Source organism: Lonchura striata, chromosome 1 (genome assembly GCF_046129695.1).
Source record: "Lonchura striata isolate bLonStr1 chromosome 1, bLonStr1.mat, whole genome shotgun sequence".
In the NCBI taxonomy this organism is placed as follows: domain Eukaryota; kingdom Metazoa; phylum Chordata; class Aves; order Passeriformes; family Estrildidae; genus Lonchura; species Lonchura striata.
This window is the reverse complement of record NC_134603.1, coordinates 48,982,928-49,041,368: the sequence shown is the minus strand read 5'-3', so window position 1 is coordinate 49,041,368 and position 58,441 is coordinate 48,982,928. Positions and strand designations below refer to the sequence as shown.

Here is a 58,441-nt window from a genome sequence, read left to right as displayed (position 1 = left end):
GGCGCGGGCAGCGGCCAGGGAGGGACCACAGGTGTGAAGTCCCGGTTCATCTGCTTTAAAACAAAGCGGCCAGACCGGATCCCAACAGTGTTGTTCTACGTAATCACGGAATCTCAGAAACAGTCAGGTTGGAAGGGACCGCAGTCGGTCACCTGGTCAAATCGCTGCTCAGACAGGGCCATCCCAGAGCAAAGAATTGTGCCCAGATGGTTCTTGAGTGTCTCCAGTGATGGAGACTCCACAGGGCAATCTATTCCAGTCCACAGTCACCTACACAATAAAGTTCTTCCTCATGTTCAGGTGGAGCTTCCTATTTATCCATTTCTGCCCGTTGCCCCTTGTCCTACTGTTTAGAACCATTGAGGAGGGCCTGGCTCCATCCTCCTGGGAGGCTGAACAGGCCCAAATCTCTCATCCTGTCCTTGTAAGAGAGGTGCTCCAGTCCCTTCATTGTCTTTGTTGCCCTCCACTATATCCACTGCAGGATCTCCATATCTTGTACTGAGGAGCCCAGAACTGGACATGGAACACCAATTGTGGCCCCATTAGGGATAAGTAGAGGGGCAGGATAACCTTCCTTGACCTGTTAGTGATGCTCTCTTCCTAATCCCAGGATCCCATTTGCCATCTTGGCCACAAGGGTACTGCTTGCTCATGGACAGCTCGTTGACCACCAGGACCACCAGATCCTTCTTTGCAGAGCTACTTTCCAGCAGGGTGACTCCCAGTTTGTACTGGTGCAGAAGGTTATTCTTCCCATGCCAGAACCTGTGTATAGCTTGGCTGAATTTCAGAATGTTCTTTGTCCATCTTTCCACCCTGTTGTGGTCCTTCTGAAGGGCAGCACAGTCCTCTGGAGTATCAGCCACTCCTCCCAACTTTGTGTCATCAGTTACCTTGCCAAGGAGGCCTCTGTCCCTTCATCCAAGTCATTGATGGACAAGTTAAACAGTACTGGACCCAGTATTGACTTTTGGGGGACAACACTAATGACTCCAACTATATCCTGTGCCACTGGTCATGATCTGGGATCTGCCAGTCACCCAGTTCTCCGTCCACCCCACTGTCCACTCATTCAACCCTGACAAAAGTGTAGCTGCTTCTGTTTCAAGGAGTCTTGGTTTTGAGGAAAGGATTGTGATGGCATATAAGGGAGGTTTGTAAATCAGTAAAGGTGACAAACAAGTAACAAAAAAATCTTGCCTTTTGTACACTTCCAAGGACTGGGATTCTACCACTTTCCTAGGCAGCTTTTTCCAGTGCTTAACCACCCCTTCAGTGAAGAAAGTCTTCCCGATTTCCAGCCTCTCCTGGCACAACTTGAGGCTATATTCTCTTGTCCTGCCACTTGTATTTTGGGAGAAGTGACTGACCCCCAGCTGGCTACACCCTCCTTTCAGGTGGTTGTAGAGAGAGATAAGACTACCCTGAGCCTCCTTTTCTCCAGGCTAACAACTCCAGCACCCTCAGCTGTTCCTCACAAGATATGTTTCAGACCCTTCACCAGCTCCATTGCCCTTCTCTGGACATGCTCCAGCATCTCAATGTCCTTTGTGTAGTGAGGGGCCCAAACTGAACACAGGATTTGAGGTGTGGCCTCACCAGTGCCCAGTACACGATAGACTGCCCTGCTGGCCACACTTTTGCTCATCCAGGCCAGGATGCCACTGGCCTTCTTGGGCACTTGGGCACACCCTGGCTCATGTTCAGCTGCTGCCAACCAACACCCCCAGGTCTTTTTCCTCTGTGCAGCTTTCCAGTGACTCTTCCCCAGGCCTCTAGCACTGCCTGGGGCTGTGGCCCAAGGGCAGGATCCAGCACTTGGCCTTGTTGAACCTTAGAGCATTGACCTCAGCCCATCAATCCAGCCTATTCAGATCTCTCTGCAGAGTCTTCTTCCCCTCCAGCAGATCAACAGTTCTGCACATTGGGGTGCAAAGCAGCTGAGGGTTCGCTTGATCACCTGGGCTGTCAATGAAGATACTAAACAGGACAGGCCCCAGCACTGAGACCTGCAGGACACCACTTGTGACTGGCCATTGTCTGGACATAGCTCCACCATTCTCTGAGCCCAGTTAGACTACAAGAAAGCAAATTGCATAGTGGAACTGAGCATTGTGGAGTTTTGTGAGAATAAAGAACCTATGTATTGACCAGTTAAGAGAGGAAGGGTCTCTTGAGAGTTGTTATATAGGCTGTGACTCTGAGCCCCTCTAAATGATGACTTGGTGCAATTTGGAAGAATGTGTCAAACCTTGTTACTTTATGAGTTCATCAAACAAAATTTTGTTTTACAGTGTACTTAAGACAGCACTTCCATTTTGTAATGCTAAGTGCTTTGGGAAAAAAACTTGATGAACTATTTAATCTAGTTTCAAAATTAATATTGCAAGGAGGAAGGGATGTTTCTACCTGAAATGCAGGCACTTAATTTACATGAAAATAAATTCCTCACCTTTCAGCCTGTTTCCAAGCTGGTTTCTTTAAATCACTTTAAACCACTCTTTAGGGCCTGCAGTTGCAAAGTTTTCATTTTGCAGTGCCAAGTACTTTGTTCTTGAACAACTGAGTAATCATTTTCATCCTCGTGGAAAATAATTTCTTTTCTGGAAAAAGGAATTTATATTCACCTACTGTATTTTAAGGTCAGATATCATGTTATTTTTCAAAATTAATAGTAACAGTAGAGTAACCAAAAATTTGTTCATCTTGCCATTTGATATTTCAGACGATGCTCAGGAAAGTGGGGTTATTTTGTGTATGTGTGCAAGGATGTATTTATTGTTATATCCTGCATGTATTTAATTTTTTTTTCATTAAAGGAATAAGTTAAGTACCTGATTTATTTTTTTTTTAATCAAGGACAAATATTAGCTAAATTTCAGCACTGGACATTTTTAGATAGCAAATATTTTGTATACACATAATGAAAATTGCTGTGTCTTCATTAGAAGAAAGTGCACAGCCTCTCTAGTAGCTTGTTGCAGTGGCACAGTCTGTTGAGTGATACTGGATGCTACTGCCTACATATGCTTTGTAGATGCAATGCTACCAATTCCAAATGATCAAAAAAAAAAAAAAATGCTGTTCCTCCTTAAGGTAACAAAGGTTTTATAGAAGAGTTGGCATCTTGGATTTGGAGCTCTACGGACCTTTGACCTTGCCTGTTAGAAAAAGTACCTTAGTGAGAACCCCTGATGTGTGAAACAAAAGAACATCATTATTTGAACCACTGAGGTGTGAAACAATAGCATCACTATTCAGAAAACCAAGTCATCTGAGAGACAGAAACCAAATCATAGAATTAAACAATGAATTATCATCATAACATGAAAACTAAGGTAGATAAGGAGAAATGGGCCACTGAAGTGCTATCTAGTAATTTTATTTGCTTCTCAGGAACTTGACAAAAATTAGTGAGGAAATAAAGTGACAAAATTTGTGAAATACAATCCACTTAGTCAAGTTGAGAGGTCCGTAAACACAGTCCATGGTTCTGAAATACTTTAGTGATGTGATGAGAGATTAAATTAAAATTTAAAAATTGAAGGTAACTGAGAAAGAGATGGCGAAGAAGGGGAAGGCACAACAAACCATTAGTTCAACCTCCAGTGGTCCAAATTAAGTCTGTCAGCTGGGCTTTGTGAGTAAAACTCATTTAAATTCTCACTGTTCATTGTGTACTTCATTAAGAAAAATATCAAGTGACACACTTGTTAAAATCCAGTAGAAATAAAGGCTCTGATCACTACAGATAGGCTATAAATAGTTGTGGAAAGCATGCCTAAGATGACTGGGATTTTCAAACTAAGAAAGTATTATGGTTAAAAGTATAAAAATAGGAAAGATAATCAAGACCTATCTCTCAAAGCAAGAAGGAACATGGAGTTCTATTAAGAAACATGCAGAACTGACAGGAAGATCTATTCTTCATAAAATACTTGATTGAGCTATGAAGTATGAGAATGAATAATTTAGTGAAGTTTAAAACAATTTTTTTCTTCCTATGAATAGAAAAGAGATAAAGGACTAGAAAAATTAAGAATGAAATTATTCCCAGAAGACATACAAATCACATACTTGGCCTTAGAATAAAATATCCAAATATTACTGAGTAGGAAGAGTTTAAGTTGGAAAGCAAGTTATTCCATATCTGATCATTGTAGTGTTTTGCACTATTTTCCAAAGACGTATTTGGAAGGAGGATACTACACTAGATGGATACGTGTAGGATTCAGCCTGTCAGTTCTCCTAGGATTGTCATGTAACTATTTGAGGGAAACCATGGCAATAGCAGGCAACTTCTCTGAAAAGCTCAGCAAGAAGCTGCTCCCAGCAAGAAGCTCTTGTCATTCACCTCTGACAAGGGCAAATGAATGCAGCCAAATATTCAGTGGTCATGAAATATGTTTGATGGCAATCCACTGCACCTTGTGAGTCCCAGAGTCAACTTTCTCATGGGAAATTAAAAAGGATGTACCAACCCTTAAAAACTTTCTCCATCTGTAGACAAAGAAACGTGAATTATTCTTGAACAAATACATGAGAACATGTATCTGGCAAATACACACTGGGACAAAACAGTTATAAATTTGTGGAAAGGCTGTTGGAGTATAAGATCTATGTCTTCAAGTATTACTATTCTAATAAAACACCATTTATGCTAGGATTGCAAAGATTTTTAAGATCATGTGTGAAGAAATCCCTCCAATCACACTCTTAAAAGACTGGGATCAAATACATCATTCTCTCTTGTAAAATGTGTAAGAAATAGAAAAACTTGATAAATACATTGTCACAGAGAATATCCTGCCTTGTATGTAAGATCCTATGCTTTTCCATTCAAATTGCTATTGCTGTTCTGTGGTCTTAGCTGAGTGTCTTCCAGGTGTTTTGTAGCTGAGCATCACTAGTATTTCCTTTTCTTTCTTTCTTTTTTTTTTTTTTTTTTGGAAGGCTGCTTCCTCCTTTTCTCTTCTCTTACCTTGCTTTTAACACTTTTATTTACACTCTTATTTTAACCCTTTCCCTTCTCCTGGATGCTTTCTCCCGAAACCTCAAGGAGTGATTTTATCACAAGCTCCAGTAGCAGTGGCACCATGCACTCCAAGGAAGCCTGGGCAACCCCAGTTGACTGCTTAGTTATTCGTGACATGTCTCTGCATGTCATGGATTTTGGGACAGTCACACAGTAACCATTTCCCTGTCTTTGTCTCTATGGGCATGTCTTGCCATGCAGAGATTCTTCAAGCATGTATCACACAGTTTTTGTTGCAGCACTGTGGTGGGTTGATGCTGGCCAGATGCCAGGCACCCACCAAAGCTGGTCTCTCACTCCCATCTGCCAGCTGGGCAGGGGAGAGAAAATACAATGAATTAATGGGCTGGGATAAGGACAGGGAGAGATCACCAAATACCATCATGGGCAAAACACATTCCAGTTGAGGATATTAATTGAATTTATTACTAACTGAATCTGATCAGGTAAGAAGTAAAATGAGAAGTAAAATAAACCTTAAAAACATCTTCCCCCCACACTTCTTTCCTTCCCAGCTCTACATTTTCCCCTCAGTGGCACAGTGAGACAGGGAATGGGGTTGCAGTCAGTTTATCACACATTATTCCTGATGCTGATCAGTAAGATGAGTTCTTCCCCTGCTCCAGTGTGGGGAGCAGGGGAATTGTTATCAGGAATTCCTTCCAGAGGAAACAATTCTCTGCAAACTGCTGGAATGTGGGTCACCTTTTCACAGTGTGCAGTCCTTCAGGGACAGCCTACTCCAGTGTGGGCCCCCCTCAGGGTCACTAGTCATACCAGGAAACCTGCTCTAGTGTGGGCTTCTCTTGCCACAGGTCCCTGGCAGGAACCTGTTCCAGCATAGGTTTCCTTTGGGTTCACAGCCTTGTCTTGGGCGTCCAACTGTTCTGGTGTTGGTGTCTTCCATGGGCTGCAGATGGATCTCAGCATCCCCATTGACCTCTGTGGGCTGCAGGAAGACAGCCTGCTTCACCATGATTCTCACCATGGGCTGCAGAGGAATCTCAGACCTGGAGCACCTTCTTCCCCTCCTTTTCCACTGACTGGTGTTAACAGAAGTTGTTCCTCTCCCATATTCTCGCTCTGCTCTTCTCTGGCTACAATTTCAGCTGCACAATAACCTTTATTTTTTCCTTCTTAAATATGTTATCATGGAAGTGTTACCACCATTTCTGATTGGCCCAGCCTTGGCCAGCAGCACATCCATCTTGGAGCTGCCTTGGACATTGGCTCTGCTAGAGATGGAGGATCCTCCAGCAGCTTCTCACAGAAGCCACGCCTGTAGTCCACCTGCTACCAAAACTGGCCATGCAAACCCAAAAGCATACACAAAAGACAGATCGTATTTAAGGAGCTTCTAGGCTGAGTATTTGTGTTCTCAGCACCCATAATAAAACATCTGAGGAATCAAATCATCCAGTGATTGATGGAAGAGATCCTCATTAATGCTGAATTGTCATTCCTTGATTTCTTGTTTATACCTTTGCAATTCTATGTCTTTCAAGTTAGTGGTTTTCTCTTAAAATACCTAAACTTGTCTGAACTGTGCAACCTCTCTCTGTTTTCCCTTTCTCGTCTTGTGTGACTCAACTCTGTAGCTTTACTTATGACTTTGTTACAAGTGATAGCCTAACCCTTGGGCGGGCCATCATTACCCAGAAGTAGTCAAGCAGACCCCATTATTTGGTGTTGACTCTGCATTTCAAATGTAATGTAATTTCCATTGCTCATCAAGACCTTCCTAATAATTAGAATTAGTAACTCCACATCCTCTTTTCCAGGCAGAAAATAATGCCTTTCAGCTGAGCATACCAGTTGTCATGCATGACTGTGCCAGTGTTCAGTGTTCTAAGAACCGCATGACTTCTTCTAATACAAAAGGCATTCACTATTCTGAATCCTTGTAGGAAAAGTGAAATAAAATTACATACTTATCACTTGTTTCAAAATACTTATACACATTCCATCACCTTTCTTTCTGCTTTGGAGTCTTGCCAGACCAATAAATCTTCCTTTAGAGGTGAAATTAGAATAAAAGACATCCTTTTAAATCTTTGCCTTCTTCAAAGGATTCTTGAGACTAAAATGCTTATTAGGTCACTGCCAATTAAAACTGTGCTCATATGTATGAAGTGCTAGGAAAAACAACATGCAGGCCACACATCATGAAGGATCCTTGTTATCAGGAAGCTATTGTTAACTTCTGTAATGAAGAGACAGTAGATATCATGCTGTAGACAGCCATGTGATCCTGTCTACCTCAGGCAAATACTGAGACTGGTAGACCTTTATGAACCAAGGTTCACAAAAGGTCCACTCTCCAGTGGTGGGCAGTAGTGGACAACAGACCTGACATCTGTCATGTCTAGAAAAATCCAGTAAACAGATCAAATCCTACCAAAAAAACCCAAAAAACCCAAAAACAAAACCAAACAAAACAAACCAAAAAATAACCCTGCAAAATTAAGTTTCTTCAGGCAGAGTGATCTGCAAATCTCCTGATAGATGACTGAAAATGTCAGTGCACATCTCTTAGACAGGACATTGGCTAAGACATTGATAATCCCTCACCCAGTGGGGGGCACTGAGGCCTTTGTGTCTTCTGCGTTTCTTCCATTTCTTAAAAAGGAATGAATACCATCAAAACTTCCAACAACCACCTAAAATGCAAAATCCTGATGAAGATTCAATAGCCCTATATGATGGAGAGCTTTCCAAGAAAAAAAGACTCAGTGATACATCATACCAGGCACTTTTCACAGCCAAGAATCTGTAGACAGGAAGTATTAAAAAAAACAGGTAAATTCCCTGTTCTGTACTACTGCCAAAAGAGGAAGGTTAAATGGCTCTAGAGGACACATTAAGGTTTTCAGTATTAAAGCAAACTAGTGCAACCCAAAGAAGAATGGAAAGATTGTTTATATAGTCTCTTCAGATTGCTTGCAGTGCTCAGCATAATTGCATGCCTGTAGATTAGCAATGAATAGGCAATACCCTTGTTAACAAAATCTCCATTGCTTTACATTTAGCATGAGAGACCAGAGTCTTCCTTTTTTAATAGAGCATTGCACTGAGGGAGTTGCCCTGTTAGTGAAAAGAGAATGTCTTTAGCTATTGACTTTTTCTTTCTTACTTTCAAAAAAGTAGATAAAAAAATATAGCTGTTTTTTTAATTCTACCACAGAAGTTAGAGCAGGGATGAGAGCTCCCATAAAAGGCCAGAGCAGGCAAATTATTGGAAGTATTACAGAACCACAGAGCACAAATTGTTACCCAGCTCAGAACTAAAGGCTTGCATAGGCATGCCATACTTTGTGTTGGCAAAACCAATGAAGACCATTGCAGAAGCTTCATTTAAGTTAAAGCCTGAGCAGGCACAGGTTGAAGTAGAGGAGGTTTATATTGGCTATTAGGAAAAATTTCTTCACAGCAGGAGTTGTCAAGCATCGGAACAGGCTGCTCAAGGAAGTGGTTGAATCACCAGCCCTGGAGGTATGTATAAATCATGAGGATGTGGCACTCAGACCTGGTTGAGTGGTGGACTGGGCAGTGTTGGATTAACAGTTGGACTCAGTGTTAATCCAATCTGAATGAATCTACATGATGCACTCAAGAAATACTCCCAAGAAAGAACTACCACGTTCTTGATGGTGATGAGTTTCTGACAACAAAATATAAAAAAAAATGCACCACAGGAAAAAGAAGAAAGCTACAGACTTCCAGCATGCTTCTACAGCATCAAGTGTTCTTTTTTATAGCTAAATAATAATAATAAAACAAATGCAAGGGTGGTTTGTAAAGGAAATACTTATGTAATACGAAGATAGCAAAAGGCTGGTTGGCGAGATTAATGCCAAAAGGACACTTACATAAATCATTGTCAAAGCAGCTTGGCCCTATGTTCCTAAGAATTTTTTAAAAGCCATTTATTTTTAAAAAGGTTAAAGCAATTTTTGTTCCTCTAAATCTTATATGAAGATGTTTCTGTATTTTATTTTTTCTCTACACAATGCATGTTCCAACAGTAAGGAGAGCCAGGGAATTAGTAGCAGCTGCTAAAATGATTATCTAGTTCCTTGAGGAAAGTCAGATGATTGGGATTATATGTCATATTTCTACACTTGCACTAAGAATCAGTCCATTATAGAAACAGGCATAAGAAACTTTATTGAGTATAAGAATACAAAAATTGACACATTAAACTGTACAAAAGGTACACTAGCACTAAATGAGGCAACTGTATCTACACAAGAGCCAACATTTACAAATGACTCATACTACTGAAATGTACAGGTGCCATGGTACTTTCTCATTAAGACTTTATATTCCAATAAAGAAACAAAACCAAAACCAAGTTATTATGTTCTAGTGCCTACTCCCTAAATTTAGAAGCCATATTCCAGAACACAAATCAAAAATAACTGCCTGACTTTCAATATATCACAGGGAAAACATGTTGAACAAGGATTTAACAATTCCCTCAATTTTTAAATTGTGAAGACATAGGACCTAGTAAACACTGGCTGAAGTTGATCTGTTATATTACAACACACAGCCCCATAGTATTTTACAGAAGCTAGATTCAAATGTGAGGTGGTTCTAAAGGCAGTTTAGCTTAACTGACATATAGACCAATAACAATAACACATTGCCAATGTTACTAACATGGATTTTTTTTTATTATTATTTGGACTACTTTAATTTCAGAATGTTACATTGGCCAGTACATTAAGCGGCATTATGATTTTGATTCTTTGACCCATGTTCAGTAAGTTTAATATAAAGTCCTCGGAAATGCCATTTATTTTGCTTTCATTTAATCAACTGACTACTGCACATGGCAAGGAACCTGCAGATGCTAAAAACACAAGATCAGTTACAGAAGCAGAGACAAACAGGTATGGGGGAGTAAAAAGAGAGATAATAGTCCCTAAACAAGCACCTAGTTTAAAGGAATGTGGCTGTCATATACAGCTCCATTAGATTGCTACATTGCTTTAGATAACAAAAATGTTAAAGAGATCACAAAAGGAAAAAACTTCCAAAGGGAAGGAACTGGGATGTAGCAAAGACTAGTTTGTTACAGAAGACAAAAAGTAAGAGTCTGTAAAGATAAGAGAAAAGAGGACAATAAAAGAAAGCATAAACACTTCCCACCTTTCAGAAGACTTCTAGCTGTCAAAATTCTGGAGTATAAAAAAGGAACAGAAAATTAGAAGTTTAAATAACATCATCATTATCATATCTGAAGCAAAATACTTGTACCAGGGCCAGAAGATTCACACACTATATTAAGGACAACTGAGTTTTAAACTCATTCTTCAAAAATAACTTAGCATTAGACAATTCAGTTTTTATTTGCAGTTCAGTTTTTATTTGCAGTCCGTGTTTAGATGGTCTAACACAAATTTTGTTGTATATTCTAGGGATCTGTGTTTCATTCAAATATTGCAGAATTACAGAGCAGTTTCCTTTATCAGCTGCTAAAAGCCTGTAAACAAACTGCAATATTGTTTTTATCTTTGTATATTTGAATGTCTGACCTCTAAAAACAACACTCAAATACTTCAATGCTTTCATTAGGAAATACCATCACAAACTATCCAAGATATGAATGCTGGGTTTTATTTATTTTTTAACACAAAATTATACACAGAATAGATAAAAATATACTACTTTCACATAGCATCAATCTGCTTTCTTCAAAGTATTTGGACAGAGCTGGCCATACACTAATTTTACTATTACTTTCCTGAAGAAGAAAAGTCAAGGAGTCTGTCCAACAGGCCTAACAAGAAGAATACAGACATTTTAGACCATTTTGTTGTATCTAAGATGAAGTAAACCTATAACTGATTAGATATACAGCCAGAATTAATATGATGTCCTATTTAGAACTTTCTCAGGTACACATATTGAAGATGTTCAGTGACGTTTCATCTGGGAGTATAAGCAGTTAAAGACAAAACTTGGTTTTCAAACTACTGTGTTTCTTTTTCTAGATTATTTACAAGATTACTATATTACTAATCTTTTCAAAAGAAGTTTTGAGTTTTTACTCATGTAAGAGGTGTCTCTGTGCAGTTTGATAGTAACAGAACAAGCAGGAGACAGACATTTACATTTAGTCTTGCTAGTAAAATAAGGCCTGGGGGAGGATGTGAGCTGTCTGTGATGCATGTGCCCTGAATGCATACATATGCTATTAAAAGTACAAAGTCTGAGCAAAGCATTTTTTTTAACAAAATGCAAGTACATTGTTTAATTCTTGAATGTATTTGTGTCAAGAAAACAAAGAATGTTCATAACTACTTCCTTCCACTTAAAACCAATTTCAGTGCTAAACACAGGTAGCACACATCCCTTTAGAAGGCACCCTACTAGAGCTTCAGAAATGCGACATTTTTATCTTCATCTTTCTAGTGATTAGAGACCTTCAGCCTTCTTTTTATAACTGTCTAGGATGCTGGTCAAGTCTGACAATAGATCTTCAGGCATGAATTCTTCATCCTCTCTGTAAATTTTCACGTTCTGTTCATCAAGATATTTCTAGAAAAGAGGTATGGAAAGCTTTATTAGTTCCATAATAATCTGTATTTTACTGATTCTGCTAAAACATTTTAACTAGTTATTGCACAGGTTAACCATTTTCAGTTAAACAGTTTCCTGAAAGACATTTACCAGAAGCAGGTTTAACCTGACAGGATGTTACTGCTAAAATTTAACAATCAATTCTGATTATTTATACCAAAGGTTTTGTCAGAAAATTTAACTAGAATCCATGGACTCAGTGCAGCAGCTACATAACTTTTCCTTAAAAAGAGTAAGCTCTAATTTCCAAGTGTTTAGCTGCAAATGTTTCTAGCAAGATTTAATTCTGAATATCAAGTTCTAGCTTACCACTATAGATGCTATATGAGTAGCAACTGTTTCTATAAGACGACTCAAGTTAGCACCAATTCTTCTCTTCTCTTCTGTTGTTGTTTGCAAAACAACTTGATATCTAAAAAGTAAAGATACTCAGAAGGTCAAATCCATAATTAGAGAATTCCTGACATTTAAAACAATCACTTCAAGTCTGATTTATCATTATGTTTAGCCATACTTTTTTTCTATTAGTATTAATTTGAACAAAGTTAGAATATATTAATACTCAACATAAAAAAAACCAAAAGGACTGTATTGCACTAACTGATAAGAAACAATGTACCTTAGAGTCTGAATACTCTTTCCAGACTTTGAGGTATAAAATTTAATTGTCACTTAAGTTTGGAAATAAACTAATTTCTTTGCTACAAACATACATATAAAAAAATACATGGAAAACAGGAGTTCTAATAAATCAGACAAATATTCTAGCAAAACACTGTTGAGTAGAAACATCTTTCAATTATTAACTTGTGAAATTAATACATTGAGATGGATACAAGCTGAAACAACTTTATGTTAAATTCAAGAGAGTATCTTTGGCCTTAAAAACCAAAATAAACAAGACAAACTTGGAAGTTACAAGTCTTACTGTCTTTGGAGATCATGCAATTCATTTGTGGCTTCACTGAGACCATCATAGACACCACTCTCAAGTAACTGTTTATGCTTCTTTAACGATTCCAGTTCATTTGCACATTTTTGCTCTTCCTCTTCTATCTCCTATAGTCATAAGGAAAGAGGAGAAAAAAATGGCTTGTCTCAGGAATAATTTGATTTTTTTCCTTCTTTCTATTATCTGACTACATCCTAATGCTTGAATTCAAAATTCACACAAGTCCAAGTTCCGAACTGAAAAAATAAAAAAAAAAAAACCCAAGGACATCCTTCCCAAACCTAAAGTTTCAGCTATTTTCTGTATTATCCCCATCCCAGAATAAGCCCAACCATCCCTTTATTCCTCTAAACATATTTAAGGGCCTGTGTTGCAGCTATTTTCCCTTCAGATTCAAACTCAAAAAGTGTTGTTTAGATAATAGAAAATACAACCACATTTGAGTAAGAAAATAGCTTTTCCTTTTTGCCTGAGAGTACAATTCAAGTAATAATCTCATCAAGGAGAATGACATTGTTGATGCTATACAATCTACAAAACCAAACAAAATTCTGATGTCAACTCAACATGAAATTCTGGTAGATTACTGAAACAGCCTTCAAAAATAATTTCCATACTTAAGACTTACAAACAACATTTTAAAAATTACAAGACATAGTCATGTAATTCCTCTTATTACAAACATCCGGTGGCAAGTGTGTATTTTATAAGCTTAACTTTAGAGAAAACACAGATCAAAAGCTAAGTGTCATGTGGTTTTGAAAAATATAAAATAAATTAATTGCCTTTATATACCTATACATACCTGCCTCAGCAGGTATTAGCAGTGAAATAACCCTGTTTCATGGCTATAGCACAGAAATTTGGATTTGCAAGAGCATATATGGTAAATACTGGCTTAGTTCAAAGAACATTTTTCTGCAGGGCACCACAGCCCCACTAAAGCAGTGTTGTCAGAGAAGCTGGGAGGTACCAAAATAGCCACTCAGTTGTTAACAGAGAGGGCTATGTTTTGTTGCTGAACTGCAAGTGAGGAAAAGGATAGGGGCTACTCCTGTGTTGGGAAAGGAAGCTAAAGGAAGCAACAGTTTGAGATAATTAAAACAATTTAACATGCTCTTGGTCAATGTTTTCCTTAGTTTTTACAGAAGCTACTTAAGCATGTTTACTAAAAACTGTAACTGTATTTATTATATGCAAATTGATTATACAAGACAGATGCTGTTAATCCTAAAATTTCCTTCAAGCACGTGCCCAGAGACATCCTGAGGTCAGATGAATGTTGCTGCTTTTATTACTGGATGCAGTAATTTATGATTTACAGTGTCTATTACAGTATGATGCCAGATTCTCTTACAAGAAAGTGAAAACCGATTCAGTTAAGGCAGTAGCCAAATCACTTTTCTGAAAAGAATGAAAAAATCCTGTAGGAGGAAGGGAAGAAGGCAAAGGCAGAAGTCCAAACAAAAATACAACCCAAAAGCTTAACTATAAATACAAAAATTAAAGATAAGGGTATCATTAAGGATAAGTTGTCATCAAGCTGTAAGTAGTTCTACCTTAAGCTTCTGCTGGTAGAGATCATCCAGCTTTTCAGCTTCTTCTGTCAGCATTTTCACACTGCGTTTCTTGTCCTCTAGCATTACGTTCACCTAGGATGAAAACATACCAAGGAAATATGGTTCAAAAAGAATGCCAACATATAAATCCATGCCATCACAAACTGCACCTGGTAGCTTCCAAAAAACAATTAGGGTAGGCTGGAATGGCATTACCTTTCTTCATAGCAGCCTGTATTATGCTTTGTTTTGGATAAGGGGCTAAACCAGTGCTGGTAACACACCACTGGTTTGGCTACTGCTGAATAGTACTAGCACAGCATTCCAAGGCTTTCTATCCCTCCCAGAGCCATCAGAGAGTAGGGTATGGATAGGCAAGAGACTGGGAAATGCATAGCCAGGCCAGCTGGCCAAGAGGACCTTCCATACCACATAACATCATGCTCAGCAATAAAAACTGAGCACGAGGTAAAGGTAGAAGAACAAGGAAATAAAATTCTCCTTCTTTCAGTCCGGACAACTTATTAAAAACAAATACTTCCAATGTTTATAGTCAAATATACGTAAGCTACGTAAACTTTAATTCAGAGAATACACAATATTTCAACCAACGAAGACCCCAGTTCTTAGAAAAACTTCTAGGTTCCATCACAATTAAAGCAGTTTTCTCACAGCTTCTCCCCCTCTACTTGTCCTCAGAAAAACCCCAACCAATCCAAGAAACCAACCCATCACTTTACACTTTACCCATGCAAAAGGTTGAATTAAAGCAGCAGATAAGGTTTTTAGGTTGGTATCTTAGTCCTAATCTCCATTAACCAACGCACCTGATCCAAAGATTCTTTCAAAGTAATTTTCCATTCAGTAGCTTTACTAATTTCTTCCTCAGTCTCATTGATGATCCTCACAAGGGGCGCCTGTAATATGCATACAAAAAGATCTGACAAGTACAATTTGCTTATTTGAACTAAGATGCACCCCTTTATTTTTTTTGGGCTACTGTATTCTCCAATACCAAATTTCTTTCACATCCTACAATGTCATTATGGTGACTCATCACACAAGCTTTTCAAAGACATTTCATTGTGAGATTGAGGGACCTTCCCAGCATTTCCAAAAAAAACACATATATTTTGTGAGTGGTAACTAAAGCCTTCAGTGTTGACTCCACTTACCTTGATCTCAGCTCTGTATTTGGCTAGGCAATTTGGTCCTTCCTCAGGATTAAACTGAATCTCAAAGTTGCAGCCTTTGGAATTCTCAACACTTGCTGGAATTAATTTCAGCTTTCGAGCCAGTTTATGATACTCTGCCAATTGCATTTCAATCTGCTCAGAGGAGAAAAGGGCAGAAATCATAGAAGAGATACAAGTGAAAAGCTTTGCAAGAAGTATTCATATAGTACTTTAAACGAATTCCTGAGTTGCTCTCTATAGCCATGATTCCTTGTTACTCCACAGTATTCAAGAGCTCTCTGCAATGCCAGTCCAGCAGTTTGCTGCATTAGATACTACTCTATGATTCTTTCAGAGTTTGCACACTGAATGGTTTCACCTGTGGTTTTCCATATTCATCTGCCATTTTTCCTGCCTCAAGTTCTTGAGAATTAGCTCATAGGAAACTAAAAACATGCTGGAAAATAATACTAAACCAATGACTGGTCATCAGTTCAATACACCTTCTCTCATTAGCTTTGACAGGAAATTCCACACAGCCACACATCCTAACAACAAACTAACTTGAGCATACAACTAAACAAAGCTTATTAAATGCTCTGATTTCTAATTAATGAGTGTTATTAAATTAAAAATTGAAGAACCCAAGAGTTTTTTTCCAGTTTTACATGCTTCATACTTGCACATGAGGATTTAAGTTAAGACAAATGCTTGATAAAGGGTAAGCCTACCAAATATATTTGAAACTTTTTTCTTTAGTTCTCCAGTTGACAACGCAGAAGTTTTTAAATCCCATCACTTACAGGACTATAACTTTTCATTCTGTTTGAAGGGATTGAACTTGGCCCTTGAAAGCTGTTACAACTTCTACACAAAGAACTAATCAGGCTCTAAATGCATGCAAAGCTATTGATTAATTAGTTTTGCCTTACTTCCTTGCTCTGAAATATTAACATTAGCCTGTAACTTCTTGTGTTATTAAAGCAATGGCATGGAAATGTTATCAAAGCTCTTAATGCTATAGCAGTGAGAGTTGACAATGCTTCATAATCTATATACATCTCTTATGATGCAGAAAAAAAATACACATTTCCATTAAGCACAAACGAAAAAAGGGAAAAAAACCCACTTTTTTCAGAGATATTGTAAAAAGAGGCCATTCTTGTCAGCTTTGTCTGGTTAGATACATGTACGGTGTTGTAAGATTATTTAGGAAAGAAATTATCAAGACTCCAGTTTTAAGCTTGCATGATGAAAACTGATAGCCACTCTGAGTGTAGTTGGGTTTTCACATACCGCCTCTTTATTCCTAGCATATTTTAACTCTTCATTCCACAGCTGATGTTGCTCTGCTTCCAGTTCCTTAGTCAGCTTGTTAATGGTTTCTTGCAGCTCATTTCTCTCATGATTTACTCTTTCAATGTCCGCAGCTGAGTACTTTTGGTTATCTAAGATGTGCTGGAGCCGGGCATTCTCCTGCTTCATGGCTTCTACTTCCATTTCTAAGTTCATAAAACATTTGTGAAATGGACATAAAATACCAGCTGATATACATAAACCTCACCTCTGTATTTTATGAGCAAATAACATAATTATTACATATCATTACCTTTCATTACTCTAGTGTACAAAGAGCTATTAGACAAAAAAAATCTTTATTAGCAATCCATTCTGGAAAGTTTATTTGTTGCATCATCCTATTCCAAGTATCTTGCTCTGTCCTCAAGCTAAGAACTACAATTATTTGAAGGTTCTTTGTAGCTCCACTCTCCTGACTGTAATCAAGGCCTCCTTACCTGCTGTCTCAACTTCATCATGAACACTTTCCAACTTTTGATCAAGGATGGCTACATGAGATTCCAGATTAGTCAAATAAGCCTGGTATTTCTGGACATCTGCTTGAAGAGATGATTTCACATTTCGTAGCGTCACTCTACGATCCTAGGAAATGTGTGAAAAGAACAACCACTCTTGGATAAATATAAAATAATGACTTCACTTTCAGATAAGACAGTAGAGTAACTGGTCAATAGCAATAGCATAAATATAAAACTAAAGAACTTTAACAATTTTTTTATCTCTGTGACAGCTAAGTCAAGTCAAACACCTTTAAAATAACAGCAAAGAAGGATGAAAAGATTCTTGCATTTCAGCATTGTCTCTCATTAGCATCAGATACTACATTTAGACAATTCTTACTACAGGTAGTTCACAACTCTAATAATATATGGATGACAGATAAAATGAGGGCATGGAAGGCCAGGAATAAACTCTGCACATTTTGCACAGTTGGCAGGAGTCTCCATTTGCCACCTGCATAGCTGCTAATCCATTTTTAAACTCATGACGCATTAAAAGCTGAATCCATCTTTTCAAGCAAAATATTTTCCATAAAATATATTGTTACCACTGAATCCCATGCCTCATACTAACAGATTTGAAAAATAAGGTTGAAATTTATATTAAAAAAAGTGGTTCAAGTATTTTATCAATATTTCAGACAATACCTTATTACCTGGAAAAATCTGCACATTACTGAACAAATAGTGACTGAACACTCCACACAAAAAACATTGTTCTATAATGGTATAGAGTCTGTAAAAACCTGGCCTAATCAAAATCTCAAAGCACTGAGAGTTTTCCATTTGTTATGTATCGTTAAGTGTCTTCATTCAGAAATGGTCAATATTATAAAATTCAACTCCACCATAAAAAACGGACACCAAATTTACTAACCGGCTCACTTTCCTTTTCTTTTTCTAGTCTTGCAATCTCTTCTTGAAGTCTTTTGTTTTCAGCTGCTAAGCTTTCAATCTGGAATGGATCTATATTAAATAAATCCTCTGTGGGAGAGCAGAAGAGAGTGGGGTTACAAATTCATCTCAATAGCACCACCTATTTTGACTATCTGAACTTTAGCTTCAGCACAGTAAATACCCATTATCTGGATAATTATTTTACACTAAAGAAATAACTAAAAACAACCAAGAAACTTATCAACTTATCAGAAAAACCTTTAGTTAAAACGCAACCAGGCAAAAGTCCCAAAACAAGAAGAGAAATGGGTTTCTCAGTCCTTATGTCAGAAAGAGTCCTCGTGTCAAAGTCACTCCCAAGTGGTAAGGGTTTCCAAACTCTCATACAGTTCACACCACAGGAGAGTATACAAGTCAGGACTACCTTCTGAAGCTAGAACAAATCAAACTTATTTAACAACCTCTTTCTTATCTATATACTTCCTTGCTTCTTGAGACATCTTTTCCCTAACTTCACTTGGCCTTTGCCAAACAACGGGATGATTATTTCTTCCAAATATCCACTAACAGTACACAGTAGCTTGTTTACTGTCGAACTGATGGCTTCAGTTTGCAAAAAAAAGGCTCCTAGGCTGGGTTTTCATAGGAGAGCAAAGAAATTAAGAAATATTTTTCTTCCTTGTTATCACATTCAGTTTGTATTTCTGTAGGTGGTAAAATGAGTGAGTCAAAAAATGCTAATAATTTTCTACCTCCCTGAAGACAAACACAGGTGCATGCTGAATTACACCCAGAAACCCTCACAACAGTTTGGAACTCTTGCAGACTGTTTTCAGATCATTCAAAAACTGAACTTACATATCAGGTGTGCATGCTCTGAAAATATATATATATTTTTTTAAATTGTTAACTTTGCCAGACAGAGACAAGAGTCATCTGCATAGATGGAGTTCACATCTGAAGAACTGTATACTAGTTTTATGTAACAAAGCCATTAAAAAAACAGCTGACACAGCTACAGCTGATAGCAGATTATGACCTGTGCATCTGTACCACTAAAAATATATTAAAAAAGAGAGCATTAAGTTGAAGTAACGGAAAGGTACTTAGGAATTTCAGACTCCTTTAGATCACTTTCACTTGTAAATTGAACAAACTGATGCTAGGAGAAAAGAAACCAGTAACACAATTGAATACTTAAAACTTGAAAACTTACTTAATTTTGACTGCACTTCAGCATCCAACTCTTCAAAGGTATCTCTCCCTTTCATGAAAAGATCATAGCACTTCACACAGTAGTCCATGAAAAGCTGAAAACAATTTAAAATCTTTCATTTCAACAATTCCAAGGCCTGTAAAATCTCTGGATAGTCTAAAGCTACTCAATCAGTGAAATTAACAGACACCAAAATATCTTTCAATGCTTTGATTGTACTTTCATAAACTTAAACTTTTTGCTCCCTTTGAACATAGAATGTCAACAGATTATATTCAGGCAGAAGGAGACACCTATAATTAACATTAAGAAAGATCTGGGAATACTGTATTTTTCTGGGATATTTAAGAAGGATTGTAGGTACAATATTTAAGATTTTTTCATCTTGATGCATATGATTCTCTCAGGCTAGTTTATGGAAACTGGAGATCTCTTTAACAGACCTCTTCAATAAATATGACCATTACAATTCAGATCTGCAGATGTCAAAGTACTTACCTATAATGAAAGATTATGCAAAAAGAATTTGCTAGACCCTAAGTTACAGAAGTTTCAGAAGCAATTACACCAGTATTGTGAATTTTGTATCAACATATATGCATAAGTGTCAATGTAGAAGAATATATTTAGTTGAAAAGCAGTTTTACTTGACAACCATCATGTTGCAAACTTAGTACAAAATTGTGATTTTACTTTATTTTTGCAATTTCTAATTAAATGTTTTAGCTTATAATGCGACCCTCTCCAAACACATGCTGTGAATTAACACTGAGTTATATCTGAGTAGTACTAATAATCCATGATCAATTAAAAAGAAAGCAAGCTGTTGGATTTTTAAGAGCCTGAATTACACTGCCACCCTATTTTGTGGCTCAGAAATAAAACTTTACAACTAATTTTTACACAGTAAACTGAGTAGGTATTGACACAAGTCACTATATTTAGAATTCAGTCTCTGTCTTTGCACTGCACTGCTGTTAACATCAGAAGTCTTGAGTGCTAAAGCAAAATATATCAGAACCTCTACTAAAACAATAAACAGCATAGTTATTCCCTTTCTTCACAAAGGAGAACTGAAACAGTAGATACTTGGAGAATAAGGTGAATATAAAATAAGGAGAATATTTTGTTTAATACCCAGTCTTCACCAATAGACTGGCCATGATACCTGCTCAGGAAATAGTTGATCAGGTTTTTTAGATAATACTACTCTACTTCCTCGAAAGCATTGTGAATATAAAAGGAAACAGAATCTATAAACACTGGACACAACAATCTAAACTGTATTTAAATTGTGTTGTTACATCACGTGGCAAAATTCAGTTGAGCAATTCTGGTTCTAATTTCCTTTATGGTACCTTATTATGTACAATTCCATCATCTGTCTCTCCTCCCCAGCTCTGTCTGTCATCGAATGATGGTGCATTTTCCCTGATGGCATTGTACAGCTGAAAAACAGAAGTGCACACACAAAGAACAAATGTGAAGACATCCATTAGGTTTTCATATTGGTTTCATGAAAAGAAGCAGAGTAACAATGTATTAGGATTTCAGCAAGCAGGCTGGAATGAGCCTGTGTTGAGTTGACTAAACGCACAGGTAAGGAGGCATGAAGTGGACAGTCAAGGCTGCCAAATTGTCTTGTGTCTTTTGAGCAAAAAAAGGACAGAATTTTCATGAGTGCTCAGCTCAGCAGTGGTCAACTTCTGTGACAGATGTCAAATTTTGCTCAGACCTGAGCTGGCAGCAACAACAGCCAACACTACTAAAAAACTCAAACCAAACAAAACCAAAATTAAATAAAAACATTACCCCCAAATACAAAACTCGCCACTTTGTATCAGAATCACAGGACATTTGAATAATTTCCACTGAAAATGCCATGCTTAGATTTCAAATTTAGGAAAGAATGGCAGATGCCACAACATTTGCACTGAAGATACACATTCTATTCAATGATTATACTCATTAACTTTTCACATTTAATGTATGTATAAATCAGCATTTCTCCACCTTTTTTTATACATGAATTTACATAGTGCATACATTTAAAGAAAAAAATTATCACAATAAAACATGAAAAGCTCACTTTAACAGTTACTAAATATAAGGCTAAGGGCCAGCTCCCAGATGACAGCTAAGAACATATAAGTTCATATTTATGTTAAACAAGGAGATAAGTAGAAAATATTTACTAGATCTGTATTAAAATTAACATTTCAGCCTGGAAAGGGAAAATATTTAAGACAAACATTACCTTGACACAATCAATTAGCCAAACCAAAGCTGCCACTATCTGAGGCCAGGTGTGTGGTGCTCCCACAGTGTACATGGAGCTTTTTGACAGAGCAAAGGGGTACCTGTAAGGCCAAGGAAGATACATTTTTAATAACTGTGGCAGACAGTGATGAAAACAAACCAGCACATTTTGAAAATAAAGCAGCACATTTTTATATGGAGATGAAAGCCCAGAAGAAAGAGCAAACTCAACTCTATTGTACTTCAAAGGAAGTAAGTTGAGCTCTTACAGCACTATTTTATTCAATATCATGCGCATCTCATTTTGTGATTCATAGAATATCTTGGTTTGAAAGGGATCCCAAAGGATCAACAAATCCAACTCCCTGCTCCTCATAGGACTGCCTTCAAACCATATGATCAAAAGTGTCATCCAGATACTCCTTGAACTCCCAAAACTTTAAGTGACTTGTCAGGATTAGTAATTTTGTCCAGAATTACACTCTTGGTGCAGCAGAGTATAATCCTTTTCAACATTTCAAGCTAGGTCAACAGTTTTAAATGTTACAGATTAAAACACAATTTTATTAAAATGCTGAAAAGTGAACAAAACATTTAAGGAGCCCTGGCACTTTCACACTATCATGGGTTCAAATCTACAGGAGTAAAACACACTTTTTTTTTTTTTTTAAACGAGACTGAAAATTCACAATTATCAACAAGTAGAGGATTTTCTTTTCTGGAAACCATTGGGGCATTAATGATTTCTAGCACTGAACAAATTCAGCAATAAACCACTCAGCAACTTAGTGTTTGTCTCACCTCGACAGTAATTTTTGTTATTTTCACATTCTGCTTTGAAAGCAGAATGAGAAAAATTGCAGGAAAAATATATTTTAAACTAAATTAAATTTGTGTAAACTAAAGTAAATTGAATTGTCTTGATTCTGGGAATTCTGGAAATTTTAGCTCTGAGATTCTAACAGAATGGTCTGTAAAAGAAAATTGTGTCTTGTCTTTCAAAGTTTTATACAAATAATCAATTAAATTTTACATTCCAAAGCAAGATTCCAAGAGTGTATAGTTCTGCAAGTTCAAATATAAAATATAAAATGTTCTGCAAGTTCGAATATAAAATGTTTATCAGACACCGAAAATAAGAGAGCAAACCTAGAGCTAAACAAAAGTGAAACAAAACAATCAGCACGTTGTACTTTTAGAATCTCATTTGAATAAAGAAAAATATCCATTCTTCTCAGCTATCAATGCAGAATTCTTAGCTTCTAAATTTCTAGCCATAGCATATCTATTCAGCCCAGGAGACTAACAATAATCATCTTACCCAAGGTCTTTAAAAACTTTGGGAATTTCCTCTTCAAATTTTGAGTCAGGCAGCTCATAAGAAGGGCAGAGGAATTTATAGATAAAGGTGAAGATCTTTAAAAAGTCCTTAACAGATGGAGATTGTAGCGATTTCATGGAAACATTGTGGACATAAGCATTCTCACTGAGGAACTGTGCAAAAGAAACATGGAATACCAGTCACTAAATGAAATTTATAGTTGAAACCAAGTGAAAAACCCATTTTGATTAGCACATTTTACACCTCATAAGATACATGCAGAATAAGTTCATATGTTACCTCACAAAGCTTTTTGATACATTGTTGGATGAATGCCTTGTCATGAAGGGGCCTGGGATCCTTTATCTTTTCTGTCCCAAACACACCGTACTGACTGTTGCGTGACCCTCCAGCACCACTTATTCTAAGGACAGATAATAAATACAGGTCTTGTGACAATACGTAGAAAGAAGAACTCTCTTCAAGTCACAACAATTGCTATGTTTATGTTTTCTTTGCATTTGTTATACAAAGTGTTCCTTGAAGTTTTTTCTTCATTTAAGGTCACTGGAAAAACATCATCAACCTGGAAGCCACAATGCCACACATACAACAGAGGGATTACTGCATCCTAGATTAATACTTTCTTCATTTTATTGAATGAAATAAACTTCTAGAGAGCAGAAAAATACCCCAAAGATGAAGAAAAAATAATGTTCGTGACTGTAAATAAAATCTGAAATATGTAAGGAATATTTAAAAGGAATAGACCCCTGCAACACTGGAGTACTATCAAGAAGTTACAACACAGAGAGTCATGAGCTAAGCAGAAAGATTATAGATTTTTGGAAGGTTTGTATCTTAGAGAGAGGAAACTAATGCAGAGTATACTTCAGATGTCATTCTTCCTTAAACAAGAAAATGTACTGAGATACTCTTAAGGTCTGCAGTGCACATCATTCCCAAAAGGAAAAAAAGCCAGGTCTCAAAGCAATTCCTGCTTCACACATTATTGTTTAGTGATCAAGGACTGAAGGAAGGCAGACCTGAAGGTCTGCTTGCCTCAGATCCATTATTCCCTATAGTGAACATCTGTCAAGAAAAATACCAAAATTAGAGGACCATTTTTGTTTTAATTTACAGTGCAGAGAACAAAAGCTATACATACCTGTTGCCAAAACAGCTGACTTTTCTTTCTGAAGCTCCAGATGTAGGTTTGCTTGTGCTCAGCTTCCGAAAGGTGCTTCTGTCCTTCCTGAGGAGCAGAGAGAAGGATTCAAGTGACTATTTCCACCAATTCATCTTTTGCTCATACAAGAGCTATACACAGACTCATATATTCCTAAGCACCTTCATCCCAGCAACATCTTGGAAAGGTCAAGTCAACTGATGCACCCAGCCACCTCTTAAGAGACATGTGACAAAGTGTTACCGTTTGAAACGTGACATAGGTACATAAAAATAAAGCAAGTATTTTTGCAAAACTGGAGCACGTGTGTAAACATCCTTGGCTGTAAGGAGCCTTCTTCTCACTGTTTCAATTTTTTTCCCCCTCAGTTGCTGTTCACACTTAAACACACTATGACAAATCTCTTCAGAATTAGTTTTATATACTTATTTTTAGCAACATGACCAGCAAGACTTACATCTGAGGTGTTTGAAGGCCCATCTTGTTGCTGTCCTGCACTCTCAGTGCCATCATAGATTGTCGACTGCTGCTTCCAGCAATACTTGAGCTTCGCCTCATTTTGACTCTACTGTAAACCACAAGCCCTCAGTATTCCAGCAGTATCAGAAAATCCAGGGTATCTTTTCTAAATGACACAATGATTTTCCAAAGGCTCAGAATAAACAAGTAGACCTGTGCATGGAACCAAAAAAAAAAAAAAAATTAGAAAAAAGATTATGTTAGACTCTAGAAATATATAAGAGCAATCACAGCCTTTTAAATTAACCATTCTATTAATAAAAGTGTCAGTGCTTATTCCAAACCTATTGGTTTGCCTTTCTTTATATTTGGCCACTTCAAACATATAGGTTCCAGAAACAAAAGAGCTTGAGAAATTTTTCTGTTCAGTCCACTGGGAAAAAGGCCACACTACCACAAGTACTGCTTATAGCACTTCAGTCATACATCAGATCCTGAGCTGCTCATTCTGTGCCTACCCATTCATCTGCAACTGATCTCCCAGTATTATAGCACAATAACTGAAAAACCTATTCTAAGATAATACTATGGCTCCCTTCAGACTATATATGCAGAATATCAATCAAACTAGAATATTAATACCATTGTCCCCACTGTGGCATTAAGGGAGAATTTGAAGTACACAGAATTAAGTCATGAATTAGTCACTAATAAAAAAACTTTCAATTACAGACATTACCAAAACACATTATTAATATAAACTGTTGCTTAATTTTTCTTCTAGTTGCACCTCAAAAACCACAACAGAAGTTTAGCTCAATCTCAATTCATAGGGCAGCACATTCAGGACCTCACTCTGTCTGAGGAAGAATCTGCGTTATTCTATCACTTTAATTGGGGCCAACCACAGAGAGAATGAATTTTCACAATCATAGCAAGAAAATAGCTTCTAGAATAACAGAATAATTAGGTTGGAAAAGACTTGCAAGATCATCAAGTCCAACTTATGACCAAACACCACCTTGTAAGCTAGACCATGGCACTAAGTGCTACATCCAGCCTTTCCTTAAACACGTCCAGGGACACTGGCTCCACCACCATGCTGGGTAGAAGTGGTGGTTGATTGAGCAACAAACATACTCGTTCATGACAGCAGTCCATTCCAGAGTATAATTGCCTTTTCTGTGGAGGAATTCCTCCAACTGTCCCACCAAAGCCTGGTGCAGTTTGAGACCGTGTCCTCTCACTTGTTGCCTGGGAGAAAATCCTGACCTCACCTGGGTACAGCCTCCTTTCAGGTGGTTCTAGAGTGATAAGGCTCCCCAGAGCCTCTGTTTCTCCAGGATAAAGAACCCCAGCTCCCTCAGCCACTACTCACAGGACTTGTGAGGAGCTTCCTCAGCTCCGTTGCCCTTCTCTGAACTCGCTCCAGCCCCTCAATGTCCTTCCTGAACCGAGGGGCCCAGCACTGGCGGCGCGGCCTCACCAGTGCCGCGAACAGGGGTCTGTCACTGTCCCGGTCCTGCTGGCCACACTGCTGCTGACATAAGCCAGGACGCCGTAAGAGCAGAGTTTGAGCAGAGATTTAAGAACAGTTTGCCAGAGCCAACACGCCAGCAGGAAAAAGAACCCCAAGAAAGCGTCAAAGCGCGGCAGAGCTGGGCGCAGCTCCCCCGGCTCGCCCGGAGAGCGCGTCTAAACCATACCGAAGGCGAGCGGGGACTCAGCAGCGACTGCGCAGCCCGGGCTCAGCGCCGCCGCACGGACACGCGTCCCGGGGGTGAAGCGGTGAGGCTGCTGCTCCGCCGCCTTCCCGCTCCCGGCCGCACGGACACGCGTCCCGGGGGTGAAGCGGTGAGGCTGCTGCTCCGCCGCCTTCCCGCTCCCGGCCGCACGGACACGCGTCCCGGGGGTGAAGCGGTGAGGCTGCTGCTCCGCCGCGCTCCCGGCCCGGCCCTGCCGTTAGCGCCAGCGCCGCCGCCTCGCCGCGAATTCAAATCCGCCCGCCCGGACGTCGCGCGGGGCGTGCCACGGAAGTGCGTCACGGCGGGGCCGCGGGCCGGCGGCGCGGCGGGCGGGCACGGGCCGCGGCCATGGAGGGAGGAGGGGCCCAGCGCCCGGAAGGGCTCGGGGCGGGACCACGGCAGTACGGCGGCGGCGGGGCGCCCGCGGTGAGTGTGTGCTCGGCGCTGCCGGCCGCGGCGAGCCCCGCACTTTTCTCCAGCCGCCGAGAGTTTTCTTGGGGAAAAGCCCGAGCTCTCGGTCCCTGTGTGCCCGCGGGAATGGGCAGCGCTGGGACCGTGGCTGCCCTTGTTCCTGTATTACTGCTCCCGGGTGCTGTCATAGCGATCCATGTCTCTATATGTATGTGCGTATATATATATATATCTGTGCGTGTGTGTATATATATGCATATATGTCTCTATATGTATATATACACATATATATGTATATATATCTCTATATGTATATATGTATAAATATGTCTCTATACATATGTATATATGTGTATATATATGGTGTGTCTGTGTAGATATAGTGCATGCATATATATATATGCATATGCATACAGAATATATGTGCGTATATATGCATATATGTATGAATATGCATAGCATACGTGTATACATAGTATGTGCATATATATAGTATATGCGCAGTCTATATAGCGTATGTGTAATGTGTAGTAAAGGTATTTAGTGTAAATGCATGTATATGTGGTGTACATACAGTGTATAGATATACACACATGTCATATAGTGTTAGGCATAATGGGTGTGTCATAGGGCTGTTTTCTGAGTAAGCGCATACTGTATAAAAATATAAAAAGTCATATAAAATTCAGCTACTGTTAAAAAAGTAGTGGTATAGGGATGAACATAATGGGGAAATCAGCTGAAGTCAGAAGTTTCAGCAGTGTGCCCTCTGTGTGCATGGAAATGTTTGTTAGAAGGTAGGTGCAAATTTATTAAACAGTGATAATTCTGTTATCTTTTATAATTCTTATAAAAATTCCCACAGGAGGAGGTTTCTCCAGGAAGTGTGAATGGTTGGTGAAGGCTGGCGTTTCAGGGAGCTGATTTTTCATCCTGAAAAAGGGAGTTACAATGTCTGTGGTACATCGTCTGACAGCGGGATGGCTTGTGGATCATCTCTCTTTCATCAATCAGTGTGGCTATGAGATCTGTGACTCCCTTGCACACCCAAGTAGTGTCACTCACAATACTTCTGTCACATCTACTGAAGACTGTCACAATACTTCTACTTTTGCTGCCACCCTCTCATCAAGTGAAGGTCCTTTTTATGGTCGTGGAGGTGCTGTAGAAACAGAAGGTAAAAGAGCAAAAATGAGATACGTGTTTCGGGAGGAGTTCTTTGATATTTCTAAGCCCCATATAGCTGCAGCTTCTGAGGAGCAGCTGCATCAGGGATGCCCTGAGGTGAGTCTGACAGAAATAAAGGCCAACAGCAACAGAGAGGAATACCAAGAAGGATCAAAGGGTCACACTGGAGATTCTCTTGCCACTGCTAGGAAGGTATGTTCTCTGTAACACAGTAAATTACAGTAATCCCTTGATAAATAATATACTAATACTGTTTTGCATACCTGAGTCTTTTAGGTAGTGTAGAAGAGCGGGAACTTTTGGGGATATTCTTGTGTCCCTCATGTCAGTAATGTGCTTTTTGTGTCTCATAAGCGGTGGATTGCTCCTGAAATCTCCTGACACTGGTTGTGGTCAGGTACACAGTCTGAAGCCGTGGTAGCTGTTGAGATTGTGCAGATTAGCAAGTTGGGAAGACAGTATGAATTTACTTTCAGTGTTGTTCAGTGCTGTTCCATATGGTCAAAAGAAAATAAGAGTCACTACTCTAAACCAATAAATGTAATCATGAAGACATACTTAATTTTTTTCTTTTATTGGTATATCTGCACTTGACAGCTGCCACTTTTAGTATGGGCCCAAAGGAGGCATGAGCACAAACTGTGCACTAGGTACCTTCAGATACTAGTGCCATGAATAAGTTAAACCAGCTTTAACCTATGTACCTTGTGAATGCCTCCAGCAGGTTAGGTATTTTCAGATCTTTTTGCTTATTTGACTTGTGATAGAAAAAGAGATGGAAAATTTCTTCTGCTTTTAAAGAGTTAATTTGTAATTCAGGTATGTTTGATTTTTTTCCCTTTTATTTCATCATGGAATGATATGGATTTTGTTGTTGTTGTTGGTTTTTGCCAATTCTGCAGAAACGTAAAAGGAAATGTTTATTCAACCAAGGTGAACTAGATGCTTTGGAATACCATTCAAAGGTAAGTTGGAAAAAATATTTTTTGCAAGTACAAGCTATTTGACTTTGGGCCTGTGGAGAGCGGAGGGCATGGGTTACAAACAGATTCTGGTTTTGTAGCTTGTTCCACTGGTGCAAAGAAGGAAAGGGAAAGGAAAGTTCATCTCTCCAATCCTTATTTAAATTCATGCTTACACCATAAATCTTCTATGTAGATACATGTGAAATTGTATCTGAGACATTACAAAGAGCTGGAAGCTGCATTCACAAAGTAACTTGGACAGTTATAGACAATTGAACATTGTGTTGTGATTAGTTGAATATTAGGAATTAGCTGACTTGAAATTGGCAACATAACCTGTTCTGAAGATCAGCTCCTCAGTGTTTCAGGATGCTGTGCTGGAGTTACTCAACACTTTGGTGACCAAATGTGCTTCAAAGTATCTTATTCTGCAATTGAAAAAAAATTAATCCTTCTCTAACGTTTTATATAATCCTACTAATGAATGATTGAATTGGAATTCAAGTCTGTGTGCTTATATAGGTGGTGTACTGGTGAAGGTGCAGCCGAGTTACACTGAAGCATAGTAGTGAACTGTAGCAATGTAATATGTAGGTGATGTTTGACGTATTCTTACTGCTTGCCCAATAGTGATGCGAACCTGAACTAGGAGCTACACTTGCTTTCTTTCTCTTGACAAAGGTTTAGTCACATTGGGCTTTTTGCATAAATCTGTTCTGCTTGAACTACATTTAGATGAGGATACTTTTTTCTTTTACATGGCAACAATCTTGTGGTAAACTTGCAGCTTGCTGATACACTGTAGAGGTCCTGTGAGTATTTTCGTGAACGAGCTGCGCATGTGCAGAATCACATTAAAGGAGAAAACTTTGACGTTTAGCATCAACATGAATATGAAAACGTTAAAGCTAAAATAAAATAATTAAATAATAGAAATAAGGAAAGAAATGAAGATAAGAAGTTTGATGCCTTGGAGGCTTGTGTAACGTTGGTGATACTTGCTGAATATGTGGAAAAGAGAGTTTGGAAAAATCTGTGACTCCAGGTAGCCTCTTGTATCATTCACAGATTAGAAAGTGTTGGATTATTACGATATTTGTGTTATTAAATGCTATAGGTCTGCAAATTAACCCAGATTATTTTGGCACTTAATTGTATTTGTAGACTCATCAAAAATAAACCCAAACAATCACAATTTTATTTTTGCAAGTGAATCTATGAATTTCAGCTGTTGAATCCATTTATGAATTTCAGTCAATGTCAACATAGGGAACAGTACAAAATATGCTAAATTCCTTCAGCAGCCATTTGTAAAACCTCCTGCTTTGATTGCTTCATAGTTAAGAGACTGTCCACCTGTGAGTTAACATGTGTGTAAGAAGGTATACTTTCTATAGATATGTTTATTAATTCTGTTAAAACAGTATGAACTTTTCTTATCACAAACCTAGGTACTAAAAATTTATGACTCTGTACACTCTGGTATCTAGAGGTGGCACTATTAAATTATTAAAAAAAATCTTTTTCTTCCCCTGCCACTAATCTGGGAATTGTAATAAAGTGCATTTTGTAAAACCCTCTTGTAATCTTGAAGATTCTGTAATCAGAAGCTTTTGAAACCATGGTATGTATTTGAAACCTTTAATAAAGCCACTGTAACTGACAATGGGCCAATGGATAAACTTACCTCACTGAATCAAAAGTCATAAGGACTTCATGATTTGGAAATAAAATGGGTCTCTAAATTTTGTGAAGGGGAGGTGCTGACTCCCTGGCAGGTGAATGACAGTGTATATACATCCAAGACTCATGTCATCATGACTAACTAGGCTTTTTTTTTGCCACTTAGGACTAAGTTGCAAAAATCAAATTCTGATTTACTGATTGTACTTCAGTATGACTATAAAATGCATAAACTGTTGTTTTATGAAGTGAATTGAAATGTGAAAAATGACTGATTTTTAGATCCCAGTATACATTTCAATTAAAAAGATGTTCACGGGCACATTAACTTGAAATTAAATTAGAATTTTAAATTAAACTTCAGATAATTGCTTTGAAATTTGTGTTTGGTTGAAACAATGATATTCCACATCTGTTGTCTGAAATGTGTTACTCAGTTTCTCCCTCTTTCTTTCTCCAGCCTTCTAATTATTCCAACTTTACCAAAAAATGAAAATCAACAACAGAAGTTAGTGTGATGTCCTGGTTTTGGCTGGGATAGAGTTAGTTTTCTGCTTGGTAGCTGGACAGCTAATGCAGAGTTGGACTGGGACTGCTGAAAATGAAGAGTAAACCTAAGACTTTTTAAAAGCCCCAGAGTCAACATATTGGATGCTAAAGGTAGATGTGTTGCCCAAGTGTCTGCACCCAGATGCAGCTACTTTGTCCCTTCCAGCCTGGTCATGATAGATCAGGAAACATCAAAGATTCTCATTTTGTGTTTAGCATGAGGATAATGTTGACAGCAACAATTCAGACAACAGTGTGTTAAACTGTGCCTACCCTAAGTCAAGGAGTTTTAAGTTTCCCATGCTCTACCAGTGAGCAGATGCACAAAGGAAGCTGGGAGGGAGCATGGCCAGGACAGGTGACTCGAATTGGCCAGAGGGATATTCCATGCATAGGATATCATGCTCACTATAAATGAAGGGAGTTGGCCAGGAGCCATGGATTTGCTACAAAGGGATGGGCTGGACATCAGTCAGTAGATGGTGAGCAATCTTACTGTGTGTCAGTTGTTTCTCTTGTGCTATTCTTCTCTCTCTGTCCCATTTTTCAATAATAAAAATAATGATAATAATTTTTTAGTTCCAGTTTTTAAACCGATCTTATAGTAGCCCATGAGGTTTGCCTTTTTCCTTGGATTCTTCTTCCCAACAGGGATTGGTAGGCATGTGGTGTGAGTGGTACTTGTTTGCCAGCTGGGGTTAGACCAAGACACATGCCTTATTATAATGCATTTGTAGCTTTTGAGCCAGTGATCTCAATAACTGGCAAGGATCCTTTTCCCTGCCTGCAAATTTAAAATGTTTTGATTTTAGTTGCGTTCCCTGGTCAAGCAGATACTTGAAAGATCTTTTATTTTTTCCTCTGTGTGTTTTTTTTTTTTTTTTTTTTTTTTTTTTCCTTTGGTCACTGTACAGGTCAGGAAGCTCATTTGGGAAGGGACTTTGCATTTAGTCCAAGAGGGACTCAAAAGTGGTTTTCTTCAGCGAACTACTGCAAAACTCAGTTGCAGGAAGAATAATATTCCTCAGCGCATTGTCTGTGGCTTGGCTGAATTATGTGAAATGGCAAAGCAGTTTCCAGCTGTTGATGAAAACGACCATCAAGCTGTACGTGTGCTAGAGGAGGAAACCTCCAGTGCAGACCAGGATCTGCCTTCGTGTGTTATGGAAAACAGCTCAAACTGTGCAAAGATAATTATGTTAATGGGGCAGAAATACTTGGTACCACCAAAAAGCAGTTTCCTCTTATCTGATATTTCATGCTTACAGCCCCTGCTGAACTGTAAGTATCTTTGGGTGTTATAATTTATCCCTTTTCTCTTGCCCAAGAAGGGCAGTTAATGTCAAGATCTCTCAATGAACAGATTTTAACATACAGCATCACACTGATAGCAAATGCTGCTGCAGGCTTTCAAGGTGATATTTCTAACTTGGTGCAAATAGGTAAGGACTTTCAAAGTAATCTTGAGTGGGTAGGAAATCATGTCATGACGGGATTATGCATCTCCAGGAGACTCCTTTAAAAATCTCAGCCAAAATACAGGAGTTTGTGAGCGTGTTCTGAGCTGCTGTCAGCATAGAAGTCACGTAAACACATTGAATTGGGACTAGCTGTGCTGCTGGGTCCCTGTCCCACAGGATGAGCCTTTAGCATCGGTAGGTCCATGCTGCTGCTGAAGTGGTGCTCCTGCTGTCTTGATTTTTAGCTAGATTAAACCATGGAGGAGGGATGAGATAATGCACCATAAAGCAAATGTTCACTTAGAGACTCATCCTGTTCAGGAGCAGGGTCTTTTTAGATTGGAATAAACTGGTCGTGGAACAAAGCCCAGTGTCCCCCAGGGAAAATAACAGTTTGAGAAGCTGTTGCACCCAGATGGAGGGCAAGACCAGCAGTAGCAAGCATGACTTGACTTTTCAGCTTCTATGTTTCACAGCTGAGAGTATTGGCTTATGGAAAAAATAGTGACAGGGAAATGAGGAGATTTTAGAATAATCAAGTCCTCTGTAGAAATATATCAAAAGCTCTCCAAGGCACTGTCTGCAGCCCTGAGTTGACAGCATGCCTCAGTCTTCAGTGCCATTCCAATAGCTTTCAAACTGACCTTCATTATTATTATTATTATTATTATTATTATTATTATTATTATTACTATTACTATTACTATTACTATTATTTTTATTACTATCAGTCACAGGTAGGCTTTTTTTCCTGTAGGACAGACAATCTTACAGGAAAGATGTTGCCGGTGAGCAAGAGCTGGGCATTACTGCTCTATCTTCTAATCAGTAATTTTAGATTTTTTAATTGCACACGAGAGGAAACATATGTAATTTAGATGTTATTTTTTTAAATTTTGTTTTTTATTGAGAAGATATTCAGGAGGTAGAATCTTACTATATAAATAATAATTTTGTGTTTAAAGTCCAAAATCTATCTAGATAGCAGTTTTCATCTGTAGGAAAGAAAGAAGATCATTATCATTCTGCTACCACTCTGCACAGCTGACCATTTTAGATTCTCCAAGGAGTTACAGAGCAGACCAAGAAATCTGAGAAAATGGTTTTGAAATAAACAACAGTGAATGTTAACATAATGCCCTGACTGTAGACTATTTTTCTGAGTAAGTTTGCTGTCCATTTTAATTATTATTTTTCATCTTCCCTTTCACCTGCCAAAAGAGAAGTAATTCTTGCTGGTCAGTCCACTGTAAGGATAACACCTCGAGTGTTAAATGAATAAGGTGTAGTAATGAACATCAAATACTAAGCTGTTGTTCTTACCGTCAGACTCAATGAAAGAACATTCTCTGGAGAAATAAAATTGAGGAGTTCTGTTTTTTCATGGGTGTGTTCTTCTATCCTCCAGCTAAAGTAAGCTCAGCTGCTCCCATGAAAACTCCTTCTGTTCTTTTACTCTTGTTCATTGATTCCCATTTCATACACTATGTCTAGCTATCTGTCTCTCTTTACCTCCAGTAGTGGAAAACAATTTTCTAGGGCTGGCTTGAAGCTCTGCATGTCCCTGTTGGTCTAATAAAAGATCAAACAAGACAGGAATCTTGCATTCAGGACTGTAGCTTTTCACTCAGCTGGGTGCCATACGGCATATTTTCTGTTGGGAAACTTGGAAAAAATTTTTATTTTTGAGACTTACACTTTAATATCCTATTTTTTTTTCCTTTAATTTCTTTAATCTTGCCAGACAAGAAAAAATACGATGTAATTGTGATTGATCCACCATGGGAGAACAAGTCTGTTAAGAGGAGTAACAGGTATGTTTTATAGAAAAATCAAACTTTGTCCTCATAGCTTACAAAGAGTAATTAGCATTTTAATATACTGATCCAATCCAGGACCAATATAACATGAGACTATAGCTCAAACTTGTAAATATTTTGACAAATGCTTACCTTCAAATCTATGAACTGCCTTTGGTATTTCACTGAAGTGTGTTGGATACTTGGCATACAAAATATTTACAAGGGTAGATCTTAAATTATCTAGCTGCTGAGAGAATGTTAGACCTTTACCAAGAAAGTATGGATTCCGCTGTTCTGTAGGGCTTGGATCATGCACATATTAGTTTGTAATTAATAGGGTTACTTCAGTGGACATAAAGCTAGATAAATGTGTAAATATTTCTAAGACTGAAATCTTGCTTACAAGTTTGAGTGGGTTTTTATTTAATTTGAGGTGTAACTTAAGCTTCAGTCTAATGTTTAGAAGAATGTAATAATGCAGCAGTAAAATCCTCTAGTGCAATAGGAACTCTGAGTACTGTAGTTTATGAAGTCATTAACTTAAATTTTTATGGGCTTCCTTCACTGCTGAGTAACATCATGTTTGTGCCAGTGGAGTCCTCTTGATTACCATAGAATTGTATCTTTTTGAAAGAAGGGTAGACAGCAAATATGGTCTTACAACTTTCTAAAATAAAGTTCACTGTATCTTTTGATGCTTGTTATGAAGACATAATTTGAAGATGTAGAGACTGATGAATAGGCTTTCCTTTGAAAGCCCTTCAGAAACCTCTGTAAACTCTCATTCAGAAGTGTCTTTCTTGAGCTTGTAAGGTACTCAGAGAAGAATTGTAGTAACTAGCATAAATTAGTCACCAAGATCCCTTCTCCCTTATGAAATAAAGGCAATAAGTGGAGGAGCTATCACTGCTTATAATTATCTTCTTGGCAGTCAATCATTGTGAAGCATTGCTCATCTGTGTGAATCTTTTCTCCTCTGGACAGTCTAGTCCAGGAGGTATTTGGATTTTGTCCTTGTTTACTGTTTCTCACTGTAGCGTGTGTAGGGTCCTGAGTACCCACGTGGTGGCCGCTGATTTTCATTAGGCAGTGTGCCAATATTTTTGGTGCTGTAATGTGTAGGTTGCATGAGCTGCAGTTTATTCATAGTGCATAATGAAAAAAAATGGTAGAACAGGATAGGATCTGGAAAGCATCCTGGATTCACCGGTGGAGCATTCAGTTATCTCAGGAAAGTGCTGAATGGTTTTGAATAAGCTAGAAGACTTCTACCATGGCTGATAATTAAAAAAAATTAACAACTTGTGAAAATAATTGGAGAAGTTATTATCTCTAATGACCTTTTCACTTGCCATTCAAATTAGTGTGACTCACTTGTCATTTTCATTCAGAAAAGAGTTAATTATGAGAAGTGAATAGTATTACATTGCCTAAGAAGCTTCTGTTCACTAAATAGCTTTGTTCTGGCACAAAGATGAGAATATTGAGTTACATCTGATAGTTCTTAAATGAAACGTGTTTCTAAACTTCAGAATCACAACTAATATTGCTTTATTTCAAGGGATAGTGGAAATACATAGTTCAAGGTTCTGCTCAGTAAAACTTACATACATACACCAATGATTTTATACACAGTCTCTCAGAATTGTCCACTGGGTGTCAGTCTTGAACTATTTTTATGACTTAGATTGTCAGGAGATAATTCTTGAATTGACTGGTCTGTGTAATTTTTTTATCCATTTGTTTTGCTTTGCAATTTTTATGATTGGTATATGCTAATTTGCTTTCTCACTTTATTGGCATAGGTACAGCTACTTGTCTTCATGGCAAATCAAGAAGATTCCTATACCAGCATTAGCTGCTCCAAATTGTCTTGTAGTCACATGGGTGACTAATAGACAGAAACACCTACGTTTTGTTAAGGATGAACTTTATCCTCACTGGTCAGTGAAGACACTTGCTGAGTGGCACTGGGTAAAAGTAAGTTCTCAATTTATTTTGTTAATTTCTTGGAGACTGAGAAGACTTGCACTATGACACTTTGTGTTCTTTTAATTTGTCTATTTACTGCCATTTGCTTCTGTATTTAAAAGCTGTGATATCATCAGTATCCTTCTTTCTATAAAGGAAAAGATCTTGGAAAAATATGGGATATTAAAATTTTCTGCTGTATATTTCTAACTCTTTTGTCAGATTACTACAGCTGGAGAATTTGTGTTGCCTTTGGATTCTTTGCACAAAAAACCATATGAAATTCTCATATTGGGGAGAGTTCAGGGAGATGTGAAGGAAGCCTTAAGGTATGTCCAGATATTTATGGTAAATGTCTTTTTTTGCAGCTGCTAGGATTCTTTTTGTATATATCACTTACTCATAATGCAATAAAATATCCCAAAACCTCTTGACTAATTTTGGACCTAAAGATAGACTTATAAGCTTTGGAATAAGAGAGTGCCTTAGTGAGATGATAGAATGGAACCCCCTGTCTGTTACTTGTATCTGCTGTCTTGAGAAACTGTCTTGGACAAAAGCTTTGTGGACAGGGCTTCTTTTGCTGACAGGTTCTCTTGGACCACAAGTCCTTGGCACAGGCTGATGCCAGATTGGGGATACTGCTGTTGTTCCACACTTAGCGACACCTACAGGTCTGCATTGTTTGTTCTCAGTGCCTTTGCATGGCTATTGTAAACCATGTTTTGTCCAAAGCCTCAGTGATAAACTATCATTTTATATATTACATTTGAGCAACATTTAACTTCCCTTGGACTTCCCTGAAGTTTATGAATGAGCATTGTGTGTTATCTCCCATCTGAAATAACTCTGCAAGAGCTGTAGTATCACATTGAATTAACATTCATTCTCACATTTATTTTCTTTTCCGATTTATATGACAGGAAATCTGAAGGTGTTCTTCCAATTCCCGAGCATCAGTTAATTGTCAGCATACCCTGCAGTCTGCATTCACATAAACCTCCTCTTGCTGGTATGTTTTGGTGTTTTTGCCTAATGTTTCTGTAGCACAGTGGTCTTGAATGCCTCATTATGGGATGTACCTAGAAATGCCTTAATTTCCCAGCTGTCAAGCAATTTTACTTAACAGAACTTGTGGTTCCTCTAAAAGTGTTCTGAAGCACCTCAGTCTTGGTTTCAGAAAATTAATGTGAAAACTAGAACTTCAAGTAGTACTGTGTGAACATTTTGGGTGGATGTAGAAAAAATGTTGCCTTTTTCAAAATTATCTTTTAAATACTGCAAAAACAGTTTTATATGAAGTTGTGACAATGACCTAAAGTGCCTTGTAAGGGAGAGAACTTTGGGAATACATAAAATAGGAAAGCAGAAACCTTCTTTATGATGTCATTCTAAAATAAATGTTTACATATCTGCATGAATTGATTATATGCCTGTAGTACAATTATGCCTTTAAATCCAAAAACTTAACTATTTAAGACTGCTAGCAAGAGGCAGCAAATAAAGCATGCCCTGCTTGTTTCTTAGGAGTTGTATTTCATTCATTGAAATTGATGCAGTAATTCCAGACAGCCAGTTAGTATGGGTATAAATTCAACTTTTTAGAGCTAGGCCAAGGAATTGTTCTGAAGCACTTTTACTAATTTTGTCAATAGAAAGTGGTACTTCTTTCATCATTACAGCACCTTAGAGCTTTACAAGGCTGTGGTAAGAAATATATTTAATACCTCTCACAAAATCAATGTCATCCTCCACTAAGGGGGAAGCTCATGATGAGTCTGCACATATTCCAGGTGTTTTGTATTCACGTTAGAGAAGGCAGGTAGAAGAAATGTTTGATGCTTTTGGATAGGAGAGGTGTGTCACACTTTGCTTTGCTGATATGCTTTCCTTTTTCTCTTCCCAAGGGGTAGAACTACTTTTGGTCTGAACAATTTTTGTACCTCCAGGGATGCTCTAAAATCTGTGTCTGGGGGCTTGCATTTATTAAATTGCCGTATATGTATATCTACATACACACATACACACACACCCTGTTAAAAAACTAGTAGGAAGGACATACTTTGGATAGGTAAAAATAGAAAAAAAAGGCAGTTCTAGGAGGATCTTTTTGCCACCCCAAAGCCACATCTTTAAGAATTAGGGCTAGAGCAGGCAATATATGAGTTGATTTAAGCTAATGAACAGTGGGATGGATATTTATGAGGCTGTCATCTAGGATCTCTTTAGCAAGCCAATACTTAGCAGCAAACTTGGACACAGATGGGAAACTTGTGAGGCATCCAAGTGTGCAAACCAGCAGTTTGGATATATTATAGAAAATTTGTGTGCAACAATGGTCCTCGGAACAATTCTTTTGTAGGGCAGAATCTAGAAATTATATAGGAGAATACTTTATAAATTATAACCCTGAGTAGACTTTGAAAGAAACTGTCCTTTCTAATTTCTTGTGTATATTTCTTGAGTCTTCACTTGAGTGATGGGATTTGATAACATTGTGCACCATTTGTTTTTCTCTTTGAAAGAATGAACTGGCTGTGGAACAATATTAATGATTTAAAAGGTTTATGTGAAAATGCACGTATATCCTACGTTTTTTTTGGTAGGTTTATGCAGAATATGGTTATGTAATAAAAAGGTAGACTGTAAAGCAAAAGCTGATTGCTGATGCTCTGACTTCTATGCTGTACAAGCTGTTGCTTTCATGACGAGGCAATATTCTCAAGCAGCCAGTAGGGAGCAGCTGAGCTACATCCTAGAGGGGTTCAGAAGAAATTCGAACAGAAGTAGAGATTTGGCAAGGGGGGAGAAGGACACTTGATGAGTCACACATATTCTTTATGCTTTGTTTAAGTAGTTACAAAGCCAAAAATATTAGTATTTACTGATGCTGTCGGGCACTTTGTTTCTTATTACAACAATAAAGGTTGTATGTTCGTACATATGTAGCCACTTAATGACTGATTAGAAAAGTTTATCTCTCTGGGGGAAGAGAAAGATGTAAATTAAAGTAAGCCATCAAAAAGAGATGTTTGTGTTTCTACAGTGCATTTAACCATGAAATTGCAACTGTAGGGGTTTTTGGTGATGCATATGCTGTGTTCAGTGCTTAGAGCTCTAATATGTCATTGTGAATGTACTTAAGCTGCTTTATGCAAATGTGTTAAAATCAAATTTTATTACTCCAGGTTTTGATTCAAATAACAGCAGGTTTTCTTCCTAATTCAATTCAATGGTGCTCTTAGAGAGCACAGAAGATGCTCTGTTACAGATATGTGTGAAGTTCTACATAACTTCACATCACCTTTTTTCCTTTTCCTGTATTATAGGTTGTTCTTATTACAGCCATTGCTCTTCCAGTTTTTAAGTATACGCATTTCTTGTTAGAAAATAACACTGCTGTGTAGGAGTTTGCCTAAAAGCACTGGAATTAATTCTTGGCTATGTTCTAACCAATTTGCATATATTCAGCAGAACTGTGCAATGAGGAATCATAGGAGGTCCCTCCTCCTGTAGCAATGATGGCTTATTAGGCCATGTTACAAAGGTTTTCTTGGAACCAAAAAAAGTAAATGCCTTTTGTTTCCTAATGGGCCTTGTCAGCCCTTGCTGTAAGACTAATTGATTGGTGCATCACCATCTAGGTTTAACTTAAAGTTCAGGAAAGATGCAGTGCTGTAAAGCCATCTTTGAGCTGAATTTCAGGTCATTTTCTGGTCCAGGGTTTAGACAAATTGGGCAATAAGGACCTCTATGTTGCCAACTATTTTGAAGGATTGTTTTAAACTGAGAAAACTTACACTTTGTGCTTTGCATGGCTCACTGATCAAACAATGAAAAAGCAGACAGTTATTTTCACTTTATTTATCCAATTTCTTATTGCAGAAGCTGCTTTTTAGGCAGTGGAAGTCCAAAAATAAGGAGAAAGTGTTGCTTGTTTCAAAGACAATTCTTTATCTCATTTGAACATTTTTAGGAGCATGAATATTCAATACGTGTCTGGGATTAGGAGTGTGCAGATGTGTCAAGTCTCCTGCCTGGGCACTGGATCGTGCTTCAGAGTGAAATGGGTTTTCTGGAGCTGTTGTGTCTGCTAGCTGGCTTTGTGCTTGTTTCAGTGTCCTAGGGCATTAGGTGCTCAAGTATAAGTGCCTGACTTGCTGTCATACTGTTTGTGACACCTGCAAGTGGTAAAGAATAGGCTGTTTATCATCTATTTAACCTGTTTCCTGTCAGTGGTATCTGTAAGTGGATAGAAGTAATTGTGTTCTGGGTTTTCTTTGTCAATCTATTTCTGTGGTAGAAAACCGCAATATTTGACTTTTCTAATGATGGAACTTCTCTAAGTTGTTTTCAGAGGAAAAATCCCCAAAGGTTTGCTTGAGGTCTGCAGATCAGATCCATGTGTGTTAAGATAGCCTGCTGGTGATGTAAAGGTCTGAAAAGAAGACATAATTTGTAACTTGAACACTGATCTTTCCTATTTGAAGGAAACCAATGTAATGAGATTTTAACCCAACAAAATTCAGCTCTTTTGATATGGTAATTTCATTGCAGTGCAAGTTACTGCCTGATGGGATTATGTAAATGCCTACAACCTAGCAATGAAGAATCATACTATAATGTGGTCTCAAATTATATGTAATAAGTCTCTTTTTTAAAAAAAGCCCTCTAAGTTTAAAAAGATGCTGTCTCTTCCAGAAGGAGAGGAGGAGAGTCCTGTTACTTCCTTTTTAAATTCTAGAACCAAATTGATAGAAAGACTGGCACATATTTCCTGCTTCTGCTGAACTGATTGGTTTCTTGGCTACCCCTTTTTTGCTTTCTGGTGAATCAGTCCTTTGAGGCTGGTTGAATCTCCGAAGTGTGATTTTCAAATTTGTTTTTCTAGGCATGAAAGTTTTTGGTGCCTAACAGAACTGCTTTGGATTACTGAACTTAGTGCTATGATGATAACTTGTGAATTTTAAGGTCTACCACCTCTCTGGGCAATCTGTTCAGTGTTTCAGCACCCTCACTGTAAACTTATTGTTTCCTTATATCTAGTCTGAATTGATCGTGTTTTAGTTTAAAACCTTTATCCCCTGTCCTATTGCTGCAGGCACTGCTAAAAGAAGCTTGTTGCCTTCTTTCTTATAGGCCCCATTTAAGCATTGAAAAGCCACAATAAGGTCTCCCTGGAGCCTTCTCATCAAGATGAACAACCCCAACTCTCAGCTTGTCCTCCTAAGTAGAGGTGCTTCAGCCCTCTGATCAAATTGTCAGCAAAATGATGCACAAGAAATTCTTATCTTAATGGAGCTGTGAAAAGAACAATAAATTTTACCACTTTTTTATTATGATGTGTTTGCAAAATGGTATTAAGCAGCTATTCATAAGTGGTGTCTAATTAGATGAACACCCACAACACCAAACAGTTCATGAGTTTTCTGTCAGAACGTACATTTTCCTCTAAACTTCCCAGACTCTTCTCTGCAAATGCTAGATTTGTTTAAACATTTTATCTTGCCTCTAAAAGAAGCAGGTTTTTTGAATAAGATTCCTTCTGGTAGCAGTATTTTTTAGATTAAAAGCTGCCTTGATGATAACCCATCTGAGACATTCATATAACATTTGTTAAAGATTTGAAGGCGAATAGATTTTTATGCCATGCCAAAATACAATAAAATCTGGAAACAACTATTAAAAATATTTACAGAAAAGTTTTTAATATATTGGAGCTTTGGAAGAAGTGATCATGTAGGTAGGAAATGCACCTTGGCTTGGCTAACACTAGAAAGTTAAGTGAGTGCTCATCTTTCTGCAACAGGAGCAATCCATGACCTGATCAGCTAGAGTCTCACATAGGGCATCTGTGAATGTTGACTGGATGTATTTTTGCTTTCTGCAGTAATCATATCTGAAGAGACTGAGTGAAGCAGCAAAATGTTGGCCATATGAGCTGTATTTTTAAGGGACAGAGATTCAGAAATCACTGGCAGATCTGATCTAAAAATGACCAAAGTATCCTTTGGAAAGGGATATGTTTCCATAATTTTTATTCTTTTATCTTCAGCAGCAAAACAAAAAACCTAACGTGCAATTTTTAGTATAGATAAGTTTTTGAGTCTTTCTGTCTTCTCTCTGTTGGGTGCTCCTTAAACCTTTGCTTTTCTTATGATTTTGTACACAATGTTTTTGTAGCTATTTTATGAAATCTAGTTAAGGAGTTGCTTGAACCAGCCACAGACTAAATGCCTCTATATGAAAAGTAACACATTTAACAATAAATTCTTTGCAATGACACTTTTCAAGCAAAATGCAAGATCTTTTTCTGTCACTCCAAGAATAGCAGTCATGATCAGTGACACAGTTGATGCTAATGACAGGTGACTTTATATTTGGATTTAGGCAGCAAAAATGCCTAACTTTAAAAGAGATTTATGTTACTGAATAACAGTAACAGTTATAGAAATATCTCTTCAGCTGCCAGGTTGATACTGGGGGGAAAAAATAGTTCCTGCATTTTTATAGCACTTTTAGCGCTATACTTATTTAACTGGTGTTACTTTTAACAGTTGTCATTGCAAAAATATTTTTATCCACTTTAAGGTACAGAGGAAAAGAGGATGTGATCTTAATTAAGAGAAGGATTATTTATTTATTTATTTATTTATTTATTTATTTAAGTATTGCCCTCATGTTATTGGAGGTAAGTGAGGTTTTAGTAGGTGTTTGCTTGATATTAGTAAAAAAAATTCAGAACTCATCTATGTAAAGGCTGAAATAAATCCTCTTTCCCTTTCTCTAAATGAAAACCAATAAATCAAGGCTATTGAAGGCCTTGACAGTATTTTTCAGAATCTCAAGGGCATTTATTTAAAATTACTTTCTCACTATAAATAGTCCAGCTGTTTGATGAAACCTCTGAAATTAATTTTCTGTCTCTCCCTTTTTAAATGAAACATTCATTTTTTCATCTACTAGCATCACAGGGGAGGTTTTATTTTTTTACTATTGTTGTTTGAACTATTGTCATTGTTGTTGTCTTTGTTTTTTTTCCTCTTGCACAGCAGTTCTGGCAGAGTTTGTCAAGCCGGATGTGGAATGCTTGGAGTTGTTTGCTCGCAACCTACAGCCTGGCTGGACCAGCTGGGGAAATGAGGTCTTGAAGTTTCAGCACATTGATTATTTCACTCTTCTGCAGAATGAAAACTGAGCTGGATCTTAGACATCTATGCTTTCTGAAATTCCACATCTTCCCAGGGGGCTCTTGAATTAAGTTTTATTACTGATGGTGCACCTAAAGGCAACAGAAATAAAACCAATTGCATTTTAGTTAGAATTCTTTAAGTGACAAGATATCTGTTTAATGCTATCTCCCCTCTGTGGAAGGTCGTCCCTTATTTTGATCATCTGAACATATTTAGATACTGATTTCGTTATCAAAAATCAGTGAAGATAAAACTCCTTAACAGTAGGGGTAGCATTAAGAAGCAGGCATTCTTTTTTTGGCCAGATGCATGAGGAAGTATCTTCTCTGAAATATTGTATATGCTGATTACAGAGAAGGCTCCTGTTTATATACTGTATTTTTTGCATACACATTCATTGACCTTTCTGAATAACCTACAGATGATGATAATTTCCCCAAAATCATTAACATATGTTCCCTCCCCTTTGCAGACATGTTCTTCTGTACCAGGGGTTTCTTTGGTGAGTCCTGGTGGTCAGCCACCCCAAGATCATATTTGACCATCCAATGAACTGGTAAAAAGTTGGCATAACTGGGCTGGTTACTCTGCAGTTTTCCTTCTTGGTTGATGTTTAACATAACCCTAGAGAATAAGCGTTTTGTCATTCTATAGGTTTGTGGTTTTTGAAGAATAATTATATTAATCCACCAGGTTAATATGGTGGGTTAAAACAATTTTTCATCTGCCAACAATATTAGAGTGTAAGTTCATCCCTGTTCTTTTTAAACATCAAGAAAAGAAAGATACTTTAAAGTATTCTCACTGAAGCTATCAAATCTGAGCTAATTGCACTTTGCTAGTGCTGTACTTTAGCTGTTGTGCTATTTTTAAAGAATTATAATGTATTGTTTTTCAAGAGACAATGGAAGTAAACAATTCTGAATGATACATGTTTTCTTAAAGTTTTTTTTTCAAAACAATTTGTTTTGAACTAAAATAGTTATGAAAGCAGTATATCTTCCTACATATTTGTTTGTGTCTGTCTGCCTCAGGGAAAATAAATGGAGAAGTGCTTATATTTATCGGTGCATGAATTCTTGACTGACCATGTTCTATGTAAAATTATACTTTTAAAACAATTGGCAATTCTGTTTTGTGTATATGGTAATAATTTTTTTACTACATTGTAAATAATCAGTCTCAACCTCTTAAAAATTCTGAAATTATAACAGATTATATGTAATTTTTAAATTCTTTCCTTATGTTCTGGAACATTATAAAGCCATGCCAGTGAGCTGCATTTTTCAGCTAACAAAAAAATGATCCCTTAAAAAAATATTAAAGAATGGTACACTTTGTGTATCCTTTGCTGTGCTTAGATTTACTTTGAAAAATACAAAAAAAAAGTAATGAGGCCTCTGCCACTTACTCATTTATACAGGCAAAGGTGCTGGACAAACTGATTTTCCTGATGGCAGGTTCCTGTGTTCTGACTGTTTGTAACGGAGAATAAAATACATTATCTAACTTCTTTACCTTCATTTCCATTTTGGTAGCTTGCTGAGTTGTGAAGACTTTTAAAGTTAAACTTCAAATATTAGCAGTGTAGCAGAGTATTTTTTATAATTTTGTAATAAAAATGAAAATAAAAACTTGTGTCTTTTTTGCAGACTCAGTTTCTATATTACCGTTCAATTCCATGTTTTGCCTATTGGAGAAGTGGAGTTAATAAAACAAGGAAAATTCTTTTTTCTCCCTCCCCCAACAGTTAAACATATACTCAAAATAAGTAAATAATGTAGCAGTGGAAGTAGTTACCCAGGAAAACATTTCTTGCTGCATGATTTTATTTAGTCTGTGTTTTAAACTCTCAGTATGCAAGCAATCTTACCTACAGCTACAAGGGATAGAAGGTTCTTTATTTGATTTTAGTTTTATAAGACATTCCCTTCTTGGAGCTTCTGCTTTCCCAGTCAGAATTGCCCTTCCCTCCCAAGATACTCTCATCCAGTACTAAATGATGTATGGGACTCAAGCGTGGAATAAATGATAACTGCTGCAGTTATCTTGTTTCCCCTTTGTACTCTTCAAAACAGCACAAGAAATGACAATGTTGTCTGTTCCACATCTGCTGCTATGAACAACTCCAGATTATTTTTTAAATTCCAAATAAAAGATGAACAATCTTAGAGATCAGGAAGCCACTTTTCTCCTTTGAGCTAAGCAACAGAACCCTTCTAGGGGAATAACCTTCTTTAGGCTGGTTAGGAATTGATTACCTTATTAATTTGTCTTTTCTGTGGAGTCCCTTTGCAAATAGTGGCTTTCTAGAATCCTAGAATAATTAAGGTTGGAAAAGACCTTTAAGATCAAGTCCAGCTGTTAACCTACCATCATTGCTGCTTCCAGCACCTGGGAATCCAGCCTCCTAAGTATGGCTTGTATGTAGAAGACTTGTGCAGGCAGACTCTATAAGCTTCTCAGGCTAAGTCAAAAGTTGAAGATTGGAACTTATGGCATACCTAATCCTTTCCTAAATAGTTAAAAACTGTGCCTTGGACACCTGTTTGCTGCTTTTCCACTGCTCTGGCTGTGAAGAAAACCTTGTGACTATAACAGAAGTGATGTTCCACATCTGCAGCCAGCCTGGAACCATTGCATTTTCTTAGGAGGAGAAAGCCTGTTGCTAACTTGGAAATCTCATGGTGGTATTAGCAGTTGATAGTTTGAGTTGATAGGATCATCTTTTAAACATAATTATTTGTCTGTTATGCTGAATTCATAATTTAAATAGCCCCTTACACTTTTCCAGTTCTCCAAAACCTCAGCCATTCCTAACCAGCCATCAGATCATTCAGTGTCTGTCAAAAGGTTCTTCTGAGGCAGAATCTGCACCATACTGAAGGATCAGTGATGAGTGAAACCAGCTAATAGAACTGGACAATTCAAGATCCAGTTTCCTTTTATATTAAATATGTCAATAGCTCAGAGGGAAAAATATCTCCTGTTTTGTCAAGCCTTGTGTAAAAAAGAAAAATTGCTCTGAAGAGTTTACCAAGTTGGTAAGAAATGAAAAAAAAAGGGAGAAAGTAAGGATGAAGGAGTACAAGATGGTAATGAGATGTTAAAGGTGTATTTAATAAGTATCAGCCTAGGTATTATGCACATCTTCCTAAGGAATTATAAGGTTGTTTGCCCTATTTTAAATGGGATTTTCTTATTTTGTATTCTTGTATCACACATTCAAATAAAAAATAAGTGAAGTGTGTATTTTACTTACAACATTAACTCAATAAAAGGGTTTTTTAAGCTATAAATTTTTCGTGTGGCAACTTGGAGAAGTGACAACTGTGATTACTCAAGGATTTTCAGAAACTGTTGTTTGGTACATCTGTTGTTTTAGCAGGACAATGGTAAAAGTTTCTTTGGCTAGGTGTTCTCTACTATTTACAGCCTTTTAAAATTATGTCTTATTGCAAAAAAAAAAACTCAGTTACATTACAAAAAGAAGTAATTTTAAGCTTTTTCTATATGTAGACTACATCAAGTGTCATAATCAAACTTTTATGAATCTTCAGGTTTGAGTGTGATTTTGAAATGTCAAATTTGCATATGACCTTTACTTGTATTTTTAAACTTCTGTGAAGTAAAAAGTAAGATATGTTTTGGAATAATGATTGCTAGGCATGTACTCCTGTGGAAACAGCAAAACTTCTTTTGCAAGATTAAACATTATTAAAGAAGTGAGATAAGTGAGGAGATTGTACCTCTTCATAGCATTCAGCTTGGATAGGTGTCAGCAGCAGCAAAGGGTTGGCTTTTAAAAATAGATTTCCAAATTACATAAACAACTCTAAATTAGAGGAGATAAATGCTACTTTGCCTTCATAATTGCATTCATTAGCCTCAACATACCAAAGACTTGCCTACTGCTTATTTTGAATTGGACATAAGAGGAAGAGAGTGGAAGGTGGCTGGAGAATAGCCAAGGGATATGAGGTATATTCCAGTTTCTGAAAGAAGTCTTGTGCTGTCCCATCTGGCAGGTTTTTTCATAGAACCATTGAATAGTTTGATTTGGAAGGGACCTTTACAGGTCATCTAGTCCAACTTCCCTGCAATGAGCAGGGATAACTTCATCACCTAGCCCTTACCTGACCTTGAATGTTTCCATGGCTGGGTCAGCCAGGTTTTTATGGAGAGAATTGTGTATGTGCATGTGTGTTTCCAGGCAAAGCTGACCTGCTGGAGTAGTGTGAATCACTCGTATACAGTGCTTTAAATAACAACAGTATGTACATTACTAGAAATTTAATATCACCGTATTTTTACTTGGCAGAGTCCTAATGTTACAAATTTGTGGGGAAAAGTGTTATTTATTTGGTTAGAGATGTCCCAAGACCATACATAGTTTGAAAGCTTGCTGGGGCCTGTTTAGTAGATTTATTTTTGCTTGGTAATCTTCTGGAAGCATCACATTGACACTGATAAGTGACCAGCTTAGCAGCTGCCCAGGTGTGTTCCTGTGACCCTGGCCACATCTCAGAAACGTGGGAAGCCTGCAGGGGGTTGGGCAGGTTTGTGATTTCATGGGTTCTTTGGCAGCCTCAATGTGCCATGATGTCACTTACGTGGTATCAGAGCTCTTCTAATGAGGCTGCGTGACTTTGCTGGGCCAGGCTATGAGGACTTTAATTCCTGGCATGAAGGATTTGAGGTTATCACCTTGTCAGGGTTGTTCTTCAAGTAGACTGAAAATTTTCTGAAGAAAGTTGCTTTTTACTTGCAAGTATTTTTTATTTGCTCTGCTAAACTCTTGGTGTGCTGCAGAGCCTGGGCTTTCAGCTCTGGGTCTAAGCCTGCCACACGGGCTGTTTTGGGATTCGAGAGTTATGGGCCATGCTCTTAAGGGCTGAAATTCAAAATGCCTCTGGTCTCAAGACATCAGGCATTCTTGGAAGTACTCTGGCCACCAAACTGCAGACAGAGCTCTGTAGTGGTCCTCCCTTTTGGCTTTTTAGCTACCTGTCTTATGAAAAGAAGGGCTGGGAGGCACTATTGACACTGGGGTCTTGACACTGAAATCACAGCACCTTCTTAAGAAATGCATCATCTTTCATCTTTTCCCTGTGACGAGAAATTCTGAAATTTCCATTACTTGTTTCAGAGCATTTTTATATTTCAGGTAGTAGTTTACATTTACTTACAGGAAAGTTAGTCTGACTTTCCATAAGCTCTGGTTTTTGCTGCTTAGTTCTTCCTTCGTCCTTTATTTCTCAACTGGTTTTCTTCAATCTAATATTCATTTACACATTAGTAACATTATTTTGTTAAATATTTGTTACTGGAGGTAGCTTTAGATTTCTTTCAATTGTTAGGAAGGCTTGTCTGTAAAATTGCATGGTTTGAAGCTGTTTGTTGCCTGTTTCCACAAACAACTGTAGATAACAGAGTATGGCATGGGATTGGAAACATGAATCTGGTGGTTTGGGAGGAACAAGGGGCTACTTAGTAAATGTAAGCTGGAGGATGGGAAGTTATGGCAATAACAAAATTGGCTGCTGCCACAAGAACATAAGAATTTGTAAGCCACATGAGAGAAAGGTGTGATTTCTCTGTTATGTTGCCTAATTTGTAAGTAAAAAAGTTAAATAGGACATCAGTACCATAGCAGGACTACTATCCACAAGGGGATTTTTATTTATCAGTTCTCTAGTGCTACCTGTTTGATAAAAAAAACAACAAAGTAAGGCCTTATTTTATGACCTTTATGGAAATGATAGCCCTGACAGAATATAGGAGACTTCTTCCAGATCAGCTAGTGAGATAGTATTCATGGTTAAAATACTACTGCTAAAATGCTATGAAGGCAAATATTTGAGTAAGCTTTTCCCCCCGCTATTGTTCAATATGCATTGGCATGTCTTCCTTTTTCCCATGTCAGTAAGTAAATTGTTTTAAAATAAAATAGCAGTTGGAATGTTGAGCACCCATATTCAGTTTTCCTTGTCTTGTGTAAAACCCAAACAATAACTTCTGCTGAAGGAGAAGGAGGTCAGACATTCTCATTTTGTCTGTAATTTGCCTACACTTGCCTCAGATTGTGGAGCGTACAGTCCTTTAAGCACCTGGGATTGGTGAAAAAATCACTTTGGCCTGACTTAGATCTCTTTTTTCCCTTCTCTGTCCTTCCTTAAAGGGTATTTCTGTAACATATAGTTATGAGATGAGAAAATGAGTTATGTATGAGAAAATGAGGGTCTGTAAAGAGGAGAAAACAGACGAAGTGCAAAAGAGTGCCTGAAAAGCAGTGGAATAATGAGGATTGTACACTTCACAGCTAGTGCCACTGCAGTGCTCATGGTTCTCTAAACCATTACTGTGGACAAGCTCATACACACATTTGAGACTTTATTGTGAAGATCTGTAAAGATCCATCTCTTTGCCTTTTTGGAGATGGAGACATTTTTCAACACAGGAGAATGGGTGCAGTCCCCTGGCCAGCATTTTTAGCACAGCAGATGTTACACACTGCTGGTTACAGGTGAAATGCAGAATTGTACAAAAATCTGAATTTCATTTCTGGCCTTTTTTTCAGAATACAAAATATGGCCACACACTGGTTACTATGTAGAAAATGAAATGCATCCAAGGTAAAACCAGCACAAAGGCAGAGATAAGTTAGAAATTTAAGAATATCTAATAATGTAATAGGCTAAAAATATTGGCAAACATCATGAGCCATGATTTTACAGGATCATTAACTGAAGTTTTTAGCAACATTTTACTGGTTTATTAAATAGCACTGTCTTGTAACAGCTCAATGCTATTAATTCAGGAGACAGCTTATTGGAAATACTCTTATGACACTGTTATTGCCCTCAAACTAGTCAATGTGTGTTTTAAAATGATTTTAAATGATTTACATCTTCCATTACATTCCAAAAGTTAGGCTGAGTTCAGAAAGAATGTGTCCTTTTCTGTGGTTCATGGTTCATCTGTTGGTTCATGTAACTTTAAAAAGATAGTTATGACATAAAAATTACATTTTTCCACATCAAATTGACTCAGTCAAAACTATAGTTGAAAATTTTTATGAGGCCTGCAGCCTATTTTCTTTTAAATAACCCAGAGAGTATAGATTACCAGGAGCTATTTTTGACCAAGTAAACTGACCTGCAAAGTTATGAGGATTTCTAAATTTCTAATAAAGTCAAGGAAATGTAGAACATAAGAGGAATCTAAATATTATTACAATTTTCACTGCATGATGCAACTTCCACATATGTATTGTTTTTTTGGTCTTGTGTTCTTCAAGGTTAATTGCGATGAACCTCAAAGTAAAAAATGCCACAGGAATCAACAATGTTAACATTACCTCTAGCATTATAGGAGGAAACTTTCTGGTATTACAGTGCTGAAAAGCCTCATTTGCAGAGGCTGGGAACTGTCTTACACAACAATTTCATTTTGTTGATACAATCATGGCTTTGTATAGCCATTTACATAATGACATTATAGGTCTGTAAAAGAAATAGGATTATATTATCCCATAACAAAGTTACTGAGGTTTTGGTATAATATGAAGACTTTGATTTTACATATGACTTTCATAAGAATACTCTTTAAAGGAAATTATTTACCCACTGTCATACTGCTCTTTTTGAGGTCTTAGCTAGATCTGCAAGGCCTTTTCCTAAGTGTCTGCTAGTGATAGGTGGCCATTTCACTCCAAGTCACTGTGGTAACAAACACTTCTTTCACATGAGTAGTTTGTCTTTTCTTTTTCCTCTGTGTATATATAGAAGGTGAAGCCCAACAAAGTTGTGGCTTTGTCACATGCGTTTCTTTACAGAAGGATTTGGTGAATGTACACAGTGTGTGCAAAAGTGCAAGATCATTTACAAGTTCAGAAAGGAATGATGGGCAGTGAATAGTGATTGGGCAGTGGGATGGCTCCTTTGCAAGGGGGATGTGCTTCCTTGTAGTTGATCTTGCCAATGTGGTGAGTACTCTGGGAAGGTGCCATCAATAACAGGAGATTCACTTAAAATGAAGATGTTCCCTAAGAGGTTTTAATTCTCAGTCATAAGTCTTTGCCAGAAATCTAAATAGCTCTCTCAGTTTTCCAGATCTGTTCATTATGCAAAACCTCTTTGATGATATTACTAGCAAAAGCAAAAGAAAATAAATCCAAATGCACTTGCAGAGCTGACTCCTTTTGCAGCCCAAAGATGTGAGATTATATCTGTTATCTTCATAATTTTTTACTGTCTAGCCATTTATAAAATGCTTATCCACTGAAGATGTAATAATTTTCATTTAAAATCTTGGTACTAGATATTTAGTTTGAGACCAGCTGTGACACTTAAGTATTTCCTGCTTTGATGAACCAGATGATGAAATAATCTAATTAGTCTTCTCATGAGAAGCAGTCAGAAGTACGATAGCTTTCCTATTTAAGAATCAATATAATGGCAAGATGGTAAAATCTGGCAGGGCATCTGTAACATGAATGCTTTATTATGAAGAAACAAAGGCTTCATACAGATTTGATTACAGAGGATTACTTCTCTTCCTTTGCAATAGCCCAGGATTAGCAAGCAGTCCTTATCCTGCATATGCTGTGTGTTTGTGAAAGAAGGGAGTATGTGAATAAGATTTTGGGATACAACTATTTAGTTTTCTTTCTCTGAGTGGGTACTATAGTTGATAATTTCATATTTGCAAGACCTTTATTCTTTCTTCCATTTCTTCATAGCAGCAGCACATGTGATGGTCCTCAGCTGGTATGAACTTGTGAATTTTCTTGGAAGCTGATGAAATGCTGCTAGATCACACAAACAAAGCCTTTGCCTGACAGCTTCTGGTGTCCACTTTTCTTCCCTTCTGTGAATTTCTCAGCTTATTCAGACTAGAAAACAACAGATAGCTCCCTATAAGGCAGGCGTAGTATTTTCTAAACCATCTGTGACTATTTTTTGACTCATTTTTTCCGTGTAATCCCAGCATTTTTACTTCACTTCATCAGACATAGCTCCTTCCATGTCTTACAGGGGTATCAAACCAAACCATAATTGCCAGCTACAAGTGATTTTAATTAATGCTTTGCCTCGAAGGAGCTGAGCTGCTGGTACCAGCTGAGGGTGTATGAGTTCCCCATCTTGTGAATATTGCAGCCTTGTTCTATAATCCACATCCATAACACCCCTCCTTTAGAAATGAACTACAGCTGCTCCTGATAGCTGACACTTTAAACTTATTTTGTATCTTTTATTTACCCTTAGAAACATTCCAGACCACAATTTTAGAAATATTGAGCTAAGTATCTAAAACTTCTTGCTTCTAGGTCACATGGTGTGTTGCAGTTTGGTAACACTTTCACCTGCAGACATTCCCTTTTTTTCCTGCTTGTCCTAGTATAGCCAGCTCATGGTGAGCTATAAATCTCCTTAGATTGAAAAAGACAAATAATTCAGAAGGCTTTCTCAAAGCAGCCAGAGAGTTTATCTGTTTCAGGTACAAGTATTCCATCTCTACGTAGCACAGCTCTATGTCTGGGGACAGCTTAATATCAAATACAGTTTTCCCACTGGATGGGGATCTTTAATGTATCACTTGTGAATAGTAACTCTTCGCTGACATTTACAGTTGCTGTTGATATTTCTTGCCTCTTAATGTTTCCAGACACTGAGTCTTCTAGGAGGGCCTAAGCCGACTCAGGCTAGGGCATTTGCCTCCTCTGGGAAGTTGTTTTGCAGTTTTGAATATCTCAGCTATTCATAAAAAGGCAATGTGACTTTGCTAGCCCTCCAGAGTACATCTGTCTCACTGACTCACCGCAGAGATGCTGAAAGCAAATATACTGCTAGTCCTGAAAGCAGTGCTTTGCTTGTTGGCTTTTTCATGCAGTTGGAAGAACACAGCCAAGCTTTCTCAGGAAGGGCTTTGGGAAGACAGATCAAGATAGCAGAGGCATCCAGCCAGGATGGCAGCTCAATGGGATCGAGAGCTGGACTACTGCATCATCTGGTGCATTAGAGGATGAAGCACTTAATTGTCACAGCTGGTGTCATGGTGAATCTCTGGCACCTTGGAGATGAAAGGGAATTATTGCGTATGGCCAACATTGGCTCTAGGAAGAGATGACTGGTAGCATGCAATGAAGGAGCTTTTATGAGGATGTGCAAGATAAGAGTAAGAAGTCTACATAAAGTCGGAATTCCAGAATAACTGGTCAATATAAAGCTTAGGATTCCAGGTGAAAACTCGTAATGCATGCCAAGCTTGTATTATAAAGGTAGCATCCAGTACTAACCTTTAAAATATTTAATGAACTTTTCACTTGAAAATTTGACCTATGATGAACATTCTCTTTAGTTTGAGAGGCCTGAGCTAATTTCTGAGCTATTTTCTCTTCCCAGTTTTTATTTGCAGATGCTTAGCCGAGCATAATGCAGAATACTTAGCCATGTATAATGTAAAAGTTCAGAAAGGCAGCTCAGGCCTTCAGCTGCTGTCTTTAAAGAGCCATCATTTACATGCTTACTACCTAGTAAGAGTCATGTGTGCTAAGTTACTTATCTGACTTGTTTACTCCATCTTTGGAAGCATGACTGTAGGTGAGAATGCAAATGGAGAGTTCAGAACCAGGTGAGAAAAAGCAGTGATGATTTCAAGGCACTGAAATGAAGGATAATAACTCAAATATTGTCATGGTCACTTGTCTTACCTAGCATGTTCTTCTTAAACTTCTTTGCTATGGCAGAGGTGGCTGCAAAGCAGCAAATACTGCAAACCACTGATGGTGGCACTAGAGCCCTATCCCTGTGTTCTCCCCAGAAAGATAATAAAGAACATCAAAAATAGATGTTATCAGGCCATCAAGAATTAACAACATGCAGCAGATGGTAAACACCTACCATTTGCTATATACCTAATTTTAGCCCAGACTATTTACCAGCAAGTTGTGGCAAAGGTTGAGGAATCCAGCACCAAGGAGTGGGAAGCAAGTAGAGGCAGGAGGGAGCAGAGAGGTTTTCTCTCACTTCTAGCCCTCTTTCAGATTATAATTTTAATCAGTGCCATTGCACACCATGATTACCCTCAGTGAAATGAATGAAAGTGTTTCCTTCAGCCTCAAACTACCAACTGCCAGTTGAAATCTATGACATGCCCAAAAAAATGGAGTTATGTTTCATGGCTGAAATTGAACTATCTTCCTGAAGGTGTTATCACGGGAAATGCAATTATATTATGCAGTGTGTGTGTAGGGTGGGCACATGTTCTTATGGATACACATATATATTTTTACTCATTATGCTTTGTCCTTACCTCCTTGCTTTATTTGCTTTCCTTTCCTGACACTAGCAAAAGTGTGACTTAGGACAGTGCATTGGTGCATGTTGGATCTGTCATCCTTGTGATGGAATGTCTAGACTGAGACCATGCCTTCACCACAGGCTTAACTCAGACTCCCACCTACATTTTAGTACAAATCTCTCTGTTAGCAGCACACTTAAACTTCTCACCTGTGCTTATGTGAGCTCTGAACAGATGTTTGCTGGCCCAGTGAGGGGCACAGTCTAAAGTCAAGGTCACTGCTGAAGGGTGGCCCAACTCAGCAATGCAGCCTGTCCAGTGCAAGGAATGGCTGAAAAGTGATGGGCAAAAAAGAAAGAAAGAAAGAAAGAAAGAAAGAAAGAAAGAAAGAAAGAAAGAAAGAAAGAAAGAAAGGAAGGAAGGAAGGAAGGAAGGAAGGAAGGAAGGAAGAAAGAAAGAAAGAAAGGAAGGAAGGAAGGAAGGAAGGAAGAAAGAAAGAAAGAAAGAAAGGAAGGAAGGAAGGAAGGAAGGAAGGAAGAAAGAAAGAAAGAAAGAAAGAAAGAAAGAAAGAAAGAAAGAAAGAAAGGAAGAAAGAAAGGAAGAAAGAAAGAAAGAAAGAAAGAAAGAAAGGAAGAAAGAAAGGAAGAAAGAAAGAAAGAAAGAAAGAAAGAAAGAAAGAAAGAAAGAAAAAGAAAGAAAGAAAGAAAGAAAGAAAGAAAGAAAGAAAGAAAGAAAGAAAAAGAAAGAAAGAAAGAAAGAAAGAAAGAAAGAAAGAAAGAAAGAAAGAAAGAAAGAAAGAAAGAAAGAAAGAAAGAAAGAAAGAGAAAGAAAGAAAGAAAGACGTAAGGGTTTCTCCCACCTGGAATGAAGGATGCCACAGTCAGGATTAGCAGACCCTGCACCATGTGTGTTTGATGCTGAGGTGGTGCCACCTCAGCTGGAGGTGTCCACCCCAGATGCTGCAGCCCCCCAGCAAGGGACAGCTGGCATTTAGCAGCCCTATCTCTGTGCCCCTTTCTCTCACTGTTCACCAAGGGCAGACCACACCAATTTTGCAAGAGGCTTGGCCCATGGGTGTGCACGACTGTTGCCTTGATGCTGAGCAAGTGGCTGGCTGGATTCTCTGTCCCAACCTGTACCCTTTGATGTGGATTTTCTTGCTCAGTCCCTACGAGGTCTTTTGGCCATAGGCTTAAATTTACCCATGAGTCCATACTGTGAAAATGCAGGGAGGGTCTGCAGATCAGAAGAGACCTGAAAATTTCTGAAAGAAGATGTAAGCAACGGGAGAATTTTCCCCAAAGCACTGGCAAATCTTCCTTTGCTCTGCCTTTGAGAGGGTCGTGTATAGATTTAATTTATTTTTGTTAAATTGCCACATCACAAGCTGTGTTTCCTAGTGGGAAGTTCCGTACACAAGATGTTTAAAATGTTCTTCAGCTGTGGATGCTTTGTGTAAACAGCAGTTCAGTGAGAGACAAACTGCCCTGAGTTGCACAAGTGAATAAAAATTACTTGAATCCCTGGTTCTGATCTACTGACTAACTGCTGTGAATTTTCTGTGTTTTGTGCCTGGTCTGAAGTGCCTGAAAGTTAGTGGGGTTTATATTTATTATTTAACAGACTTCTCCTGGGAAGACAGCTCTGGCCGCTCTCCAATATGTTTTTCAAGAACAAAAAAGCTCACAAACCTATTCATTTTGAAAGTTATATTAATGAAAAAGGGACTGTTGAAATTTTTTAAGGTTTACTTTTCACATTTACAGTTTGAAAAATCATTAACAAGGAATCTGTTTTCTTTATAGAACTGCTGCCAATTTCACAGGTACAAGCATTAAATTTGTGTATGGGATGCGAATTGCTTTTGTGCATAGTCAAAATGTGAAATGATGATAGTATTAGTAAGGTAAAGGATAATTTGTTACCCCTGATCTAACATAGCTGCACTTGTCATTACAAAATATGCAAGAAACCCAGTGATGCCAATGATTCTTACATAAATGCTAACCTATATGAGTATTTAAGAAGGACAAATGATGAATACAATAGCATAACTTTGTATCCCAAGATTTCCACAGCTTCAATGTCTCTTCAGCTTGTATTTTCAGAACACCAAGCAAAATCTGTTGCTGGGAAAACACTGCTGTTACAGCAGAGCACCTTTTTTCTTGTTAGATAATACAAATAGTAGAGGAAAAACAACTAAATTTAAGGTTCCTTATTCCCATACCCCTTTACTTAAGATCTCAAGAAGTTGATAAATTCTCATAAATGCTATTAAAAAAATTCCAGAGAACATATGATATTTAACTGCATAGCAAATAAAGATGCATTTTTGCCTTTATCCAGCTGACTACACCATGTTTGGGCAATGAGCAGTGAGCCAGAGTCTGATTTGATTCCTCAGCTTCCTTAAACTGCAACAGGCCTTAAAAAAGAGACTTTATAGCACTAATAGTGTTGCAATTAAACTTTCAGAGGACTCATTCAAGTTAAAAGTTTGAATAACTTGACACACAAGAGGCAAACGCCCTTTCACTGAAGGACTTTATTTTGCAGCCTGCTCAGGAGCTCAGAGCAGCCTTGAGTTAATTGAATGCAGTCTACAAGAGAAGTGTAATGTAGCATCTAGACACAATACAATATATTCAAGTGTTTGTCCATATGTAAGTAGTTAATTGATTGTGTTGCTATGAAACACAATTCAAGGTTATTGTATTATCTTTAGCACAAAGCTGTACAATTACAGAATCATACAGGTTGCAAAATGCATTTAAGTGCAAGGTAGGCTTAACTACTATGTTGGGAATGACAATGAATTATTTTTTCTCTCTTTATCTTACTGTACCCTTCATCGCTCAGGGACATCTTCTGGTGTTTGGTAAAATCCTACTTCTATTTAGATATTCTGCTGGGAAGATGGATGGTAAAAGAGATTGTGTGTGGTTTCCAAGGGCATGCATTCATGTGAAATATGCTTTACATTTCAAGTCTTGATTCTTGACCAATCCCAATCATTCATGTATCATGCTTTAAGCCTTTCAATAATATGTAGATGATAAAAAACATACAAAAATTGTATACAGGGCTTAGCCTTTCTGTCCTCTCTTTCTAAACCTTTTAAGCACTTTTCTACATGACCATGAAGTCCAGAGACTTGCATAAAAGCTGAAATTTTCCTGGAAATCTTTATTCCTGGAAATCTTTATTCAGGGTCTGGGGAAGTGCTGATATTTCCAGAATTCTAATGAGATTGTGAAAGTTTGATTCTCTTTTTTTCTTCTAGCCCAGCATCCATCTGGATCTCATGAAGCTCTGTGAAGACAAATTTGAAAGTAACACTCCATCTTATGTTCCCTTTCTTGAGGTCACAAAACCCCACAAAAATCCCATAACAAATTGGAGGGGTCCTGCGGTCCTAAAAATATTGTATTTTTGGGTTGGATTGCCTATTTTTTTCTCTTGTTCACCATCAGTGCAGCTGCATTATGTGAGGAACAGCCTGGGGCAGAAGGAGAGACAGGACCACAGGTGTGTGGATACTCCACTAACCTCTGGCACCCTTGTGGTACAGTGGTGAGGAGGAGGAGAAGGGATCAAAAGGAAGATTTTTCTGTGTCCAGGAAAAAGCTAAACCTCATTAAAGGCATATGGT

The 58,441-nt window shown here is 37.8% G+C and overlaps 2 protein-coding genes across 4 annotated transcripts; one reads left to right on the top strand and one right to left on the bottom strand.

Moving 5' to 3' along the window:
- Positions 1-11,440: 11,440 nt before the first annotated feature.
- NDC80 (NDC80 kinetochore complex component) lies at positions 11,441-26,497 on the bottom strand. The gene is made up of 17 exons (XM_021551551.3): positions 25,894-26,497; positions 24,514-24,728; positions 24,036-24,122; positions 23,168-23,291; positions 22,868-23,040; positions 21,545-21,647; positions 20,646-20,735; positions 19,288-19,381; positions 18,052-18,158; positions 17,112-17,256; positions 16,612-16,817; positions 15,316-15,468; positions 14,968-15,057; positions 14,141-14,233; positions 12,558-12,688; positions 11,939-12,041; positions 11,441-11,587 (listed from the first exon to the last, which is right to left on the bottom strand). Exons 2-17 carry the CDS (start codon positions 24,612-24,614, stop codon positions 11,465-11,467), a joined length of 1,923 nt encoding a protein of 640 aa, XP_021407226.1. The 5' UTR covers positions 24,615-24,728; positions 25,894-26,497; the 3' UTR covers positions 11,441-11,464.
- Positions 26,498-26,588: 91 nt separating this feature from the next.
- METTL4 (methyltransferase 4, N6-adenosine) lies at positions 26,589-45,135 on the top strand. 3 transcript variants are annotated; one of them, XM_021551532.1, is made up of 9 exons: positions 26,589-26,686; positions 27,537-28,051; positions 28,762-28,824; positions 31,971-32,337; positions 34,261-34,330; positions 36,124-36,298; positions 36,512-36,618; positions 37,213-37,301; positions 43,345-45,135. In XM_021551532.1, the coding sequence occupies exons 2-9, from the start codon at positions 27,623-27,625 to the stop codon at positions 43,485-43,487; spliced, it is 1,443 nt and encodes a 480-aa protein (XP_021407207.1). In that variant the 5' UTR covers positions 26,589-26,686; positions 27,537-27,622; the 3' UTR covers positions 43,488-45,135. The 3 variants fall into 3 exon arrangements, with proteins under 3 accessions (XP_021407207.1, XP_021407205.1, XP_021407206.1); XM_021551530.1 differs by having other exon boundaries at positions 43,342-45,135; XM_021551531.3 differs by having other exon boundaries at positions 26,617-26,879; positions 43,342-45,135.
- The last annotated feature ends 13,306 nt before the right edge of the window (positions 45,136-58,441 follow it).

What these genes read in the sequence shown, in the direction of transcription:
- NDC80 (XM_021551551.3), bottom strand. Translation starts at nt 24,614, where the DNA reads ATGAGGCGAAGCTCAAGTATTGCTGGAAGCAGCAGTCGACAATCTATG. An exon ending in ATGCTAGGAATAAAGAGGCG is followed by an intron (nt 15,469 to 16,611) that starts GTATGTGAAAAC and finishes TCCTCTGAGCAG; the next exon opens with ATTGAAATGCAATTGGCAGA. An exon ending in TGAAAGAATCTTTGGATCAG is followed by an intron (nt 14,234 to 14,967) that starts GTGCGTTGGTTA and finishes TTTTCATCCTAG; the next exon opens with GTGAACGTAATGCTAGAGGA.
- METTL4 (XM_021551530.1), top strand. Translation starts at nt 27,623, where the DNA reads ATGTCTGTGGTACATCGTCTGACAGCGGGATGGCTTGTGGATCATCTC. An exon ending in CTTACAGCCCCTGCTGAACT is followed by an intron (nt 32,338 to 34,260) that starts GTAAGTATCTTT and finishes TAATCTTGCCAG; the next exon opens with ACAAGAAAAAATACGATGTA. An exon ending in CTGAGTGGCACTGGGTAAAA is followed by an intron (nt 36,299 to 36,511) that starts GTAAGTTCTCAA and finishes CTCTTTTGTCAG; the next exon opens with ATTACTACAGCTGGAGAATT.